General features: G+C 40.6%; 3 protein-coding genes across 3 annotated transcripts; all 3 read right to left on the bottom strand.

Moving 5' to 3' along the window:
• Nucleotides 1-4812: 4812 nt before the first annotated feature.
• Nucleotides 4813-15590, bottom strand: LOC307157277 (uncharacterized protein). Its single transcript, XM_079869154.1, has 3 exons — nt 15523-15590; nt 14908-15101; nt 4813-6081 (listed from the first exon to the last, which is right to left on the bottom strand). The coding sequence occupies exons 2-3, from the start codon at nt 15026-15028 to the stop codon at nt 4976-4978; spliced, it is 1227 nt and encodes a 408-aa protein (XP_079725280.1). The 5' UTR covers nt 15029-15101; nt 15523-15590; the 3' UTR covers nt 4813-4975.
• A 2184-nt stretch (nt 15591-17774) lies between these two features.
• On the bottom strand, nt 17775-29615 carry LOC307157201 (uncharacterized protein). Its single transcript, XM_079869049.1, has 3 exons — nt 29548-29615; nt 23663-24160; nt 17775-20316 (listed from the first exon to the last, which is right to left on the bottom strand). The coding sequence occupies exons 2-3, from the start codon at nt 24090-24092 to the stop codon at nt 19334-19336; spliced, it is 1413 nt and encodes a 470-aa protein (XP_079725175.1). The 5' UTR covers nt 24093-24160; nt 29548-29615; the 3' UTR covers nt 17775-19333.
• A 1001-nt stretch (nt 29616-30616) lies between these two features.
• Nucleotides 30617-34054, bottom strand: LOC307157262 (uncharacterized protein). Its single transcript, XM_079869132.1, has 3 exons — nt 33973-34054; nt 33359-33407; nt 30617-32683 (listed from the first exon to the last, which is right to left on the bottom strand). Exon 3 carries the CDS (start codon nt 32623-32625, stop codon nt 30784-30786), a length of 1842 nt encoding a protein of 613 aa, XP_079725258.1. The 5' UTR covers nt 32626-32683; nt 33359-33407; nt 33973-34054; the 3' UTR covers nt 30617-30783.
• Between the last annotated feature and the right edge of the window lie 27838 nt (nt 34055-61892).

Here is a 61892-nt window from a genome sequence, read left to right as displayed (position 1 = left end):
AGTGAAGAGCGTCATTGATATGTATTTACATCGTTTTTGAAGTGCTGATAATTGTAGCCAATTACAGACAAATCCAATGAGTGCGTGAGTACAATAGGCAATAGGCTTTGGTAACTGCATATGTGGAAATTGCCAACAATGTAACTTCACTTATAAAACTAAAACATTCAAACATCCGCACACTGCTAAAATGTTCAATATAAGAGGCACAATTTCATGCAAAACAGCTAATGTAATTTACATGTTGCGCTGCCCTTGTGGCCTGTGCTATGTGGGCAAAACGAGTAGATCTTCAAAAACCTGCATTACAGAACATCGTTGCGCTATCAGAAATCAAGATTTCAAAAGTCCGGTCGCTCAGCATTTTGCTACTTTTAAACAATCTGTTTCTACCTTACAATACCTAGGTGTAGAATTTGTGAAGTGCCCACGGCGCGGAGGGGACATCAATAATTTCCTTCTAAAACACGAAACCTTCTGTCTTCTCAGTCCGACCTCCTGGAGAACAGTTGCTTTTCGATTCCAAGCATCCTGGTCTTTAATACGCACTACATCATCTTTGGCAAGTGGTCTGAGTGTTTTGGTTGACTTGTCATAACGCTGTTTTTGTTTCCATTTTGTATTCTCCAGTTTTGTCTGTGTCTCAGCATTCTCCTTGATGTCTTTATAAGAAGGTAGGGTTGTGCGCAACCTGCGATTCATCAACAGTTCTGCTGGGGATAAACCAAATTCAAGCGGGGCCGTTCTGTAGCTTAGTAAAGCTAAATAAGGATCCGACTTGCTGTCTGTGGCTTTTTTGAAAAGCTGTTTGATGATATGCACGCCTTTTTCAGCTTTGCCATTTGCCTGTGCATGTTGTGGACTTGAAGTGACATGGCGAAATCCATAATGCCTTGCAAACTGTTGCCATTCCTTGCTATTATAACAAGGACCGTTGTCACTCACTACAGTCTCTGGTATCCCATGCCGGGCAAAAATGGACTTGACATGAGTAATGACACTGTTGGATGTTGCACTGGTGAGTAGAGCAATTTCAGGAAAGTTTGAATAGTAGTCTATCACTAGCAGATAGTCTTTACCATTACAGTGAAACAAATCTGTTCCAACTTTCTCCCAAGGAGAAATGGGAAGATCTTACACCAACATAGGCTCCCTTGCCTGTTTGCTCTGGTACTTGTTGCAGGTTTCACATTTTCCTATCATGTTTTCAATTTCTTTGTTGATTCCTGGCCAATACACGGCGTTCCTGGCTCTCCTTTTACATTTCTCAATGCCAAGATGCCCCTCGTGTATCCTACAAAGTATCTCTGGCCTCAGGCTGTGTGGAATGACAATTCTACTGTCTCTCAATAACAGTCCATTTGCGACACTTAGTTCTGATCTAATGTGATAATATTTCTGACAGGACCCCTTGGGCCAGCCACTGTGAATGTTTTCCATCATTGTTTGTAGCTCTTTGTCTTTGAATGTTTCGTCACTAATCTCTTTTGCTTTAACGTGAGATACAGGTAGAGACTCAACGATCATGTTGACATGATTTTCAATGTCATTTTCAGTGGAGCAAGCAGTACTCATCTCTGGTGCTCGTGATAGCGCATCTGCCAGCACTAAGTGCTTGCCTGGTGTGTATATAAGCTCGAAGTCATACCGTTGCAGTTTCATGATGAGCCGCTGTATCCTCGGTGACATCTCATTGAGACTTTTTTTTATGATTGCCACAAGGGGGCGATGATCTGTCTCAACTGTGAATGTTGGAAGCCCATAGACATAGCAATGAAAGATTTGTAATCCATAAGCTAGTCCAAGACATTCTTTCTCAATTTGAGCGTATCTTGTTTCAGTCTTAGTCATGGATCTAGAAGCGTAAGCAACTGGCTTCCAGCTATCTCCTTCTGCCTGCAACAAGACAGCTCCAAGTCCGTCCTTCGACGCATTTGTTGAAATCTTCTGCCTTTTGTTGGGATCGTAATATGCAAGCACGGGTGCATTTGTCAGTGTTATCTTTAGAGCATTCCATTCTCGCTCATTTCTCGATGTCCACTTGAACTCATTGGAGTCATGGAGAAGTTCTCTCAATGCTGATGTTTTCACTGATAGGTTGGGAATAAACTTTCCAATAAAATTGATCATCCCCATTATTCTGAGCACCCCTTTTTTGTCTGTGGGTCGCGGCATGCCCAAAATGGCTTTTATTTTATTTTCATCAGGCTCTATCCCTTGAGAAGAAAGTTTGTCTCCAAGAAATGTTATTTCTTGCACACCGAATTGGCATTTAGCACGGTTTAACTTTATTCCATTTTCACGCACCCTTTGGAACACTTTTGTCAGCCTTTCATTGTGCTCAAGTAGCGTGGATCCCCAGATCACCACATCATCTACATAGCAACGAACCCCTTCTAGGCCCTCTAGCATATTGTCCATTGCTCTATGATATATTTCAGATGCTGATATTATGCCAAACGGCATTCTCAGGAATCTATACCTCCCAAAAGGTGTATTGAATGTGCAGAATCTTGAGCTCTCGTCGTCCAGCTTGATTTGCCAGAAACCCTGTGCTGCATCTAGCTTGGAGAAATACTTCGCTCCTGCCATCTCACTTGCAATTTCCTCCCGTTTTGGTATCTGGTAGTGCTCACGTTTTATGTTTTGATTTAAATCTCCTGGATCCATGCATATTCTCAGTTCTTTTCTTGCATTCTTTTTGTCAACGCATACCATTGAGTTGACCCACTCTGTCGGTTCTTCTACTTTTGTGATGACTTTTAACTGACACATCCTTTCCAGTTCCTTTTTGAGGCGCTCTCGAAGTGGAGCTGGAACTCGCCTTGGAGCATGGATAACTGGAGTTGCATCCTCTTTGAGTTTGATTTTGTATGTGCACGGAAGGCATCCTAGTCCTTTAAAAACGTCAGAGTAACGATGCATAATGGCCTTAACTGTTCCTGTGTGAGCAGTTACTGCTTCTGAGCAGTTGATGTGGTAGACTCTTCTTACCAGGTTCAATTTCTTTGAAGATACACCACCGGATCAGTGACTCTCGGCCCTCAGGTACAACAAAGAACAGTACATTGTGGCTTTTGTCCTTTACCGTTACTCTCAGTCTGCACTGGCCTTTGCTTTCTATGTCTTTTCCATTGTAGTCTTTCAGTTGCACTGGTTTCTTGGTTATTTTAGGCTTTTCTTTCATGTCCTTTATCTCTGTCATGCTTATCAAGTTTGCTTGTGCGCCTGTGTCAATCCTTAGTGCCACTAAAGCGCCATTAATTGGCAATGACACAATCCATGTATCCTCATTTTCCAAGTGTTTAACATTTTCCTCTGTGGTATCATTTTTTACATCGTCAGATGACACCATGCCAACAAAGAAAGTCTCACTCAGGTCAGTATCTTCAACTAGCCTCACTGACTTGGGCTTGTCTTTTGATAAGCATTGTCTTGCAAAATGTTTTTTTCCATTGCATTTCGAACATCTTTTGCCATAGGCAGGGCACTGCCGGGGCTCATGTCTGCTACCACAACGTTTGCAGAAATATGCTGCTAAATCTTCTCTGTTCTTCTTTTGTGGAGTAAACTTTCTCGTCTTATTTTTTATGACAGCTACATTGGCACTGTCATGTACTGCCGTGGCATTCACTTCATTAAACGTCTTTGCATGCTGTTGGGCTAATTCACTTGCATGACACAGTCTCTCTGCTTCTTCCAGAGTCAGTTTAGCATCCCTTAAAAGCCTCTCCCTTATCCTTTTATCTTGGATTCCATAGACTATCTGATCGCGGATCATAGAATCTTTCAGGTCTCCAAAATCACATGACTGCGCTTTAAGCTTCAAATCAGTCACAAAGCAATCAAAAGTTTCGTCGTGCAGTTGCATCCGTGACCGGAACACATACCTTTCATACACGATGTTCTTTTGTGGAGAGCAGTATGCACTGAATTTTTCCAGTACGGTGTCGTACTTTTCTTTGTCTTCACCTTCGCCAAACTCGAATGTATTAAATACTTCAATGGCTTGGGGCCCGCTACTGTAAGTAGTAAAGCAATCTTCCTGGCGTCAGGTTTATTGTCCAGTCCTATGGAAGCCATATACAACTGAAATTGTTGCTTAAAAGACCGCCAATTACTGTCCACATTACCCACCAGTTTAAGTCCCTCCGGAGGCTTCAAAACATCCATTTTACGTGTTAAACTGAAGCTTGACAAATCGGTTTACTCCTGGTACCATGTGTTGTTTGTGTCAGAATAAATAAAACTTGATATTATTGCTCATTGAGCTTGTGCTCAAACTTTAATGTCCGAACCAATATCATCACAACAAGAACTGTCTTCTTCACATGCTCACCCCCTGCATCCTATCTCTTGCTAGTTCCCTCTGCTGGTCTCCTCAAGTATTACAGTTTATTCATTGCATATCAACACAACTCCCAAAAGCTGTCAACTCTGAATGTAAATTCCCATTGTAGCAGATGTTTCCATGTGAAAGAAGTTTCTGTCTATATAATGAAATGCAACAAGAGGATCAGGGCGATTCTGTAACCCAGATCAGCCCGTGATGCGAAGTGTAAGCAAAACACTTCGCATCATGTATTTAAAAATGTCAAGGTATTGAATCTTCTCATGAAATGAGAAGATTCTTTGAAATTCTATGAAATTGACCTGATACATTTACCTGACATAATAAATTGTAAACATTGATTTTATTCTAATGGACTCTAACAGACATTATTTTCAGTAAAGAGTTAAAAAGAATCGTCAAACATTCGCTCACATTTAATGATGCACAAATATCATTAAAACCTTTTCATTTATGGAGTCAGATGAAATAATGAGAGAATTCACATGAGAAAATGTATTTCATTTAATCAAATTACTTTGCCATGAGAAAAGACAGTAACATGCAGAGACCTTCCCCGCTGATTGGATGCCTCCATTGGGCCGATTGAGCGTGGGCTTACAGGCTTCTCTCCGTTGTGAATTCTCATGTGGACATTAAGGTTTCCTTTTGGAGTGAAACTTTTTCCACACTCTTGGCAGTAGAAAGTCTTACCCCTCCAGTGTGAATTCTCATGTGGCCTTTAAGATGTTCTTTTTGAGTGAAACTCTTTCCACACTGTTGGCAGGTGAACGCCTTCTCTCCATTGTGAATTCGTGTGTGTTTTTTAAGGTTTCCTTTATCAGTGAAGCTCTTTCCACACAATTTGCAGGTAAAAGGCTTCTCTCCAGAGTGAATTATCATGTGGCCTTTAAGATGTCCTTTTTGAGTGAAACTCTTTTCACACTGTTGGCAAGTGTAAGGCTTCTCTCCAGTGTGAATTCTCATGTGGACTTTAATGTTTCGTTTATCAGTGAAGCTCTTTCCACACAATTTGCAGGTAAAAGGCTTCCCTCCATTGTGAATTCTTGTGTGTTTTTTAAGGTTTCCTTTATTAGTGAAGCTCTTTCCACACAATTTGCAATTAAAAGGCTTCTCTCCAGTGTGAATTCTCATGTGGCCTTTAAGATGTTCTTTTTGAGTGAAACTCTTTCCACACTGTTGGCAGGTGTAAGCCTTCTCTCCAGTGTGAATTCTCATGTGGCCTTTAAGATGTCCTTTTTGAGTGAAGCTCTTTCCACACTGTTGGCAGGTGTAAGCCTTCTCTCCAGTGTGAATTCTCATGTGGACTTTAATGTTTCGTTTATCAGTGAAGCTCTTTCCACACAATTTGCAGGTAAAAGGCTTCTCTCCAGTGTGAATACTCATGTGGATTCTAAGATGTCCCTTTTCTGTAAAGCTCTTTCCACACAGTTGGCAGCTGTAAGGCTTCTCTCCAGTGTGAATTTTTACATGTCTGTTACGGCCGCTTTTTCTTGTGAAACTCTTTTCACACTGATTACATTTGAATGGCTTTGCTCCAGTATGAATTTTCATATGGACTTTGTTTCGTTTTTCAGTGAAACTCTTTCCAGTCTTTTGAGGGACTTTTTGTAAGGAAATCTTTTCAGTCTGTGAGCAACTAAAAGATTTTTCTCCATTTTTGCAATCATGATGTTTCCCATACTGATCCTTCTCTTCCATTTCACTTTCCAATTTAAATGCCGTCAGATCTAAAAGAGACAAATACAAGTTAACCAAAGTTTAATGCCACAAAACAACAGACATCAAGACATTAACACATTTAAGGCATCAAAACCAAAAACATGTATCCTAGATCCTTGTGGCAAGCAGGATGAGGCCGAAGGCCTTGAGAGAACGGTATCTCTCACGGAGGAGCGTAAGCATAAAGGAGGAGCGACGACAGTGAAGAGCGAGACAGGAACAGGCCTGAGTTTGAGTTGTGTTTTGTTTTATTGTGACAGCAGTCGTCCGTGAGGGGCTGCTGTCTTTTACTTTCATTTTGTATTTGTTTTATTTAATTATTTAATTAAATTATAAGACTCGAGTACGGTTCGCAGGTGCGCACCCGAGTTCGTAAGACAGCGTTCACATCATCCAAACGAACCGAAATCTGATGTCATTCAAACCCGGGTGCGCACCAAAAGTGCTAGTGTGAAAGCGTCCTTAGAGAATAGAGAATAGCCATAGTCTTGCTCAATTTGTGAAAATGCAGAAATATATCTCTGAGGTGGAGAATGTTAAGAGTCATAATGATTATGCACCATTTCTTACAGAAGGGACCTTCTGTCTTTGCCTAGCTCTGAGAAGACTGTTCCTGTTTGTGTCCATCGAGATACGGGAGCCTCGCAGTTTTTGTTTTTGGAAGGACTTCTGCCTTTGTCTGATAGTATTGCTACTGGAACTCATGTATTGGTTAGAGGGTTTGAGATGGGGTTTATGGAAGTTCCTCTACACTGCACCCTCCAAGATCTGTTTTCTTTGGTGAATGAAGAAGGAGGTGACCAGAACTGATTAAAAACAACCTATGCGTTCTGACATTTTACTAGATCCTAGGATCCAAATTGTGGTTCCTGTTTCTTTTCATCAAGCCATCCTGCAGCTGTCTCATGAGGGCGTCGCTGGTCATATGGGTGTACGAAACGCCTATGACAGGGTTTTGAGAGAATTCTATTGACCTAGGGTCAAATGTGATTTGATTAATTATATACGCTCCTGTCATACATGTCAAATGACCGGGAAGCCAAACCAGAAAATTCCGTTGGCTCCTTTATAGCCTATTACTGCGTGTCACAACTCCTTTTGAACATTTGATAATTGATTGCGTTGGTCTTTTACCACGATCTAAGGCTGGACATGCTTATTTACTTACTGTCCTGCAGCCTACCCCTTGAGATCCATTACTACTAAATCGATTTTAAAGGCATTCAGAAAATGTTTCAGTCTGATGGAGGGTCAAACTTCATGTCTCGACAACTTAAAGTCACACATAACATCAAGTGTTTATCATCCTCAGAGTCAGGGGGTGCTAGAAAGATTCCATCAGACTCTTAAGTCACTTTTGAGATCTTATTTTGTTGAACTTGACTGTGACTGGGAAGAGGGACTTCCTTGGATGTTATTAGCTATCCGTGAAGTCGTAGAAGAGAGCATAGGTTTCAGTCCTAATGAGTTAGTGTTTGGACACACTGTCATGGGCCCTATTGCTGTCTTGGCAGATGAATGGAAGACTTTTGTTTCGCCGGAAAATGTTTTAGATTATGCAAGTAGTTTTCGTTTCCGACTCTGGCATTGTTACCAGTTTTGACTAGTCCTTTCCAGGCTAGGTTTATTGGACCTTATACGAATGCAAAATGTTTTCCCAATAACAACTATCTATTAAACACGCCTGACCGCCGAAAGAAACTATAGGTTTGTCATATTAATTGATTAAAACCTTATATGACTCTTGTGACTTCTCTGTCTGTTGATATTGTGTCAACTACTGCAACTGTTGGTCAGAGCACTTCAGAGGTATCTGAGAAGATGGTGGAAAATTCGGGTCCAATAGCTACGGATGAAATTAACGTCCTTCTCGAGGAGTAGAGGAAGGGCGACTCCACAATTCTGAACTTCTTGCTAATTTGACTGCTTATTTGTCTCAATCAGAGAAGACGGATATTATTAAGTTGTTAAGTTCATTTTCCTCTCTCTTTTCTTATGTCCCTACCCGAACTCGTGACATTGAGCATGACATTGACGTTGGTATGGCTCAACCTGTAAAACAACATGCATATCGACCCTGTAAAAAGGGGGTTGCTTCAGAAAGAGGTAAGTTACTTGCTCATAATTTAGCAGAACCCAGTTTAAGATCTTGGCGCTCTCCTTGTATCCCGATAATTATTATCGTGACTACTGGAAGCTTAATACACTGACAAAACCTGATTGTTACGCCTTACCTAGAATTGATGATTGTGTGGATTGTGTTGGCTCTGCACAGTTTGTCAGCAAATTCAGCCTTTTGAAAGGCTATTGGCAAGTGCCTTTGACATCTCGTGGTAAGGAATTGTCTGCTTTTGTTACACCAGATAGGTTCCTGCAGTACACCGTTATGCCTTTTGGGGTCAGAAATGCTCCCGCTACGTTTCAGCGATTGGTAAATCAAGTACTGTCTGGGTTGTCAGGATGCAAGGCTTACTTAGACGATGTTGTATTGTTTAGTTCTTTCTGGTCCGAACATCTTGACCAAATGAAATAACTTCTTGTACGTCTGTCCAAAGCCAATCTAACAATTAACCTTGCCAAGTGCGAGTTTGGAAAAGCCACCTTGACATATTTGGGTAAGGTGGTTGGATGGGGTTGTGTAAAACCAATCAACGCTAAAGATGATGCTATTAGTAGTTTCCCTACACCTTGTACCCGTCTTGAACTCCGTAGATTCCTGGGAATGGTAGGGTACTATCGAGGGTTTTGTCAGAATTTTGCCAGTGTAGTTACTCCTTTGACTGATTTATTGAGTCCAAAGAAACCATTTCAGGTCAGAACAATGCCAGAGTGCTTTTGATAATGTGAAAGCCCTGTTAGCCAATGCTCCTGTACTCGTTGCACCTGATTTTAAGAAACTGTTTCTTCTTGCAGTTAATGCCAGTGCTTATGGTGCTATAGCGCAGCTCTTTTACAGGAAGATGCTGATGGAATTGAACATCCGGTTAGCTATTTTTCTAAAAAATGTAATCGCCATAAGCAGGCTTATTCGACTATTGAAAAAGAGGCTTTAGCCCCTGTGTTGGCTGTTCAACATTTTGAGGTCTACTTGAGCTCAATTTGTGGTCCCATCATAGTTTACACAGATCACAATCCTTTGACCTTTTTAGATCAAATGCGTGGTAAAAACCAAAGAATTATGAGATGGAGTCTTATCTTACAACCTTTTATATATCATATTTATATATGATAATAGAATATTGAACAGGTTGTGCGATTATTCTCTAAAATAAAATCTCCATGTTTTAAGGTGCTAATGTGGTGACGTGTTCATGTAACCGGAGGGTTACGCTACCAATAACGCACATAATAGCTGTCACAAAGAACCGGCAAAAGTAATGATTATGAATGTGTCAAATATATCAATGAGACATTTTAATTATTTATTAAAAAACTAGTGTTTTCTGTGTCAATGTCGGGCTGCAAAGATGAAGTTGACGATGCTGACTTGTTATCTTCGCAGTGAGAACTACACATTTCATACGGATTAGCCTACATAAGCAGAGAGTATAGTAGATTTCTTTTCCTTTTGAATTGTTTTGTTTAAAAGTAGATATTTCAAGCTTTCTATATAGAATAACTAATGGAATATTGTTAAATTCGCTAATAATTGGGTGACCAGATCACAAACCAGAATTCAACGCCGACAAAGATTAAATTTATGGGCTCACACACAACTCTCTCATTTGTCGTGACGTTATAACATTTCGTCTCATCTCGTTTTGGTCAATGAAAATGAAGAGACATTTTAGCATAGTTTTTATTTTGTAAACCACATTTAGACTCAGTTTTTATTCGTCAACAATATTGCATTATACATTTAATTATATTCATCGTCACATGACCAGCATTTACGTAGTGTCTCGTTTTTGTCAGGTGATAAAGGTTTGTTGACGACATTTAGTCATAATTTTCATTGACGAAAGCAACACTAGTTCTGAGCCACTCCCCCATGTTAATTGCTAATTAGTGCATTGCGTAAAACATTACCCAGACAGCAAGCCAACATTGAATAACCCCCTGAGGTCGGCTATCGCGCCGGCGCGATAGGCTCGTTTTTTTCCTTATCAGTTAAAACAAATAAATAAAATAAAATATTACTTTTTATCTTATATGCTTGTGTTATACATCAATTGATTCTGTTAAATGTGTATTATTTTTGTGTATACTCACAATAAAAACAAAGTGTTGTGCTTTTCGCCAAATAAAGAAAAATAAACATGATGCGAGTTCTGCTTTCTCTCTGTCAGTGTAGTTCATTCTGAAACGCGTCCGAAAATGGACCATAACTCAGCGAATACTCAGTCAAACAGACATACAGACACACAGGCATGAAGCTTGAATTCTCTTCTTTTAATTGAAGTAATTTATATAAAAAACAAATATTCTCATCTTGTGAAATCTGCATTAAAAGAGAGCGATTCCAGTCGAGCTAATTAGAGCTCATTCAGATGTAATGTGACCCCGCCCACGGAGAGCGCGTGCTATTCAAACGCAAATGTCTGAGGCAATCCAGACAAACTGTGAACGCCCCCATCAGCTCGAGAAAACACATCAGATCATTGTACTTGTTTACACAGTCTCGCAGCGCTGTGAGGAATAATACTATAATGGAAAATTTACCTCAGAAGTACGAGGAGCAACAGATCCGAGGCTATGGAATAATGTAGTAAGTTTTTTTTTCATTCTCAAGTGCGACGCGTTTCTGTGCATGAATGAATGAATGAACGGCAGAGATGCCGCTGTTTACCACAACTGGTAAAAGACGGTTTAAATTTGAATCGTTTCTGTCTGTGAATGTTTCGCTTTTAGCAAACTGTATTGCTATAGGCTACTGAGTAAAAATCGAGTGAAATATGTTGAAATAAAATGTATTTGTATAAGCAACGTATTAAACTGCAAATTAACATTTATATTTCTTATAATAAAAACGAAAGTTACTATGTTACAGACATATGAAAGACAACATTTCATTGATTAGTTTTGGATAGATTATACATTTTTACTGTAAAATATCTGCCACCTCAAATAAGTTTTTGTTTGCCAATTTTTGCTCATATGTTAAATATAGTATGGTTTGTCAAAAATAATCAAATAATATGTTATAGTGTTTATTCCAATGTAGCCTAGGCTATATTCAAGTAATGAATCCTTAACTTTGAAATATGTATGATAAAATGTATACTTTAGTTTTTACAAAGAAAGATTACACTTGAATTGTTGTTGTAATTGTAACCTTTGTAATAAAAAAAAAAAAATACAAGGTAGATGTAAACAAACTATTAAAAGGTAAATATAAGCCTTTTCTTTAAAATAATTTTTTATTGTGTTTTATTAGTGACAAATTTGGGGAGAGGATAAATATTCCAAAACTGAAAATACAGTATGAGAATTAACTGCACAATTACTAGACATGTTTTCCTTTTGATATTATAGGCCAATTTGCAAGCACAATTTGTGGAAAAATAAAAAAAACATGAGATGCTTCCAACTGTTGCTCTTGCATTCTTTCTTGTGACACACCTGAATGAATGGCTCATTAAGTATGCGGGCCCCATTGTCTCCAGGTGCGAACCAGGAGGCCCACTCCGCATATTGCCTTTCCAGACAGAAAGTGTTTTGCAAAATTTAAATCAATGTATCGTTTTATGTGAATGATTAGGCAGGATGATTTTCACATCATTTTGAAGAACTCTAGGCGATGACATCCATTAGTCAAAAGTCTTATTGACACATATTTAGAATGTGTTTTATGGCCTTATTTCAGAAACTTTAGTTTTTAGTTTTTTCAATAACCATGCATAAACATTATTCTCTTAAAAATACAAACATGTACATGCATGGTGCTCACATATGATGGTAGCCCTGTTTGTGCTATATAGAGTGAATTTACACCTTTTCCATTAATATGTTTATAAGCAACTGAAAAAAGCAAAAATGTCAGGGCATGTCAGAACATCTCAAGGACCCCAAAAACACCTTAGACCCCAGAGGGTTAAACATTGTTTTTCCATCTGAATCATCATTATGGTTGAAAGTCAATGATTTATAGTTGACCGGGAAACGACGCTGTTGTTGAAGAGTCATCGGCATATAGTTGACCGGGAAATATGATTGAAAATGCATCGATATATAGTTGACCGGGAAATATGATTGAAAATCCATCGATTTTTGGTTGACCGGGAGATCAACACCAACGTACTGCACCGGACACAGCTCATTTCTGGACCTTGGCACAAGCGTACAGGTAAGCTTGCTTAATGTTCGATATGAATGAATTGTACCAAATCAAATACTGTTAGGTTGATCGTTAACATGATGGTTAATGTAGTAACCGACGCAGTGCTGCAGTCACTGAAATAGATTTTTGTTTTACCAATGTGTCAAAATCTGCCAAAAGTACTATGTGGTTCTCTTCTAGGTTATAAAGTTAGCAAAACCTCATTGGTCCAGTCTATTTTTGTGACAGCTAGCTCAAAATACATGTCTGTACCCATTGCTAGTGTCGTGAAATCTATTAACACAGCACCGCTATTTCTCTGACCGCCGGAGAACACCGGCGGAACCAACGCTAGCATAGTGCTCTATCTAGCGCTATACCCACAGCAGTGACCGCGGCAGGCCAGAATTACACAAAAGACATGGTTTACCTTTACTTTATTCAATGCAGAACTGTCTCGAGTTGTAACGTTAACTGGAAATGCCGATTAGACCATCTCGTCGTAATAGCCTACAAATCCAAAATATGAATAATCCTCGAGCAGGCCTGCGATATGCGTGCGATACAGTTTTGTAACTCCATTGTGTTTGTTTTCAGAAATGATAACAGTCGTTTTATACTAGTGCTTATGCGATATCACGATTTTTGATGATCTTCTGCACCTTTTCTGTATAATAACAGTGCCACGCGCGCACTGTTATTATACAGCGCCTGACAACCAGGCCTGGCGTCAAGGGGGGCCCCACATACTTCATTTAGAAACAATTAAAATGCCTCGTTAATTTTAAAGACATAGCCTTATTATTAGCCTCTTTTTGCGGTGAGATTTATGCATATTCCTCCATGCACCCAGTATTTAAGCAGAAATGAATGTGCAATGTAGTCAACCAGAAAAATCTTTTGTCTATGGTAACTCTAATCAATACATTTACTATTTAATTAGTTATAAGTATCCAGTTATTTATATTTAATTTGTTGAGTCAACAATTAGTTCTGATTTAATAAAATAATAAACATGATTTTTTTTAGAGTCACTTGGCCTCATAAATTGTCCTTATGAAAGATGTCACTGCAAGCTAATCCTTTTTGCCTCCCTTTAATTCGAATACATCCATGAACATATTGGGCAGTTTTGAAAAGTTCTTTGAATGTAGTCCGTCTTATACAGCCTCAACAAAAATGCGTTTCTACCCAGAAATATAAAATGATTTACCTAACTATGAGATGGCAAGATGAGAGAGGGGGTAAAATCTTTGCGTGGCAGGTGGAGCTGCCACTCGACCAGTCACGGATATGCGCCTGCCACTGCGTTATATGCGTGTGTGTATTTGACTTTCCTATGTGTACTGTGTTCGTGCCATGTTCTGCTCCCAATCCTTGACGACAGCTTGATTGAACAAATCATTGACTAAATCACAGTAGCATACTTTTACTTGTATTCTAGATGCCTTGACTCAACGTCTTACAACGGCAAACACCTATGACTTCGCTCAAGCTGTACAGAAGTGGCTGCGCTACGCCCCAGACTGAGCGGGAGGAGCTGGAAGACAGACGCAGCAGGAGTTAGCACGTTAAAAGAAAAAAAAATGAAATAATACAATAAAAATGATTGTTTAATTTTTAAAGAATGCGTGGGGTGTCATTTGTGCTAGTCTAGGTTATAGCCTAAAGGTATAGTTTCTATTTTCTATATTTTGCTAGCCCATCCTGGCTGTCGATAAAGCAGGATTATAGCCTAATAATAATGTTTTTAATATTATATTAAAATTACAGACCTTCAGATTAAACCTGTGGTATACTAAAACACCATTGAAGTTTTGTTGATATGCTGGGATTTCAACATTGTTTCAATATCCATTGTAATCGAAATACCATTGAAATTCTGTTGATCTCTGATTCAATGACTCAATGACTTTATCGTTGACAGCAGGATGTTGATTTAACATAGTTTCAATTACTATTTGCTATCTGGGTAGTATTTGTAAAAAATATGGTGGATTTGCTTGAGCGCCATGACAGTCTGATACAAGCTGTGAAACGGTTCCAGTGCTGAGAGCCCTTTTCTTGATGCCTTACCCCTGTTAGACACTGATGACTGACTAATTTATGTATTATTATTATCTTTTTATTGTTTTACTTCTAGACTTTGTTATTTTTATTTACGACTTGTCTTTTATTATTGTATTTGTATGTTTAACCGTGCTCAATAATTGTCCATTTCATTTACTTAATATATTGTTTTTTTCTCTTTCATGTTCTTGTGAATTGTTACGATGAGAAAAGGGAATGTGCTAATACTCCAAGTGCATTTACATATATCAGACTTTTATATACATTCCCAATAAATATATCTTTACATAAAAAGAAGTAGATATTGATTTTAATGTTACTCAAAAAAATTCTTGAAATAAAGCATGTCCAAAATGGAAGTCGGATCTTCCGAGGCGACCCGCTCAATGTCAAATAAAACCACTTTAATTAGGACACTCTTCAAAATTATATCACTCATTTCTGTAGAGCTGGACTTTTTAATAAGGGTCAAATGACTGAGTTCAGCTTTGAGAATGAAACTGACCTGTTTGTTCCTCAGTTTCTTCTTGTTTCACACTGAATGTTTCTTCAATCTTCACGTCTTCATTCTCCTCTTTAATAAACTCCATCTTCATGTCTTCAATCTCCTCTTTTATAAAAGCCATCTTAATAATAGTGTGTCACGTGGATCTCAGTTGCTACACCATGAGTTTTTCTTCTGTTTATGAACACTTTGTCCTATTTAAGATGAGAATAATTACCAGAAAGAAAAATAAATGCAAACTAATTCTCTGAGTGTGTCTCAATCAGATCTAGTTCAGTTCACTGGTAAGAGAGTCAGTCAGAGAGAGAGTTAATGGACTTAAATGATCTGATTAGACTAAAAACTCATAAAATACTCAGAATAGTATTACAAATTATTACATGATCACACATTAGGTTCATATGAATTAGAAATTCTATGCAACATTTATTGATTTGTAGATTACATAGATATACACTTAGTAAAATTTGTCATCACACGTTTGTGTTGTTTGACCAACAGAAGACCGGCAAGAGACAAAAAAATAATTTATTTGGCATAGCTTGTAAAAACGATTTTGAAATTGCCTAACCACTTTGCATTGATTTAAACACTTTAAAAGCTTAAAACACAAACCTTTCTTCAGCAGAATCACAACAGATGCAGGAGATCGGCGCTGCCTTGTGACGTCATACCTCCACTCCAAAATAAAAGTCCTGTTCACACACTAAAATCAGAAATGTGCAATTCTCACACAAATAATAAAACATGTATCAGCGGCGTTCAGAGTTGAATTCTTGGTGAAATACATATTTAAATGAATGTTGATCAGTGATATCTGAACTACATCTAATATGCGAGATTCTGTAAATGGCTAAACTAATGTTTCTGTGCAGAAACAATTTAAGGGGTTCGAGAAGAACTTTTTTCAATAACAAACCAAATTTAGTTTGATGTTTTGTTTTTTTAAGAGTTTATCAAAAACAATAAAGGTATGACACTCTAATTAAAAAATTTGTAGGGCCACCAACTCGAAAAAAACAATGTTATTAAAAAGTGCATAAAAATGGAGTTATGCAATAAAACAATTATAATGTGTTCATTACTCCCACCCACACACTAACCTTGGGTTTAATCGCTGTTATAGGCTAATTATGAGGGGTCCTTGAAAAATGTTCTACCTTATAAGTGGTCCATGGCCCCAAAAAAGTTTGAGAAAGTTTGGTTTAGATGAAGTAGGAGAAATAACAGGAGTACACTTGGCTGATTCTGGGATGACAGAGATTAACTCGGCAGACTCAAGACGCTGGAATTGACTGAAAGATGACAGTGGTTGACTTGACTGGCTCTGGGGTGGCAGGATCCTGATATCTATTCTGCTGAGTTCAGTTTTGGCCTGATCATGATGAAATATTAATAATAAAAATTTTAGTTTTAAATTTTTAAAATTAGTTACCAGTGAACCTTAATGTAAAGTGGACACCTGTGAATTTTTCATTTATGACTAACAAACATTAATAACCTGTGAAAGTGAACCTTAATGTAAAGTGGACACCTGTGAACCATTTTTTCATTAGATACAATCATTAATCATAATACAATCAATAACCTGTAAAAGTTAACTTTAATATCCACATGGTAAATCCACACATAGAACAGCAAGCAAACACAACCATTCGTAAACTAGACTGGACAATGTGCTGAACATGTCAGAGTGCAGTGTTGTGTTCAGACAATTATCTGATAAAGACATGACATGGCTAAATAAATAACAAGGGCTTCTCTCCAGTGTGACACCTCATGGGGACTTTTAAGTGTCCATTTTGACTGAAGCTTTTCCCACATTTCTTGAGTCAATTCTCAAGTGGCAATTAAGGGTACCTTTATGTTTGAAACTCTTTCTACACTGATCACATGTAAACGGCTTCTCTTCAGTGTGAATGTTCCCCCTTAGCTGTTCTAAATCCACTGTAAAACATGGCTTTTCAGGGCTTATTGCTTAAATAAACCTTGGTTATTCATAAAATAAACACCAGCAACAAAAAATATAACATTATAACACATTTATTCCTCCGCCAAGCAATGTAGTTCCAAAGAGGTTGCTAAGCAACACATGCAGCAACAAAGACAGTGAAAAACATGTTTAAAGATTGGGTTGGGTTGATTGGGTTGAGAAAGATTGGGTTGGGTTGGGTTGGGTTGGGTTGGGTTGGGTTAGGTTGATTGGGTTGAGAAAGATTAGGTTGGGTTGATTAACATTTATAATGGAAAACACCATTAATTGTGCAATTGCTGAAGCATCGATCAAATAAGTTAGCACTCTTTGCTGGATGAGGAGTTTTTAACGCTGTACAGGTGCGCTTTAATTGTGGATATTGCTCCAGCATCATCTCTCCTTGTAGTTTGGGCGCCAGTAAGATTGCAGTGACAGCTTCGCAAGCAGTGATTGGTGTAGATTGTCTCAGTGCCAGCTGCTTTACAAATCCCTGGCATCATAGAACCAAGGAAGTTTACCCCCATAGGCTCTCTAGTGTACCTAATTAGGAGAAAGAAAAAATGTTGCCTTGTAACCTGTTGCATTGTAGCTGTTGTTACTAGCAAATGTCTTTTTCTTGTTACAGTGTAGAGTAATCAAGCAAAAAATATATTGCTGGCAAATGACAGTATGACTACAGAAAGGTGTGCACAATATGCTACAAATAATGAAGTAAACTAAAGTTTAACTTACCATACATCTTTGGTGTAGTCTGTCAGCTTCGGATGGAAAAGAAAGGCTTGTGGATTGGCTGGCAGCAACAAGAGGTATTTCTCCAATGAGGCGACAAGACACAGATGATTCCCTGACTGTTCAAACAAATCCACATAGGCTTTCTTTGTTTCTTTCGCCAGCATCTTTGTGTTTTTTTTGTGCATTGGTTGAATGACAGTGTTGCATACTTCTGACCGTTCTCGTCCTGGCCGATGATAAATGACTCGGGCTTCAGTTGCCGGTTGCCCTCTTTAGCTCTGCGTCCCATATGCAGCAACTTTGTTGACAAGACCCTCAGGTGAATTTGAATTCAGTGCTGCAGACTGCTTGATTTTCTGAAAGTCTGCCTCCGTTAACGCAGGATGGTGGGATGTTTCGCACGTCCTTCTCGGCGAAGATTTTTCACCAAGTTTTTATTTTAGTGATAAACTCGGGATCTTTCAACAGACACCAAATCGGGTGATCGGTGGTCCATGGGGGTGAAGTAAACATCACAACATTGCCACAAACTGTAGGAACTATACTAACTATGATGCATATCTTCGTCCGAGATGGTACTCCTTGGAGCATCCACGTTGTTGGAACCCTTCCGCATCGTCAGCTGGATCTTGAGCTGGACTCGGCTGCTGTAGCTATGTTCCTGGTGGCTTTCTTCAGCTGTTTAGACTCCAGACCCACCCTCTGGAGGAAGTAGCGCACCGATTTTGCTAGGAACCCGTGGCAGCCGACTTCAATGCAGTGGCTGGTTGCATGCCACCCCTTTAAAACGGCTTCGTAGACCAGGTCTTGGCTTTTTTCAGGAAGTGGGACATGGCTAGTCTCTCTTCCTAGGGCACCGTGAGCTCAACAACTATGATGGTTTTCTTCTCCTGGATAGCAGGACCATATCTGGCCGAAGGGAGGTCACTGCCACGTCCTGTGGGAAGATAAGCTTCCTCTTCAGGTCCACTCTCAGCTCTCAGTCAGAGGCTCGTTGCAAGATAGAGAACGTTGCTGCTAGAGATAAATGGGATCTTTCAACAGGCACCAGGATCGGGTGATCGGTGGATCATTTATGTAATGGTTGAGCCCCACACGTAGGCCGGCATAACAGCTGAAACCGAAGGGTTCACCATTCCCGTTTTTCACGGTGGCATAAAACTGACGCAGAGCCTGGTTTAGGTCAATTTTGGTTATTGTTTTGAAATCAATAGCCAGATCTTTCTCGGCACACCAATTCTGAAAACAGCGAACAGACCACATAGTCTGTTTAACGGTCCCAGTTTCATTTCTTGACTTTTCCAACTCTTCAATTTCTGCTTTGTTTTTTATCTTCTTTCTCTGTCCTGTCCATCTGTTTCCACCACTCATCAATGCTTAGACCACCCATTAAGTCAAAATTGACAACAAAATCTGTCATTTTGAATCAATTTGGCACAGTAATACTGAATTGTTTTACAGAATCACAAACGGCAGTTGCGCAGTAATACAAATGTAATAACGTTAAAACACATTCCTTCGCCAAGCAAGGTAGTTCCAAAGAGGTTGCCAAGTAACACATGCAGCAACAAAGAATCACAAACGGCAGTTGCGCAGCGCGCAGTAATACTATAAAATACAGTCACATTTGTATGTTTGTTGAGCAATTAACAATGGCTTCGAACACAGCTCAACCAATCAGAATCAAGGACCAGAACTATCCGTTTTATAATTCTGTGTTTATGTCACACTTTTGGCAGGTGTAAGCTTTTCTCCATTGTGAATTGACATGTGCCTTTTAAGGTTTCCTTTTTGAGCAAAACTCTTTCCACACTTTTGGCAAGTAAATGCCTTCTCTCCAGTGTGAATTCTCATGTGTTTTTTAAGGTTTCCTTTATCAGTGTGGCTCTTTCCACACAATGTGCATGTGAAAGGCTTCTCTCCAGTGTGAATTCTCATGTGGCCTTTAAGATGTCCTTTTTGAATGAAACTCTTTCCACACTGTTGGCAAGTGAAGGCCTTCTCTCCAGTGTGAATTCTCATGTGATTCTCAAGTCTTCCTTTTTGAGTGAAACTCTTTCCACACTGTTGGCAGGTGAAAGTCTTCTCTTCAGAATGAATTCTCATGTGGCCTGTAAGATGTCCTTTTTGAATGAAACTCTTTCCACACAATTTGCAGGTTAAAGGCGTCTCTCCATTGTGCATTCTCCTCATGTGATCCTCAAGGTTTGCTTTTTTGATAAAACTCTTTTCACACTGTTGGCAGGTGAAAGGTTTCTCTCCAGTGTGAACTCTTATGTGGACTTTAAGGTGTCCTTTTTCAGTAAAGCTCTTTCCACACAATTTGCAGGTGAAAGGTTTCTCTCCAGTGTGAATTCTAACATGCCTGTTAAGGACTACTTCTTGAGTGAAACTCTTTCCACACTGTTGGCAGGTGTAAGGCTTCTCTCCCGTGTGAATTCTCATGTGTATTTTAAGGATTCCTTTATCAGTGAAACTTTTTCCACACTGTTGGCAGGTGAAAGGCTTTTCTCCAGAGTGAATTCTCATGTGCTTGTTAAGGTTTCCTTTTTGAGTGAAACTCTTTCCACACTGATTACATTTAAATGGCTTTGCTCCAGTGCTCAATTTTTCTCCAATTATGAAATCATGATGTTCCCCATACTGATCTTTCTCTTCCATTTCATTTAGTTCTTGACTCTTCACTTTCAGTGCCATCAGATCTAAAAAAAGACAAATACTATTAAACCTATGTGCAATATTAAATGATAATGCAACTAAGAATGCGCTCAGGGTTTCTAGGTCAATCGTTCCTGGGCCAAAAATGGCCTTTGGTGGTGGCTATATATATTAGGGCTGGGGGAATTAACGTGTTAATCTTTGCGATTAATTTGATACGTTTAACGCATTTAAAAAACAATAACGCAATTTGCGCAGCACCTTTTTTGGCCTCGTTTTGATGAATTCCTGTTGCGGCTGCTATTGAAAAGGCCGAAAATATAAGCCGAAAATATGCCGCCCCACTCCTCCGTGTTCGGCAATCAGGTTTCATTCTCTCGCAGCTTATTTAAACGTACAAACACCTAATTAAATATTAAATATTATAAGGAAAAATGTCCTCACAAATTGGACAGAAAATAGCCCTATATTAAAATAATGTTAAACATCAATATATCAATATATTCTTCTTCATTCAGTTCTATGCAACATACTCAAATTTAACAGATTTATTTTTTGACTAATTATCAAAATAAAGTATAGTCCTACAAAGCTATTATTACCAGAGCATGTGATCAGAGCAGGTCATTTTACCATTGTTGCCTAGCATGGCTATACCAGCTCAGCAAACAGAAGTCTACTACTGAGAAATTTCACGTTATTTGAGCGGACTTTGCTTTTCCAGTGCGTGATCGGTACATGATTGGAGCGTTTGGGCCGTGAACGACAGAGCAGAACACGCAGCACAAACACGGAGTGGAACATTGAGCAGAGAGCGCCGACACACACACACACGGAACAGAGAGCGCAGCGCAAACACGGAGCAGAACATTGAGCAGAGAGCGCCGACACACACACACACGGAACGGAGAGCGCAGCGCAAACACGGAGCGGAAAAAACCCGCTCGTGAAGTTTGGGGGAAATGCGATTAATTACGATTAATCACAGCAAATTGTGCAATTAATTAGTTCATTTTTTAATCGATTCCCAGCCCTAATATATATATACACTGAACAAAATTATAAATGCAACACTTTTGTTTTTGCCCCCATTTTTCATGAGCTGAACTCAAAGATCTAAGACTTTTTCTATGTACACAAAAGGCCTATTTCTCTCAAATATTGTTCACAAATCTGTGTAAATCTGTGTTAGTGAGCACTTCTCCTTTGCCGAGATAATCCAACCACCTCACAGGTGTGGCATATCAAGATGCTGATTAGACAGCATGATTTTTGAACAGGTGTGCCTTAGGCTGGCCACAATAAAAGGCCACTCTAAAATGTGCAGTTTTACTGTATTGGGGGGTCCAAGGTTTTTTTTTCACTAAATTTTCACTCAGGGCCACTAAATAATGTCTATCATAAACCATTGGCTAATAAACTCCTAGAGTTTACTCACCAGTGTGTGTGTTAGAGGCTAAGTATAAGTTTAACATAGATATATTTTCACTCGCTCAATACTCTGACTGAGCGCTTAAGAATTTCGCTCTCCGTCATGCAATCTGTACTATTTCAATTCACCTCAATAGTAGGAATGGGCAAGAGTGATTGAGTACTCATTAGTGACAGCGATGATCGATCATGAAAACGATGATCGCCCTGACTTTAAAAAAAAAAATCTCTTTTTCTGATTGGATATTGTGGCAATTTGGGGCAGTTCCTGCGATCTGATTTGTCAGTTAGACAGCACGCCTTCCAGACCAGGCAGCGAAATAAAGTTAAACTGGATTGGAAAGCACGCACTGCAGTAATGCCTGGAATCACTTTGATCATTAAATGCAGTTAAGTGCAAGATGTGCAGTGCCAATCTATGATATGCATAACATTTTAATGAGAACACGATTTTAATAGAATGTTGTAATTTCTCTGTGCTTTAGTTATTCAGCGTGCTTTTAAAGGAAGAGTGCTTTCATGTGTTATACATCAGACTAGCGTGGTCAAGTTCATGTGCACATTCGCGTCCTTTTGTGCAGATGTAAATTGCAAGATTACTTTTATATTGTCTATATTTGATTAATCTCAAATAAGACATGTTTGGTTGAGTTTAATAACCAGTTAGCAAAATGCTACATTTTACCGACCGTACATTCACTCTTCAGTTTCAGCTCATATGCAATGTCTGACATTACTGACTGGGTTATTTGAGATGTTCATATTCCTTTTAGATAGCCTATTTCTTTTTCAAAATCATTGATGATATGAATAATGCAGCAGTGTTATTTTGAATAGATTTTTTAACAATAAACCTGTTTTATTTAAGGTTGTTTCTAGTTACCTCAGTGATGACTGTCACTTACTATCATGGAAAATAAAATTAAGAGCAAGATGTGCAGCTTCAATATATATACGTCATATTCAGCATTTTAATGAGAACAGGATTGTGATAGAATGTTGTAAATTATCTGTGCTTTAGTTGCCCGTGTATTAGTGCACTGTTAAGAGAAGAGAGCATCAAGAATTTACCTTTCTACATGTAAATATATTGCACGCTCAAGTTCACATGCGCATTCGTGTCCTTTTTTGCAGATGAGAGTTGTAATGTTACATTTACTTTATGCATCTAGGATTTCTGATTATTAATCTCATAGGATGTGTCATAGAATGGGCTTCAGTTTACTGGGATCATTTACTCTTCAGCTTTACCTCAAGCCGCTATTCCTTTAAGATGTTTCTTTTTTGATAACATTGCTGCATCATAATCTAGCTCTTTTCTAGTCATACGTTCATGTCTTCATAGACATGTCTTGATGTCATATTTTTATTTGTCAACATAAATTTTCGTAACAGTCTTTCATGTAACATTTCATAACATTTTCATGACGGACAAGCCATGCCCACCGAGTACTCGTTTTTTGAGACCTGTCAATTATCGAAATGAGAAATTTACAAAAATGGCCATCCCTACACAAAAGATGCGCAGCATACCTGTATTTGACGTACCGTGAACTCGAAAAACGCGCCGTCGCTTTTCTGAGGGCACTGTTTCTCACAAACGCAAAGAGTGAGAGAAAACCAGTCAATATCTGGTGTGACCAGCATTTGCCTCACACAGTGCAACACATCTCCTTTGCATAGATTAATAGATAGTTTTAGATAATTTTGTTAAGTGTATTTCATACTTGTATGTAGTATATTCCCAATAAACAAATCTTTACATAAAAAAAGTAGATATTGGGTTTAGCCTAATGTTACTCAAAATAATAGACTACTTCTCTATTATTTTACCTAATTTAACTGTCAAATAAAACCACTTTAATTCGGACACTCTTCAAAAATATAATTCATTTCTGTAGAGCTGGACATTTTAATAAGGATCAAATGACTGAGTTCAGCTTTGAGAATGAAACTGACCTGTTTGTTCCTCAGTTTCTTCTTGTTTCACACTGAATGTTTCTTCAATCTTCACGTCTTCACTCTCCTCTTTAATAAACACCATCTTTGTTTGTGTCTCAGTATCTTCACATTTCATTTGGATTGTTTCTTCAATCTTTATGTCTTCGCTCTCCTCTTTAATAAACACCATCTTTGTTTGTGTCTCAGTATCTTCACATTTCATTTGGATTGTTTCTTCAATCTTTATGTCTTCGCTCTCCTCTTTAATAAACACCATCTTTGTTTGTGTCTCAGTATCTTCATGTTTCACTCTGAACGTTTCTCCAATCTTCATGTCTTTACTCTCCTCTTTAATAAACACCATCTCGGTTTGTGTCTCAGTATCTTCGTGTTTCACTCTGAATGTTTCTTCAATCTTCTTGTCTTCACTCTTTTCTTTAAATTCCATCTTTATAATAGTGTCACATGGACCTCAGTTCCTTCACCAGGAGTTTTTCTGTGTGTTTGGACACAGTCCTGTTTAAAATGAGAATAAGTAACAGAAAGAAAAACACATCAAAACTGATTCTCTCCTAAATCAGCAGTTCCCTTTCGAGGGAACTTGTGTTGCGTTGAAGACGACACTTTGGGGAACACCTCCAGCGTAATAGCGTCTGAAGCACGTGTGGAACTAGTCCAACATTTATTAGTAACTGAGTAACTGAAATTATTACAATATAAAAATATTTTTTAAAATCTGGTGTTTTTAATCACGATTAATCATTATTAATACAGGACAAATTTGTGATTAATTAGTTGATATTTTAAATCGATTCAGAGCACTAATATTATATATTAGAGATGCGCATATCGATATCTGCCAATAATGGTAATTTTTAATGTTTTTGTTATCGATCTAAGGGTGTACTCACACTAGGTACGGTTGCCATGAACCGGGCCCGAGTACGATTGTCCCCCCTCCCCACTCCCCCACTGGCCTGCACTCACATAGGGTTTCAGCATTCGTGCCGGAGCACGCTTACGTCATTATGGTGTGACGATTTCGGGATAAACAGGAAGAGCGGCGCATCGCTCTGAGTCCATCGCTCTGTTTACTTTGTGGATAATTTTGAGTCGTTTGGTCCACAGCCCTCTCACAGCCTGTTGTTAAACAGATCTATCGCCTTTGTGGCACGAAAATTTTCACGTAATCGTGCTGCTCGTATGAGGAGGTTTGCGTCACGCGTCCTGTTCCGTGCTCCAGCACGGTTAGCGCTCACACTGCATGCGAACCGCGCCCGAGTCCAACTGAACCGTGCTCTGGCCCACCTCTTCCAACCGGGCCAGGGCCGGCTAATCGAGCCGCGCCCGGGCACGGTTCGGAGCACTCACACTAGTCAAACGAACCGCGCTTTGGTGGTCAAACGCACTCGGGCACGGTTCAAACTGGCTAGTGTGAGTACACCCTAATAAGAAAATTAGGCCAATATATTAAATTTGATAGATAATGTATTTATCCTTTAGCTGAGACACTGTTCGCCATGATGGTTTTGAATAGCTTGATATGAAAGGAAATGGATATGGCTGATATGGCTGAAAGGAAGAAACCGTTCAGTGCAACATGTGCAGCACAAATCTGTCGTATTGGTTCCCGACTGTAAACATTGTAATATTATGCTTATTTTGTGTGCAGTGTTTCCCCTACAATGTATTAAGCGGCGGCGATTTTCAGCGCCGCTGCAAAATCTTCATATGATCAGTAATATCACGACATTCACTTACACACCTAAAAACACTGAAACATGGCAACCGGCGGCGCTGCTAATGTGATGGCTCTGAATCCACTTGTTGACAAAGGAGGAAAGAGCAAATGGAAATATTTTTGATTAGGCTAATGTCACGTTGCCATAAGGGGCCGTTCACTTCACATTCACGTGTGAAACAAATGATATACAGTCCCGGAGTCATGCTGCAACCAGGAGATGAAGGAGAGCTGAGATCCACATCAAAGGCAAAGCCACCCCAGAATGCTAGCACGGCTAGCGCCGTTGCTTGGAGGGCGCCTCCAGCGCACAAAGTTCACAAAGCGAAGAAATGTTGAGCGCACAAATCCTAGTGTATATCTGTCTAACAGTGTATACATTGATGTGGATCTCAGCTCTCCTTCATCTCCTGATTGCAGCATGACTCCGAGACTGTATATTATTTGTTTCACAGTCTTAAATTCCAGTTATTGTGCGTTTGATGCCGATTCATAGTCCGTGTGATGTGTGATCTAACAAGCACACGGTAGTGAGTCTTTTCAAAACAGCAACAAACTCCAACAAAATAAAGTAATTTTATGCAAATCCACAGCCTTTTATCTACAGATCAAGCATTATAATGTGAATATATCATATTGGAGAGAGTTTTACCGTGCATCCAGCCGGAAGAGGCGCGCGCACTTTTTGAATACTGCTGGAGAATGATTGACAGCCGCAAAGGAGGGAAAACGAGTTTCCGTATACTTTAATGATGTAAACAGACTTCTGTCCCTCACATTAAGCTATGGAATGACTTCAGATGACTTTGTCACCCGAACTGACATGAAAAAGCGGGAGGCGCCGAAAAGCGCGCTGTTTGCATCCCTGCTTGTCAAAACGTGTCAAAGACACATCAAAAAGCTGCTGTAACAGTATACTGTAACCATATGGCACTTAAAAAGCACATGCCAAGACACATAATTCCCCGTCTTCTTTTACTAAAGAATATTTTTGACTTATTTACTTACCGGTAGTCTTCTTTCTTAACTTCTTTTGAAATGCTACTAAAATTTATACTGGCCAGTGGGGTGAAAGCCCAATGGCGCCACCGCCACCCCTGGCCACCCCCTGGTGGCGCCATTGAGTGGATGATAGCCCTGAAGACGCCTAGCAATGATATACCTTTAGTGGTAGTATACCTTTAATTAAGTTATAACTTAAGAGTCTTCGTAGCGCGCTAAGAGACAATGCTATCGGGAAACACAGCCCAGGTATGATGCATAATGGAGATTCCAAAGCGCTCTTCTTTGGTCAGAACCATGGAGAGCGATCGCGGAGAGGTCCGTCCTATGCACCGAACATTTTTACAATGCAACAAAATATTTAAAGAGCATCAAGCTATTAAAACCTATATTATGTATACGCACAGACTCACCCACATTGGTCTGGCCCATCCCAAACTGGAATCCTGGCGCCATGCCTGCTGTAGCTTACTTAAATTAAGATACAATTAATACAAATCGAAATTCACTTTAAAGAAAGGCAGCTGTTCTGTTTGAGGTCTCTGTGGAAGTTTTAAAGCAGTCTTTTAGTGGCGCTTTCAGAGCGCTCACATCCGTAACCAAGAACGTTGGTTACCGGACGCTAACACGTTGTTTTTTCCCTCATAAATGCGAACACGAAAAATAAAATAAAATTAATATTATAATGGATTTTTGTTAGGTCAGACAATGATTACCAAATTTCTTTAAAAAATCGAACCAAAAGTCAAATTATTATGGACGGAAGTTAAAAGTGATGGGTACAAAATGACTCATGACGAAATGTGGTACCACACCGTCACCGAAATCGACACCTGTGAAAACATCCCCCCCCCCCTCTGTTTTTTTTACAAATCGCACCCTGTATATATATATCAGGGTTACCAACTCTCACGCATCTGGCGTGACAGTCACGCATTCAGCCTCAATCTCACGCTAAATTCTCATTTAGCAATTCTCACGCTAAATTAGACATTCTTCTGTGCCGTATTTTTTTTTTTCACTCATGTGCACTAAATTTCAGAATTACTACAATTCAGGCTCTTAACTACTGGATGGACCACTATTTATGGCGCAAATTAGTTAAAATCTCCCGGAATCTAGAGCGAGCAGGCATGCGAGACAGAGACTAAACCGTAGCGCACGCACGGCGTACGGCAGCGTTGAGCATTGTAGCCAATCACTGACATGTCTGTTGAACGCATCGGCCAATCAGAGGCGTTTAAATGAGTCGCTGTGCTGAAGATGTGTTTTGCGCGAGCTCACCGAGTTCTACACTTTCGCAAACCTGTCATTATTATTGCCTATAAACTTAAAGGGGGGGTGAAATGCTCATTTTCACTCAATCTCCTGTTAATCTTGAGTACCTATAGAGTAATATTGCATCCTTCATATCTCCAAAAAGTCTTTTGTTTTATTATATTAATCAAAGAAAGATAGGGTGTACCGAGTCTTTCCGGAAAAAAACGAGCGGCTGGGGGCGGGCCGTGTGGGCGAAGCTTAGCTGTGCTAACGCGCCGAGCTAGTGACAACACACAGAGACATTATTTGTTCAACAGTTACTCACCGTCCGGTTCCAACGCACGACCGTGAACCTTTATTGCGACTGCTCGATCCTTAAGCATTAGACGATCTGGGCTTTGTTTATAAAACAATCATCGTCGAAATGCAGGGAACAAACAGTCTACACCTCCGTTTATGCTCAGGAAAAACAAACTCCATCCACTGGTGCCTTAACGCTGGGTTCTTTGGGAATCTGTGCAGGGTTGTCTTGCCCTGGCAACCAAAAACACACTTCTTTGGTGACACTGGCTTCCCAAAAGCCGAGCAGGGCGCTTTGATGGCGAACTGCTTTCACTCTCTTGCTCTGAGTGCGTGCGAGCGTGCGTCTTTCCGAGGGAAGTGCCCTTTGGACCCATATAAGGAAATTCCGCCCTCTCTTACGTGAGAGAGAGCCATACTCGAAAAAAACTTCCCGAAACTTGTGACAAACCGGAAGGACAATTTTTGGAACAAAAATACTCCTTCAAACGTACAACTTAACTTTTGAAACTTTGTCCATGTTTAGCATGGGAATCCAACTCTTTAACAGTGTAAAAAACTCAGTATGCATGAGACAGCAATTCACCCCCCCTTTAAGATGCAAATAAAAGATTCACAGCAATGTATTTGATATTCTTGATGCTGTTCTGATGCGCTCCATTACGCACCGCTCTCTGTTTGGTGTTAGGATGACTAAGAGTTCAGCTGTTTAGCTCTTCAATGTCAGAATGATTAAAGAAGTGAACGAATGCCTGGCAAAATTTAAGTGGAAAACATTTAATATTTGACTGTTTTACAATAGAAATGTTCAACTACCGACAGTATCCGGTGACGCGAATTACTCAACTTTTTTTATTTATTTACTAAATTTAGCCTTTTTGAATTGAAAATATGCTATAATTTCTTTGATTCATTTAGAGAGAAGCATGCATAATTAAAAATAAAATATTATTTGCAAATAGTTACAATTATTTCACTAATACAATAAGCTTTTTTTTCTTTATTCCCTTAAATCGCTTTCATAATTAATTCCTTTAAATAAAAATACCCCAAAAAAATTGGGGTTGGAATAACCCCCCCCCCCCCCCCCCCCCCCCCATCATCTCATATATATATATATATATATATATATATATATATATATATATATATATATATATATATATATATGATTAATCTCATATAGGATGCGTTTGGTTGAGTTAATGAGCGATGCAGTAAAGCGATTCACATTGAACGGTGATCATGTTTATCTTTAGTGCACACAGCTCAAACAGCACTGCACATTAATAACTATGATTGGGACTGTCATAGCCTATACACGGCATTATAATGAGGATACTACTGTAATAAATCGTTGTGAATTATCTGGGCTTAGTTGCCGTTTCTTTCAGCGAGTTGTCCAGAACAGGGGTTTTACTCATTCTGAGCAACACAGTCAAATAGCAGTCATTAATGTTAGATAACCTATTATAATGTTACAGTATTGTATAGTATACAGTAATGGTAAAGTATTTTATTTTACATAGCTTGTAAAAACGATTAAATCGATTTAACAGTATATTTTAATTTAAACACTTTTAATGCTTAAAACACAAACCTTTCTTTAGCAGTATCACAACAGATGCAGGAGAGCGGCGCAGCCTTATGACGTCATCTTTCCACTCCAAAATAAAAGTCTTACATACACTAAAATCTGAAATGTGCGAAGAAATTCACATACAAATAATACACCAAATATCAACTGCGTTCGAAGTTAAATTCTTGGTGAAATACATATTTAAATGAATGTTGATCATTGATAGTTACCCATTAAAGAGTCTGAACAACATCTAAAATGTGAGATTTTGTTAATGGCTAAATACTCATATTGGTGTGCAAAAACCAGTATACACTTAATACAAGTGGTCGGGAACTTTTTTCAATAACTAACCAAATTTAGTTTGATGCAGTTATAAAAAAATAATAATAATAATAATAAAAAAATTAAAACTCATTTAGAGCCACAGACTCAAAAAAACTGTTTTTTTTTTTTTTTTTTTTTACAATGAATACGTAACATTATTCAATATGTTATGAATTGTGCAAAATATACTAAGTGTGTGTGTGTATGTGTGTATCTGATTTTTTTTCTCCTTATAGTGGATGAGTGTGGTGGAAAACTCTCACTGTTAAACACACATAAACAACTTTTTTTTTTTTTTTTCACGTTTTATGGTATACTGGAAAACAATTAGGATTTCCTAAGTTGTAAAAGCTTTTGTTGGAAAGATATAGTCAAATATTCTGAGTGAGTGGATTCTATCTTAAATGCTTCTGATTGGCCATTGCTGTTCAAGAAATCAACACATATGTCTGTGATTGGCTACAAAATATGTTAGAAATAGAAATTCTGCTTGTTAATCGTTTTTATTTTGTTTTAGCTGTTCTTGTTGCTTTTGTGCAACAGATGAATAACAATTTATTTGTTTTTAGATCATTGTTTTCGTATCATTTCAGAACTAAGTTAAAGTATAAGAAATGTCCTGACGGATTAACAAAAAAGGAACATTAAAAGTAATATGTGTATAGAGTATATAATATATATATATATATATATATATATATATATATATGTGTGTGTGTGTATATATGTGAGTGTGTGTGTGTGTGTGTGTGTGTTTTAAATGTATTTAATGGCAATACACAATCCTTAGACTGTCAACTTTACTTGCCTGTTTTTTTATTCATGCAAAATGAATAACTAGCATCCGTGAAAGTAAAATTACATCATTCCAAAAGAGCATCTAGATTACAATCTGCTAATTTTTCTACATAGCATTCATGTAACAAGCTGTTAGGCAAAATTATACAGGTGTGTGTCGTACATCATATGAAGAAAGAAGATGAAGAACACTTTTAAGCTAAAGTCTAGTCGTAGTAATTGTAGATGAAGGGTTAAAGATTCATTTGACAGATAATTCTTTACATTACTGAACAGGATTTCTTTTTTTGCTGTTGCGAGTTTGTATGCTTCCCAATCTTCTGGAAGCACTCCTCCCGTGGAAACCTTATTGATGATCTCTGCCTTCTTCCTGACGCCCATTAAAGACTGAATGCGATCTTGAAACCCAGGCTTGGCTTCTTGTTTCTCAGACTCGATCATCAGATCAATGTAGTCCGGGGTGGACAGAGGATTGGGCTTCAGGGCGATTTCCTGCAGACGCTCCAAGGACATTTGAGATTTTCCAATTAGTCTGGTCACAATATCCTGGACAACCTGAAACTCCTTTTCAAGCTCTTCAAAGATCTTTTCTTTTGACATGACCTGTCCATGTGCAGCCTCAAATCGCTTTTTTAAATCCTGATAGGTTCCCTTTTTCTTTTCTGGGACATATTCCCATTTGTATTTCTGATTAAAGTGCACATTCCAAGCACACTTTCCTGGACAGACCTGACACACTCCAGCTTTCATAGCACAGCAGTAATATTTATCACTGTCGCTTGCAAAAGCACATGTGTCATGACATGTACGGTTACAAGTTTGGCAGTTGGTTAAAAAGAAGCCTGATGTGTTTTCGGTCTGTTTTGGGGTAGTTACTTTGAATTCATATTCAAAATCCTTGTTTGCATCCATTTCAGCCTTGTGCTGCTCCAGTGCAGCTCTTGTCTTCTTGATTTCATCCAGTTTCATCAGACCAGCATTGATTTGGGGCTGAAGGCCTTCCACAAGCACTTCTAGCTGCTGGCGCTCTTTCAGGACTTCCCGTGTCAGAGACAAGCTCTTGGTTTTCATCTTGTTGAGGGATGTGAAGAACTTTCTCATGCTAGAAAATCCCAGCTTCCAGAACATCTGGTCAAAGTTTTCACAGTCAGAGTCCTCATCCTCTGCAGATTTCATATTGGTAGCAAACAGAGCAGAGTTGTTGAACTTGAAGTGAAGTGGCTCTCCAGAATCATTGGTTGAATAGGGAACCTCAGCCACTTTGATGGCCTCGAGAACAGGAGGTGTTTTCCCATCTGCAAAGGTGACCAGCACAAGGATGTTTTCAGCAATATCCTTCCCAAATATGGAAAGAATGGAGTCAAAGACGTATTTCTGTGTGGGAGTCAGGCGAGCAAGTGAAGCCTGTACTACAAAACACACGGCATCAATGCAGTCGATCCCTCCGCGGGCAGAAAAGAACTCCTGAATCTGCGTTGTGATCTTCTGGTCATGTGAAATTCCTCTGGTATCACCGAAGCCTGGCGTGTCCACAATGGTCAGAGAATACGGGACCCGGGAACCATCCATGTGATTGATTTGATATGCCGTGATCTCTGAAGTTTGACTTTCAGCCTGGGACTTCTGCTTCCCTTCATCTATCAGCACAAACCGGAAGTCATCTTCCCATTGCACTCCCAGGATGTAGTTGATCATGCTGTTAATCAGAGTGGTTTTTCCTGCACCTGTGGCTCCGATCATCATGATGGTCTTGTTCTCTTTTGTGATGTTATTTCCAAAAGTGCTTCTTCTGCAGAATCCATCTCTATTCTGCCATGTTTCATTCAGGTGGAGTTTAAACATGGGTAGGTTTTCATTGCTTCTATCTTGTATTTTTATGCTCCAGCTGTCCTTTATAACATGTGCAACTCTAAATCCCTTTCCATTGCTTAGGTCTTTTGTCATGTTTCTGCTGCTTGTGTTTCCTCTTGACATTTTTTGGTTGTTTTTATCAGCAAACTGGCAAAAAAATATGTTTCTGACTTTCCCACCTCTGTTGGATAAAGGAAAAGGAAATAATTGTTTGTACAATAATTTATAAAAACAGCATTCAAAAGAAGTATAACTCTGTGCAATATCACTAAAATGATCATATTTCAGTAATTAAATAATTTTCAAGTTGACAGGTAGAGTATTTCCTATTATAAAGAATCAAAACATACTAAAATAAATAAAATAAAATAAACAAGAAAGATTATATTGAAAATATAAGCACCAAAGTAGTGGAACAAAAGTAAATACACCTTTGATCACTGAGAGAGAGAGAGAGAGAGAGAGAGAGAGAGAGAGAGAGAGTGAGCGAGCAAGAGGGACATATGTATCACTAAAAATATAACGGTTATGATCAGGCAAAAGCTTTAGGTCCTGTGTTAATATTAGAAAATCTTTCCAAGATTGGTTCATTGCTCTGCAACGCCCCTCTTTTGTAATGTCTCCAAGCCATCTCTCTTTATATATATAATATAATATAATATTATTATTATTATATCTCTCTTTCTATAATATAAGTTTTTTTGTGTTTAAATTTATTCATCTGGCTTTAATGACATTCATCACACTTACTGAAAATTCTAAATAAACTATTGTAAAAATAAAATAAAAAAATAAATTCAAATAAATTTGCTATTTGAATATATTCTAGTAGTCTATATTCTGATAATGTACTCACCTGGACGATGCCCTGTTTCTTTCTGTAATAGCAGCCGGTGACTGTTTGTCTTGAAAAATGATTGAAAAAGAAAGGTTTGATTATTATTGAATATTAGTCAAATTATTAAAAACACAATAAAAGTGCACATTGTTTTTTGTGCTTTCTATATTATACTTTACAATTTGGCCTTTGAATCTACCATCTGCAACTACCGCTATGCTGAAAAATAATTACATTTACTTTTTTTTTAATGAACAATGTGTTAGGAAAAACTATCAGATTTTTTCAACTTTTTTAATTTATTTATATAAAGTTTAAAGTTACAGGGACAGTGCACATTAGTTAACATTTATGTAAATGTTGCAGTTTAGCCAATTTGGATAATTTTCAGCTGTAGTCCCTGGGCAGGTTTGATGTCAGATGAAATACATTAAAACAATCAACAATACTTAGACATACATTAAATCACATTTCATAAAAATACATAAAGTACATTAAAACAAGGACAACAAAACATCAAACAAGGACTTTTTAGATTTAAATATCTGTGCAGAATCAGCAAGATCTATTTTTCAATCTTTTTTTTTCAGTCAAATATTACAAGTCTTTGTAAATCTATTTGTATAACTTACTGTTATTTGGGTTTCCTCTTGAATCTGCTTCTCATCTGCAGCTGCAGAAAGCCTCTGCATGGGTTTTTATAGTGTCCCAGTGCTGCTCCTCCCCATAAAGTAAAAAAAATAAAATAAATAGGCTTTGAATGTTTTACTTTCATTTGTTTATTCCAGTAAATGTTAGGCTTTATAAGAAGTGGCCAGGCATCAGCTGACCACTGAAGTGCAACAATGTCACATCTATAAGAAAATTCTAAACGGACGAGATTATTAAATGGCATCACTATTCAAATGATGAATTAATTGAATATATTACTGTAAGAATTGAGAAATTAGGAGATGCCGGACAGTCTGGTTGAGCAACCAGACCCTGAGAGGACAAAGGACCTCTCTGGAAATTAACATTTGAGACGAAAGTCTCACCTCCGAGTCATCCTAATCTACATCTCTCCCCCTCATCCCTCCTCTCCTTCTCCCCAATGCGAAGATCACCAAAAACTCACCCAAGAATATATGGTTTAATGTGAATGATTAACATCGAGTATTATACATGTTTAGTATAATTTAAAATGTCTCATTGTGACTGGTACAAATGTCTCATTCCCAAATAGTAAAACAAAAGGTAATAAGGTTTTTAAGAGTTTAGGGATAACTGGCACACAAAGGAAGGTGGTCTCTAGACAAATGGTCTCCTATGATCTCTTCTCTTTATTCCAGAGCATTTGATGTTTTGTATCGATTATCTTTGAATTGATTATGAAATTGGCATGATACATTTACCTGACATAATAAATTGTTACATTTGATTATTCAAACTGACTTTGGCATTATTTTCATTAAAGAGTTAAAAGGAATAGTCAAACATTCACTAACATTTAATGATGCACAGATATCATTAACCCTCTGGAGTCTGAGCGGTTTTCTGTGCCCTGGAGGTGTTCTGACATGCTCTGACATTTGTGCTTTTTTCAGTTATTTATAAACATGTTAATGGCAAAGGTGTAAATTCACTCTATATAGCACAAACAGGGCTACCAAAATATGTGATCACCATGCATGTATATTTTTTAATTTTTAAGAGACTAATGTTTATGCGTGGTTATTGAAAAAAATAAAAATGAAAGTTGCTGAAATAAGACCACAAAACTCATAATAAATATGTGTCAATAAGACCACAAAACTCATAATAAATATGTGTCAATAAGACTTTTGACTAATGGATGTTGTTCCTTCGAGTTCTGGCTTCAAAATTATGTGAAAATAGTCTTGCTTTATCGTTCACATAAAACAATACATTGATTTAAATTGATGTAAAACAGGTTTTGCTTGGAAAGCCAATATGCGAGGGGGGCGTGAACGAGGAGTGGTTTACACCTGAGAATACAATGTCCCACCCACTCTGCATAATGATGAGCCATTCACTCAGGTGTGAAACTGACTGAGCCACAATGCAAGGACAAAAGATATATTTAGAAGAAGACTTATATTGACCATTTAAGATTTTGCTTACATCTATCTTGTAAATATGTTTTGCTATTTTATTAAAAAGGTTACAATTACAACAATAATTACAATTTCAACAATATTTCAAGTGTACTCTTTCTAAAAAAATTATTATAGGCCTACATTTTATCTATGTATTCATTAGTTTGAATATAGCCAACATTGGAACAGCTAACATCTTAGTTGATGACTTTATTTTTGACAAAAATAGTATTTTATATATATAGAAATTGCTAAACAAAAGCTTATTTGATGTGGCAGTATATTCTACAGTAAAAACTGTACCCAAATCTAGTCAACAAAATGTTGTCTTTCATATTTCGCCTGACTGTAACATTGTTTTTATGAAATATTAGGGCATATAAATGTTAATTTGCAGTTTAATACGTTGCTTATACAAATAGCCTACATTTTATTTCAACATATTTCAGTCGATTTTTACTCATCTCAGTATAGCAATACAGTTTGCTAAAACATCATCATTCATTCACACACGCGATTTAAATTTAAACTGTCTTTTTGCGAGCTGTGGTAAACAGCGCGCATCTCTGCCGTTCATTCATTCATAAACAGAAACCCGATTCACGTGAGAAGGGAAAAAACTTACAGTATTCCTCAGCTCGCTCCTCGATATACCCGCACTTCTGAGGTACATTTTCCATTATTATTATTCCTCACAGCGCTGCGAGACGGTAAACAAGTAATGATCTGAATAAACTTGTGTTTTCTCGAGCTGATATGGGGGCGTTCACAGGTTTGCCTCAATCATTTGCGTTTGAATAGCGCGCGCTCTCTGTGGGCGTGTCACATTATTTTTGAATGAGCTGTAATGAGCTCGACTGGAATCGTTCTCTTTTAATACAGATTTCACAAGATGAGAATATTTGTTTTTTATATAAATTACTTCATTTAAAAGAAGAGAATTCAAGCTTCATGCCTGTGTGCCTGTATGCCTGTTTGACTGAGTATTCGCTGAGTTATTGTTCATTTTCGGACGCGTTTCAGAATGGACTTCACTGGCAGAGAGAAGGCAGAACTCGCTTCGTGTTTATTTTTCTTTATTTGGCAAAAAGCACAACACTTTGTTTTTATTGTGAGTATACACAAAAATAATACACATTTAACATAATCGATTGATGTATGAAACTCCTATGGAAAATCAAAGTCAACAGAGTATTTATTAGTTTATTTTACACTGATAAAAAAAAAGCAAGCTGGTATAGCCGGCGATACCGCCGACCTCAGGGGATTAAAACCTTTTCATTTATGGAGTCAGATGAAATAACGAGAGAATACATATTCAAATGTATTGCATTTAATCAAAAAATACTCTGCCTCAAGAAAAGACAGTAACACGTAAAGACCTTCCGCGCTGGTTGGATGCCGGCTTTGGGCCTTACCGAGCGCAAGCCTTACATTACTGAGCAAAATATGATGATTAATTTAAGAAATCTAGAGAAAATCTACAAAAACTGCAACTAGGTGCAATTTCAAGTTTATTGTAGAAGAAACAATCTGCTTGTGTGATTGCATTCATTAACAGAAGTGTATTCATGATTGCACGCTTTTTTGTTTTTGTTTTAAATAATGGAACCAGTTCTGAATAGGTTCCCAGATCTTGGTCACCAAATCTTCTTTTGGACCGTTTTCATAGTTCTTATAACTATTGGCGGAAGTACCCAGATTTTGGCGTGTTCGCATCGCAGGAACTAGGAACGACTTAGTCTAGCGAATAAAGCTAGCCATCAACCACATGGCAAACACTAATACTTTTTCATATACTGTCTACTTTATTTATTTAACAGTTCTATCTATTAATGTCATCAGTCGCTGCACAAGTACTGTTCCAATTCAAAGTTCACATCTAGCCAAGTACAGGTCCAATCCCCGGATGTGTTCTTGATCCGTCTCTTTTATGGAGGATGCATCTAGAGGTGACTTGTGCGGACTTGAGACAGCCAGGTATCCCAGAATGCATCTTGCACCAACCAGCAATAGTCAATAGCAGAGGAGATAACCCACGTAATTTAAAAATGTAGTTTTACGATTTTTTCAGACGAGAATGTGGTTGTTTAAAGCTCAGATCTGTGAATTATTTATAAAGATAGCACCTATGTAAAAAAAAATTCTAAAAAGATTTTGAAGTTGTGAGATCCAGGCGTTCAGCGCTCATGTATCCCAACTAGAACAACCTTTTCTTCTGACTTTTGCCGCTGGCTCTGATGTCTCGGAATTCGTCTTGTATTTATCTAACAGATGATCTTTGATCTCATGAATCCATAATTTGCTCCTGGGCATAATGAGGGCACAGACGTGGAAAGTCTAGGTTCAGAAAGTAAATGTCCTCCACAGTATTTTGTTCTAAATACCTGGATTTGCTAATTAGCACAGTTTTTCAGCGAGGGGATACTAGCTAATTAGAACTAACTAGTGAAATCAGCTGGCTAAGTTCATGGGTGAAATAAACATATGGCAGGACTTTTACTTTCTGACCCCTGGGGCCCGTTCTTCGTACGTTGCTTATTACATCCGAGATCAAATGACACATCCAAGATGATATCATCGTGCTAATCATGATCTGGCTAATTAGGTTCTTCGAACACACTTGCCGGATATGATTAGTATCGCTGGATTGAGTTATCTGAGATAATTGCGCGTTCATGCGCTGGTTTAAAAGGGGATATGTATCGATAGTAGAAACATTGATCAGCAACGCTGCTATTGGCTGCTCAGCGTGGCCAAAGAGCGCGCTCAGTTTTTCGCCTCAGCAGAGCAAGAACTAATAGTCGAAGTTTATTCGGAATTTTAATGTTTAATCAAAACGCCAGGGAACACCTCAAAGTCTGCAAAAGCCAGGAGAGAGGGCTGGCAAAAAGTAGCAGACAATTTAAATCCGTTAGAAGTGGCCATGTTAGATGTTTTTATCACTTAATAGCCTATATTTTTGTATTTTAATAATTGCATAATTACTTTGTTCATTGTAATGTCAGTCACCACACTAGAACATGGGAACAAATAAAAGTGAAGTACAAAAATATTCTACATAATGGTAATTTTAGTTATATTATAGTCTCTTTTATAAAAGGCACTGTTAAATAATTTGTTGTCTGATTATAAAAGCAACCAAGAAAAAGGCTGAGAAAAAAATAGAAAAGATCTTAGTAGCCTACACTGTAAAATAATTTTTGCTGCATTAAATTAAGGCCGTATAGTCATTTCAACTGTTATATCTTGAGTAATGATGAATTGCCTTGACTTGTGAAAGTGAAAACTGATAAACTTATGTTAATGTAATAATATTTTGAGTTATTGATCTCATTTTTCCCCAAGTGTAGTTCATTGTAATGACATTGTGTTTTCCTCTTTTGTGCACTTTTACATAATACACCAACACTTGTATCTGTTCCCAAGAAAGTGGTGGCTGAAATATGTGCAGTAAGTGGACATTTTCTAACTTTCCAAAGGAAAGAAAGTATAAGACTTTGTAATGTCCATTTGTTTCCATTGCACTGGACAGTGAATAAACCCTCTCAGATAACTGTCATATGGAGGAACTAGCCTACATGCAAGTCCATAAATAACTTTACTTAATTTATACTTGTATGCTTTATGGCTGCACTATAAGTTGCAGGATTCCACATCTACAGAAAGGCCTACAGAAGAGTCTGCACAGACAGAGGAGACATAGGCCTACAGGTGGGCAGTGTATAGCCAACTTTTCCTTTTTATTTGTTGCATGAGGCATGTGTCTAATATCTCTTGTTGCAGGCACTTGACCACTGGCTTTTCTTTACAAAGAACAATTGAAATAAAACTCAAGGAACTAAGCATATTTGTATTTTATTAAACATTTAATGAAAAGTTGTTGTTTTTTTGGGCAATGTTGTGTAATATGACACATGCAACAATGTCACAGGCCCTGTCAGGTGTGCAACCCTCAAACTTTTCAGACACTGAAGTCTTCCCTTTAGTTAGCCAAAGTTCATTTCATTGTGTGCCCTTGTCCTGGCTAGAGCTGCATTGTAACTGGTGTAAAAACAATGGGTTTTACTAAATTTTAATATTAGCTCAAATGATCTATAGGGAATTTTAATAATTAATCATGAATATGATTAATATTTTGTATGTTACAGTTACATTAATTTATCGCAGCTGAACTAGATTGATATATGAACGATTACCATAACGGGTTATGGTTCGTCATTAATACATCAATTGTTCTTATTTCAGCTCGAAGTTATGGGATAACTTTAATGGAATTAATTTAGTTATCAAACAATCTGTTTGTCCAGCGAACAGATTGTACGTAAGATTAAATTAACTCTCAAGGAAAATTATCCTTCTTACAAACACGAGAAAGAGTATCTTTTCCAGGCCTTGAAAAGACACTCTCGGTGTTTGTAGACTAAAATTAGGTTACTTAAATCGTAGCCTACCAAGATAAAGCATATAGCTAAGATCGAACATTTCAGGGACTAAGTAACATGGGCAATTAAATCAGAGTCAGTCAAGGGCATATGGAATTTAATAATTGGACTAATACTACATCGAACTAAGGAATACAAGTTCTACAATTTACACGAGTAAATATGTATGTACAGGACACGTAAACAAAATACAAGACTAAACGGATAACAGATGAGAGAGGGAGAGGAAGGGAGAAAGTGAAACTAAAGTTTCAGGACGAGAGAGATCACCGAGATGATCTCAGCATGGCAAAAATCACAGACAGTAACCCGTAAGAGACAACAAAGAAATCACATTGTAAGTTCAATTCAATAATCGATACTTGCATGGCACATGGTTCTCTTTGTATTTGCTGAAGAAGAGCTCCTTTAAGAGCGGGGCGTGTTTCCTCGTGTCTTCGGGGCGCGCAGTTTAAAGGTTCACTTTGAGTTGAAGTTGTCAGAAACATGATTCAGAGTTCGGTTCCCTTTGTGGAGGGAGTAACGAATATGAAAATAAAACTTAGTAAAGAAAATAAAACGGAGATGAGGACTTCCTAGGTCCCATGGAGCCAGGAATTTCCTCAGACGCAGTGCTCGTGCACGTCCTCAATGAAGAGGAGCGCGCGCCGCGGGATTTTCAACAGAGTCTTTTCCTTTGAGTTGAAGTTGTCGGCTGAAGTTCGAAGACGAAACAAAACTAAAAGACTTAAAGAAAATAAAATATAAAGCCCCCTAAACGGGAGCCATTGATGGTCTCCCTGATGAGGAGGGTTCGAACAAGCAGGAACAAACAAGACGAAAGAAAATACCGAACTCAACTGAACGGAACGCGGAGTGTAACCGCTTTTCTAGGGCACAGGAATTTCACTCCTCCCTGGGGCTTGAGCCAATTGGAATGCGAAATTCCAGGCGGGAGAAAAGTTCTTTGTCTCTGGGGCCACGCCCACTCGGATGAGTCATGAGGAGATGAGCTTTGAGCTGTTCGGCTCCCGAAATATGAAAAAGTGTAAAATAATGCACATTACTTCATTCTGCTATCGAAATTCGACTCTGTTAGATTGAGAGAATTTCAACGATATCACACACGTCATATGAAGATTAAGAAAATCAAGTTACATAAGATATGCATATTTACAAGCATTTTAAAGTTCGTTACATGTCTAGAAATAAGATTTACCCAAAATGTGTTGTACCCTATAGGGTACAAATGGATATGAAGCTTGAGGAACTAAACACGGTACACACCTGATTTGTCTAACCTTATTACCAAAGTTTACCAGAATACACAAACTACACCACGTAAAAGAAAAATTATGAGATGGGAAATTACATCCATGTTTACATTTCTTCGGTGGTTATGCATATAGAAAATTTAGGATTTAAGTAGAAAATGTAGGATTTAAGTAGGAGTAAAGATTACCACGTTAATTCTGCTCCACTCCTAAAAACCCAGTTGACATTCCATTAGGCAATAAAACAGCAAAGTGGGGGGGAAGGCAATTGCCAGAGAATATTGTTGAACATTCTCTAACTAAAACACTATTGATTAAAGAATACATTTCAAAACCACACCTCTATTATAAAGCCAAACTAAATCACACATGCCTAATGCAATTGTACATAAATTAAAGTATATTCTATCCTAATTTAAACACAAAGGGATGTTTGTGTGTGTGTGTGTGTGTGTGTGTGTGTGTGTGTGTGTGTGTGTGTGTAGAAAGTTTCAAGTTTCGTTATCTCTCTGTGGTCCAGAGAGGGAAAGGGGGGGGGTTTGGAATCCAGAACTTATCCTCCAAGGTGCAATTTAGGTCGTAAAAGTCAATTTGTTCCAGTCTTTATGGAGCCTGGCGTATGATTTGTAATTTCGAAGTCAGGAGGTTACAAGCTCTGATAAGCTTAGCAAAGAACGTTTTGGGCAGGAATGTGCTTAGAAAACACAGAGTCCGAATTTGTTAATTCAGAATCAAACGAGCGAATGATTCAAATAGCCAATGTTGTTACATATTCCCCCTTTTCGTCTGATGAAGTCCCTGCATGGACATCATCGGACGACAATCATCACAATGGTCACATGGTAGGTGAATCATGACAGTCGTGTAGCAGGTGGATCATGACGGTAGGAAGGCAGGTGGTTCTTGGAGCTGAGGATTCAACTCGATGAGGTTCGGCGTGGTCTCTGACTTGACACCCCCTTTTCCGGGGATTCCGTCTGAAACCTTTGGACACAGCTTTCGTGAGCTTGGCTGTATCGCATCTCGTTGAGTCTTCTGTACAGGATGGAGGCCAACCTAGTGTTAGGGTGTGGCTGATTACCTGCAGAGGTGCACAGCCCAATGTCGGCGGCGGTCCCGGCTTGGACCGCAGATGAAGTGTTCAGAACAGGTCGTCGAGACAGTGCTCGGAGGGCTGTATTGACAGGAGCAGGGTCGGTGAGTTGGGACCCCCTTTTCTCAATCCAGAGTTCCAGTCCTGGATTCAAGGTGAAGTTGAAGTTCTTGGAGGATGGGAGTTTCAGTGCTGTCTGGTACTCTTTGCTGGGAAGCTGGTACCATGTTAGGCCATCAAGGTGTAGGATGACACCTTTCAGTACTTGAAGTCCCATTTTCTGGTTGAGCATGTTGACACGGCTGGTTGTGTCATGCTGGTCGTGAGTGACAGTGGCGGTGTGCACAGGTGCGTTAGCACGCCACCTTTCACCTGCTATCTCTGCTTGTGTGTGGGTGACTTTGCTGACCAGGGGGTGCAACCCGCAGATTTCTTCAGCGTTGTCTCTGAGTAAGGGTTTGCTAAGGCAGAGATAACAAATGTCTTTGGTCATAGTACACAGGTGTAGGTTTGGAGCTGAGTACCGTTGTGTGTCGCCATCGTGGTAGGCCACCACGTCTGGAGGGCTTATCTTGAGGTGGGTGTTGTTTTCCCAAAACCTGACCTTGCAAATGTCTGTAAGTCTGTAGACTTGGCTTGACTCGATGATAGGCGGATTTAGGAGAAGGCCCACTTCTCTCTGCTCAGGATCGACGCAGAGTGAGATGGTGCTACCCAGAGAGTAGGCCAGGTGTTTTTGTAGAAAGTCAGCTGGCGTGTTGATGGCGGAAACCAGCACAGTTAGCATCAGGCTTAGTATCAGGTATGGTGGGATTACACCTGTGGCTATGCTGTCATTGGAGGAGCTAACCTCCCACAGCATGTCTGTCGTTGGCACTGTAACCAGCTGAGTCTGGACAAAGTCACTCTGTAAGACAGTAAACTGCGGCTTCATGGAGTTTGCGGTCTGGTTCGCTGCATTTACACTGGACACACCAATGTTAAACAGAGTTCTGGCAGCAGCTCCGGTTCTGAGCAATGCTCCCAGGAACTGGCTGGAGTGGTGGTTGGTGCTTAGGAGTCCCGATTGTGCAACAGTCACTTTCTCAAGTTGGTTGAACATGTGTTCGACCTTGGGCTCGGCGTGAGAGAGGGAGTCCTCTGTCCGTCGGACACTTGTCCAGATGTATTGGGCTACGGAGCTGGGGTGGTGTGCTCTGTAGACCGGGCGGGGCTGGATGAGTCGAACATGCACTTGCTGGGGGTAGGTCCTGCCGTCAGTGATCTGGGGTCTCGGTCGTTCTCTCGGTGGCAGCTGTCCTCTGGTTGGCAAACAGTACAGCATGGCGAACCACAGCAGCAACCTGGCACAGACAACAGGGAGAGAGAGAGAGAAAGGGGAGGAAGAAGCCAGCAAGGGTTGTCTTTGATTGGACAGGGCAGTCTTTTTACTTTGTGGGCGGCGACTGGGTTTAGTTCGCCTTGGCCCATGTTTTGCCACATCTTGCTGTCGGCTTGTCGCTTGCTTCAGTGTCTCGTCAGTGTCCCTGGTGTTGCGTTGTGCAGCACATGATGCGTTATAGATGAACATTAGCAGTTTATCCCCCTTTGTGCGCCGTGGCAGTACAAGCCTTGGCATTGTGATGTCAATCGGTGCACAACTCATAATGTTGTTCTGTACGCGCAGCATGTGCGTTGTGTTATGCAGTGGTCTGAGGCACTGGTTGTCAGTGAGGTCAGACGGCATGCGAGGGTGGTTGGAGGGTTTTGAGAGGTGGGCATTTAAAGTCTTGATGTGGATGTCAGAAGCCCGCATGTCAGTTATGGTTGTCTTTGCAAACAGCGGAGCCAGCGTAAGCGGCTCTGAGGTAGGCAGTTGAGCTTGTAAAGTTCTTATGCTGTGTTTAATCTTCAATTTCTTTAGGGTGGGTGGGTGGGTTGAAAGTGGCCACAGCTTGTTGTTTAGTGCGCCAGGCTTGGCAATGGCTTGAATGAGGTCATGTCGCTGAAGGTCAGTCATGACATTGAGGCAGCAAGTGTCAAAGTCTTTGGTGGGCTGTAAGGTGCAGGGTAGCGGATTCGAACCTTCAGTTGGTGCTGAGTCTGTGTCTTTTTGGCTGGCTGTGGGAGTTCCCATGAACTCTGTGACCGTTGTGACCTGACCGTCTGGCTGTGACTGGAGGGGGCAAAGTTCTCGTACTTGAGCCCAGATCTTGAGCTGTTTCAAGTCCAGTAATGGTTCAAAACGATCTAGAAGGTCTCTGCCGATGAGGAACGGAAAAGTGTCCATTTTTGAGATGAACACGGGATGGACTAGACTCAAAGGACCAATCGTCAGGTGAATGTGGGCTACCTGTTCGAGCCGGATGTCATGTTGACTGTATGACTGTACGTTCAGTTCACAAGTTTGAGGTGTAAGAGTTTGATCTCGTCTCTTAGCTTCAAATTGGAGTCTCTTGAAAAGTTGATTTGAGATCACCGTAATGTCTGATCCTGTGTCGATCAGGGCTTCCATGCTCACTTCCTCTTCCAACGTGATGTTCAGGTAGAGTTTTTGGGCCACCCCCTTTTTGATTAGGTTGCCCAGGAATGTTGGCATGGCAGGTGTGACGGTCGTTGGGTGGTTAGGACCGGTCTCGTGTAGCTTGCTGTGGAGGCAGTTAGACAGAACAGCGTTTTCTGGTACCTTGGTATTTTGGTACCTGGTGTGAGGAGGTGTGCTGTTTCGTTCATGGTGTGCAGCTGTCAGCTGTGAAGCTTGTGTGATGCTGTCACGTTGTGATGTGACAGTTAGCTCTGTGGTCTGTGGATGATGAGCAGTGTTCGAGGTGCTTGGCTCAGTCAGATGGCGGACAGACGGTTTGGTTTCAGTTCTTATGCTTAGGCATAAGATGTCTGGCTCGTCCTTCTTGTCTTTCTTGCAACGTTTCTGGTGAAGAAGCTCTTTCAGCACCTTTAGGATCTCTGCTGTCTCAGACGTGGATGCACTGTGGTTATCTGATGTGAGCTCAGGCTTGAGCTTACCAGTGTCGTGTCGAGAGTGGTTCCACTCTCTGTCGGGGCTTGTTGTCCTGGGCGGTGGAGATCGGCTCTTCTTGGGTCGCCGGCCGGTTTCCCGGAATCTTTTAGAGCGCTCGCTCTGGTGCTTTGGACGAGCACCACCGCGATTGTGTTGCCCTCTGCTGGTTTGGAACGGTCGTGACTCTCTGTAAAAATGTCTGTGACTGTGGTGTTGTGGGACACCCTCTAAAGTCAGTTTTGAACAGTGTTCAGAGACAGAATAGATTGTGGGGTTTTTCACAGTCTTTTCAGAAATAGTCTTTTGCTTGGTGTAAGCTTTATGGGCTAAGTCACGCAGCTGTTGGGTAGACATGGCCCGTGCATCGGCCAAAACCCCAATATGATGGGATAAGGTTGGATGGAGATTCCGCAGGAAAAGAGTTCTAAATGTAACATCCTGTTCCATCCCTGGCTCATTCTGTGCTCCAAAGAAGGCTTGTCGGAGTCGGTTGTAGTAGATCTGGGGGTGTTCACGCCGACCTTGTTTGAGGTCTACAGCAGCGATGAAACCTTGATCGGAGTCTGGATCAGAGAATTCACTGATCAAAGCTTGCCGTAATTGTTGGAAGTCCGTTTTGACAGCCTGTGGTTGACGGTCTAGAAAACTACGAACATCACTACTAGCCGTTATTCTTAACAAATACAATTTGTCCCAAGCCGTCATGTTGGTGACAGTTTGCACGTGAAAGTCAATGTCTCTTAAATAAGCATGAATGTCATAATGTCCTGCAGAATCTGGATCAAACATAGGAATGTTTCGAGCTAGCTTGTCAAGTTCTCGGGGGGTCGTGCCGTGGTTAGTGGCATGGGTTTTCTGAAAGGGTCCTCCCCCTTTCGCTGTTGACAGATGGTCTTGGAAGCTGGCTGGTGATGTCTTGAGCGGTGGGCTTACATCTCCCTTTTCAGCTCTGGGTTCTTGGCTGAAAGGTGCGGACCAGCTGGTCAGGGGAAACTCTGTGATGTGCGTTTCTCCGTTCCGGCCACTCTGCAGTCTGTAAGAAGGTTTCAGTTCTGCATGAACAGTGTCAAGTTCATCTTGGAGCTTGTCTCTCTGCAGAGTAAGCTCGCTGATTTTAGCTCGGGCCGTTTGCAAATGTTTTTCGCAGGCCCTGGCTTTTGCTTCTGCTTCTTTTAGTTCAGTCTCGGCTCTCTCTAGGAGAGCGTCACTTTGTTGGAGTTTTTCGTCGAGTTCTTTTCTGGTTTCTCTCTCCAACTGTTCTCTTTGGTCTGTGTCGAGGCGCAGATCTTGCAGGGCATTTCGAAGTCTTTCTACTTCTTTCTGTAGTTCTGGATCTGTGGCGTCCTCTTTCTCGTGCTGGTTCTGGGTCTCGAGGAGGAGCTGATCTAGACGACTCTGGGTCCGGGCCTGGTCCTTCCAGGCCTCATCCGCTTGAAGCTTTAGTGTTGCGGCTTGCTGCTCCAGGTCGATGTTGCTCCGTTCGCTGAGCTGTGCCTGGGCGACGAGGAGGTGAGCTAGGGTCCCGGTGATCCTGGCGAGTTCTTTGTGGGTGTAACTCTGGCTAGGATCCTGTGCCATCAGCTGGTCCAGCTCAGTGTCCAGCTGCGTTTGGTTCAGATGCTGCAGGTCACTGGCTTCCTTGGGCAGGAAGGTGCTCGTTGTCGCTTCCAGCCATGTCGCTAAGTGCTCCCGACGGACCGCGGGACTGGATGCACGGGACATATTGGCTTCACTGTAGGCGAGAGAAGCACAGCACACACACAAAGAGACCAATGCAAGTTTGTTCTAAGGTTAAAGAGCTATACTCATACGGGCTATGCCGTTTATGAGAATTTTGGGCTAACTGATGCACAGTTAGACAGTTAGCGGAGCCAATTGACTTGGGTCGAAGGACCCGAACTAGAGATTTTGGCAGGCAGTAGCCTGGCGGGTCACGTGTTGTGACGCCGGCTCTGGTTGTCGCTCTACTTATTCAGTTTTCTTTGGTGGCTCTCACAGGTTACTGTCTTTAGGTGAACTGAAAGAAACAAATCACAACAAAACAAAGGATAGAAAAGATCAAAGTGAAACAAAACACTAGTGATGACTAGGTCTGGAATTAAATGAAACAGAACAGTAACACGGTACGTGTTAGAGAGGGTAACGAGACCTAAGCTATTACCACTGCTAGGGTTTAGGATAGGGCCAACAGGTGAGTGGGGCTATCGGGGCAGGAAGCCTAGGAAGAGGGTGTGGCTTGGAGAGGAAAGGTGGGTCAAAACACTTAAAATATATCCGGGGGAATATCTAATATTCTGGGGCTTATACTAAGAGAATGGGTTTTATCACATTTAGTTTACCTGATGTGAATTGAGGCCACTCAGGTGGAAACCAGTGGCTCGGTCAACCTCTCCGACAGTTCTCCAACACTTGACCGCAGTGCTCCCGGGCAACCTCGTCTCTCGGTACCACGGTGTGCCCCCTCAAACCACTTGCGACTTTAAACACAAAGTGGCAACGCCAAGGTGTCAATCATCAGACGGCACGGAAAGATTGAGTTTTCCTCGGAACTCTCCTTTCGGAGTGGTCCTTTCAGCAGACCCCAGTTCGAGTGATTGTCTCAAAATTGCCTTGTGTGTCGCTGACGTTGACTTAACCTTTTGGCGGGCCAAATTGCTGATGTCGGGGTGGCGTGCCACAACCGGAGGTACGAGATTCGGAAGAGTCCGAGACACACGGCCAGTGTCAGGTAGCGTCGGACAGGTGAGCTCGCTTGCCGGAGACCAAGCAGAGATGGCTGTCAGATCACAAAGGGAGTACTACAATAAATACACAGAAGGATGAACAAGGGAAACTTAAAGTGAATTAAGGCTTGCTTGTTTAAAACCAATTGAGTAGTTATGTATGTAGAAAGGAGAGTCAAAGGTTTTACTAAATAATGATAAAACAATAGGAAGTTATGATAATGTTAATTATCAAAATGACCTAACCCGAAAGAGAGAAGGAAAAGAATAACAGTAGAAATAAAATGATAGAATTTTTTTTTTTTTTTTTTAAATAAAATCAAATGAAATGACAGGATGAACCCAGGAGAAGAGGCAGGCCGCAGTAGTGGGTTTTCACCACAAGGGGGCGTGCTCCCTCTCTGTGCTCAACCTGGCAAACAGAAAACTTAATTCAAATCAAAAATTCAAAACTTGTTTAAATTAAAATTTAAAATAAGCATGTAAGGAAATGTAAAAATCAGAATATCTTATAATAATCCAGATACACTAAAGTATCAGTCCTATTTATAAAAATAATCAGGAGAGAAAGCCGATATAAAAGAGTGAAAGGAGGGAAATAGTAATGCCGACTTAGTATCCACAAGGCCACACGATGGTGCTGTTTCCTCCAAGTGAATATCAGTGGCTGAAATAGAAACTCAATTTAAATTTGAAATTCAAAACTAGTTTAAATAAAATTTAAATGAGCATGTAAAGAAAGTCTAAAAAGGGAGCTCATAATCATATCCTATAATAAATTAACGATAACAGTGAAGTATCATTAATAACTATAAAAATAATCAAAAGAGAAAAGTAGAAATAAAACAATTCATGACAGGATTTGAAAAGAGAGAAACGCGAGCTGAGTGAACCGACCTCGCGGGTGGCGGCCACTAGGTGCCGTTGTTTCCTCTAAGGGAATGGCTGAGATTTAATCTGAGTTTTAATCCAAATCTTGTTTGAACCAAACTCAGAGTAAATGTATCAGTCCAAAAGCAGGAAAATTGTCTAACACAAAATAATAAACGCACGAGCAAAGCTATAAATGCGAATAGTTATTTAGAGTTTAAACATTAATTCACAGGGAAATGAATTCAGCCGTGAAGAGAGCGTTATCTGATAACTGGCCACGAGATGGCGTTGTTGCGCTCATGCAGGCGGAAATCAGGGGGCAAAGGGGTAATTTGAGGCTGCTAACCACTTACGCCCTCTGGCGTTTAGTAAATGGAATTACACAACTTCAATGTGATTCAAACGCTAAGAGCTTTTCAGCTCGCGTCACGCGCTGATTTCTGCAACACTCACAAATAGGACAGAGGTCTCGGCGGACCTTTTGGTGCTATTAATACTGCACAGGAGAGTATGGCGGGGTTTCTTTGCCGCAAATACTCAAATGTGGGCAACAGGAATTTTCCGTCTGTTGCTAGACTCCCATATTACACATTTATCAAAATAGCACTTTATGATTTGTGTATTTAGGTTTTCGATTGATTAGCTAGGTCAATGTTAACCAGGAGTTTACCGTTTTGTTGAATATCACTGGACTAACCACGAATTCAATAACGATATAGCATGCATGCAAGGCCTATGTTTAATAAGGAATCTCGCTTAGAAAACATATTTATTAATACCGGTAGTACGCACGTGAGAATTCTTCGTTCACAGCGATTTAAAACAAATATTAGAAATGTATCAACTGCAGAGATATTTCTTCATCTCTTAACAGGACATTTGTAATATTAAATACTGCAGTGTACGTAGCATTTAACAGTGCTAAAATCGTCTAGGCATATTTTAGCAATTTGTTAAAATGTAACGTTAGGTCTACTGACTTCGGCTTTTTGCCTTGGACAGTTAGGAGTGAGTTCGCGTTAGCGACTTAACTCACAAATTCATAATTTCATAATGCGCAAAAATTATTAATAACCATATAAACAGACTGAAACTGACTATTGCTCATAAACAAAGTTTGAAATGCATCGCGTTCTCCACCACAACTGTGAAAACAATGGGTCGTACATTAATATTAATATTAGCTCAAATGATCTATAGGGAATTTTAATAATTAATCATGAATATGATTAATATTTTGTATGTTACAGTTACATTAATTTATCGCAGCTGAACTAGATTGATATATGAACGATTACCATAACGGGTTATGGTTCGTCATTAATACATCAATTGTTCTTATTTCAGCTCGAAGTTATGGGATAACTTTAATGGAATTAATTTAGTTATCAAACAATCTGTTTGTCCAGCGAACAGATTGTACGTAAGATTAAATTAACTCTCAAGGAAAATTATCCTTCTTACAAACACGAGAAAGAGTATCTTTTCCAGGCCTTGAAAAGACACTCTCGGTGTTTGTAGACTAAAATTAGGTTACTTAAATCGTAGCCTACCAAGATAAAGCATATAGCTAAGATCGAACATTTCAGGGACTAAGTAACATGGGCAATTAAATCAGAGTCAGTCAAGGGCATATGGAATTTAATAATTGGACTAATACTACATCGAACTAAGGAATACAAGTTCTACAATTTACACGAGTAAATATGTATGTACAGGACACGTAAACAAAATACAAGACTAAACGGATAACAGATGAGAGAGGGAGAGGAAGGGAGAAAGTGAAACTAAAGTTTCAGGACGAGAGAGATCACCGAGATGATCTCAGCATGGCAAAAATCACAGACAGTAACCCGTAAGAGACAACAAAGAAATCACATTGTAAGTTCAATTCAATAATCGATACTTGCATGGCACATGGTTCTCTTTGTATTTGCTGAAGAAGAGCTCCTTTAAGAGCGGGGCGTGTTTCCTCGTGTCTTCGGGGCGCGCAGTTTAAAGGTTCACTTTGAGTTGAAGTTGTCAGAAACATGATTCAGAGTTCGGTTCCCTTTGTGGAGGGAGTAACGAATATGAAAATAAAACTTAGTAAAGAAAATAAAACGGAGATGAGGACTTCCTAGGTCCCATGGAGCCAGGAATTTCCTCAGACGCAGTGCTCGTGCACGTCCTCAATGAAGAGGAGCGCGCGCCGCGGGATTTTCAACAGAGTCTTTTCCTTTGAGTTGAAGTTGTCGGCTGAAGTTCGAAGACGAAACAAAACTAAAAGACTTAAAGAAAATAAAATATAAAGCCCCCTAAACGGGAGCCATTGATGGTCTCCCTGATGAGGAGGGTTCGAACAAGCAGGAACAAACAAGACGAAAGAAAATACCGAACTCAACTGAACGGAACGCGGAGTGTAACCGCTTTTCTAGGGCACAGGAATTTCACTCCTCCCTGGGGCTTGAGCCAATTGGAATGCGAAATTCCAGGCGGGAGAAAAGTTCTTTGTCTCTGGGGCCACGCCCACTCGGATGAGTCATGAGGAGATGAGCTTTGAGCTGTTCGGCTCCCGAAATATGAAAAAGTGTAAAATAATGCACATTACTTCATTCTGCTATCGAAATTCGACTCTGTTAGATTGAGAGAATTTCAACGATATCACACACGTCATATGAAGATTAAGAAAATCAAGTTACATAAGATATGCATATTTACAAGCATTTTAAAGTTCGTTACATGTCTAGAAATAAGATTTACCCAAAATGTGTTGTACCCTATAGGGTACAAATGGATATGAAGCTTGAGGAACTAAACACGGTACACACCTGATTTGTCTAACCTTATTACCAAAGTTTACCAGAATACACAAACTACACCACGTAAAAGAAAAATTATGAGATGGGAAATTACATCCATGTTTACATTTCTTCGGTGGTTATGCATATAGAAAATTTAGGATTTAAGTAGAAAATGTAGGATTTAAGTAGGAGTAAAGATTACCACGTTAATTCTGCTCCACTCCTAAAAACCCAGTTGACATTCCATTAGGCAATAAAACAGCAAAGTGGGGGGGAAGGCAATTGCCAGAGAATATTGTTGAACATTCTCTAACTAAAACACTATTGATTAAAGAATACATTTCAAAACCACACCTCTATTATAAAGCCAAACTAAATCACACATGCCTAATGCAATTGTACATAAATTAAAGTATATTCTATCCTAATTTAAACACAAAGGGATGTTTGTGTGTGTGTGTGTGTGTGTGTGTGTGTGTGTGTGTGTGTGTGTGTGTAGAAAGTTTCAAGTTTCGTTATCTCTCTGTGGTCCAGAGAGGGAAAGGGGGGGGGTTTGGAATCCAGAACTTATCCTCCAAGGTGCAATTTAGGTCGTAAAAGTCAATTTGTTCCAGTCTTTATGGAGCCTGGCGTATGATTTGTAATTTCGAAGTCAGGAGGTTACAAGCTCTGATAAGCTTAGCAAAGAACGTTTTGGGCAGGAATGTGCTTAGAAAACACAGAGTCCGAATTTGTTAATTCAGAATCAAACGAGCGAATGATTCAAATAGCCAATGTTGTTACATATTCCCCCTTTTCGTCTGATGAAGTCCCTGCATGGACATCATCGGACGACAATCATCACAATGGTCACATGGTAGGTGAATCATGACAGTCGTGTAGCAGGTGGATCATGACGGTAGGAAGGCAGGTGGTTCTTGGAGCTGAGGATTCAACTCGATGAGGTTCGGCGTGGTCTCTGACTTGACACCCCCTTTTCCGGGGATTCCGTCTGAAACCTTTGGACACAGCTTTCGTGAGCTTGGCTGTATCGCATCTCGTTGAGTCTTCTGTACAGGATGGAGGCCAACCTAGTGTTAGGGTGTGGCTGATTACCTGCAGAGGTGCACAGCCCAATGTCGGCGGCGGTCCCGGCTTGGACCGCAGATGAAGTGTTCAGAACAGGTCGTCGAGACAGTGCTCGGAGGGCTGTATTGACAGGAGCAGGGTCGGTGAGTTGGGACCCCCTTTTCTCAATCCAGAGTTCCAGTCCTGGATTCAAGGTGAAGTTGAAGTTCTTGGAGGATGGGAGTTTCAGTGCTGTCTGGTACTCTTTGCTGGGAAGCTGGTACCATGTTAGGCCATCAAGGTGTAGGATGACACCTTTCAGTACTTGAAGTCCCATTTTCTGGTTGAGCATGTTGACACGGCTGGTTGTGTCATGCTGGTCGTGAGTGACAGTGGCGGTGTGCACAGGTGCGTTAGCACGCCACCTTTCACCTGCTATCTCTGCTTGTGTGTGGGTGACTTTGCTGACCAGGGGGTGCAACCCGCAGATTTCTTCAGCGTTGTCTCTGAGTAAGGGTTTGCTAAGGCAGAGATAACAAATGTCTTTGGTCATAGTACACAGGTGTAGGTTTGGAGCTGAGTACCGTTGTGTGTCGCCATCGTGGTAGGCCACCACGTCTGGAGGGCTTATCTTGAGGTGGGTGTTGTTTTCCCAAAACCTGACCTTGCAAATGTCTGTAAGTCTGTAGACTTGGCTTGACTCGATGATAGGCGGATTTAGGAGAAGGCCCACTTCTCTCTGCTCAGGATCGACGCAGAGTGAGATGGTGCTACCCAGAGAGTAGGCCAGGTGTTTTTGTAGAAAGTCAGCTGGCGTGTTGATGGCGGAAACCAGCACAGTTAGCATCAGGCTTAGTATCAGGTATGGTGGGATTACACCTGTGGCTATGCTGTCATTGGAGGAGCTAACCTCCCACAGCATGTCTGTCGTTGGCACTGTAACCAGCTGAGTCTGGACAAAGTCACTCTGTAAGACAGTAAACTGCGGCTTCATGGAGTTTGCGGTCTGGTTCGCTGCATTTACACTGGACACACCAATGTTAAACAGAGTTCTGGCAGCAGCTCCGGTTCTGAGCAATGCTCCCAGGAACTGGCTGGAGTGGTGGTTGGTGCTTAGGAGTCCCGATTGTGCAACAGTCACTTTCTCAAGTTGGTTGAACATGTGTTCGACCTTGGGCTCGGCGTGAGAGAGGGAGTCCTCTGTCCGTCGGACACTTGTCCAGATGTATTGGGCTACGGAGCTGGGGTGGTGTGCTCTGTAGACCGGGCGGGGCTGGATGAGTCGAACATGCACTTGCTGGGGGTAGGTCCTGCCGTCAGTGATCTGGGGTCTCGGTCGTTCTCTCGGTGGCAGCTGTCCTCTGGTTGGCAAACAGTACAGCATGGCGAACCACAGCAGCAACCTGGCACAGACAACAGGGAGAGAGAGAGAGAAAGGGGAGGAAGAAGCCAGCAAGGGTTGTCTTTGATTGGACAGGGCAGTCTTTTTACTTTGTGGGCGGCGACTGGGTTTAGTTCGCCTTGGCCCATGTTTTGCCACATCTTGCTGTCGGCTTGTCGCTTGCTTCAGTGTCTCGTCAGTGTCCCTGGTGTTGCGTTGTGCAGCACATGATGCGTTATAGATGAACATTAGCAGTTTATCCCCCTTTGTGCGCCGTGGCAGTACAAGCCTTGGCATTGTGATGTCAATCGGTGCACAACTCATAATGTTGTTCTGTACGCGCAGCATGTGCGTTGTGTTATGCAGTGGTCTGAGGCACTGGTTGTCAGTGAGGTCAGACGGCATGCGAGGGTGGTTGGAGGGTTTTGAGAGGTGGGCATTTAAAGTCTTGATGTGGATGTCAGAAGCCCGCATGTCAGTTATGGTTGTCTTTGCAAACAGCGGAGCCAGCGTAAGCGGCTCTGAGGTAGGCAGTTGAGCTTGTAAAGTTCTTATGCTGTGTTTAATCTTCAATTTCTTTAGGGTGGGTGGGTGGGTTGAAAGTGGCCACAGCTTGTTGTTTAGTGCGCCAGGCTTGGCAATGGCTTGAATGAGGTCATGTCGCTGAAGGTCAGTCATGACATTGAGGCAGCAAGTGTCAAAGTCTTTGGTGGGCTGTAAGGTGCAGGGTAGCGGATTCGAACCTTCAGTTGGTGCTGAGTCTGTGTCTTTTTGGCTGGCTGTGGGAGTTCCCATGAACTCTGTGACCGTTGTGACCTGACCGTCTGGCTGTGACTGGAGGGGGCAAAGTTCTCGTACTTGAGCCCAGATCTTGAGCTGTTTCAAGTCCAGTAATGGTTCAAAACGATCTAGAAGGTCTCTGCCGATGAGGAACGGAAAAGTGTCCATTTTTGAGATGAACACGGGATGGACTAGACTCAAAGGACCAATCGTCAGGTGAATGTGGGCTACCTGTTCGAGCCGGATGTCATGTTGACTGTATGACTGTACGTTCAGTTCACAAGTTTGAGGTGTAAGAGTTTGATCTCGTCTCTTAGCTTCAAATTGGAGTCTCTTGAAAAGTTGATTTGAGATCACCGTAATGTCTGATCCTGTGTCGATCAGGGCTTCCATGCTCACTTCCTCTTCCAACGTGATGTTCAGGTAGAGTTTTTGGGCCACCCCCTTTTTGATTAGGTTGCCCAGGAATGTTGGCATGGCAGGTGTGACGGTCGTTGGGTGGTTAGGACCGGTCTCGTGTAGCTTGCTGTGGAGGCAGTTAGACAGAACAGCGTTTTCTGGTACCTTGGTATTTTGGTACCTGGTGTGAGGAGGTGTGCTGTTTCGTTCATGGTGTGCAGCTGTCAGCTGTGAAGCTTGTGTGATGCTGTCACGTTGTGATGTGACAGTTAGCTCTGTGGTCTGTGGATGATGAGCAGTGTTCGAGGTGCTTGGCTCAGTCAGATGGCGGACAGACGGTTTGGTTTCAGTTCTTATGCTTAGGCATAAGATGTCTGGCTCGTCCTTCTTGTCTTTCTTGCAACGTTTCTGGTGAAGAAGCTCTTTCAGCACCTTTAGGATCTCTGCTGTCTCAGACGTGGATGCACTGTGGTTATCTGATGTGAGCTCAGGCTTGAGCTTACCAGTGTCGTGTCGAGAGTGGTTCCACTCTCTGTCGGGGCTTGTTGTCCTGGGCGGTGGAGATCGGCTCTTCTTGGGTCGCCGGCCGGTTTCCCGGAATCTTTTAGAGCGCTCGCTCTGGTGCTTTGGACGAGCACCACCGCGATTGTGTTGCCCTCTGCTGGTTTGGAACGGTCGTGACTCTCTGTAAAAATGTCTGTGACTGTGGTGTTGTGGGACACCCTCTAAAGTCAGTTTTGAACAGTGTTCAGAGACAGAATAGATTGTGGGGTTTTTCACAGTCTTTTCAGAAATAGTCTTTTGCTTGGTGTAAGCTTTATGGGCTAAGTCACGCAGCTGTTGGGTAGACATGGCCCGTGCATCGGCCAAAACCCCAATATGATGGGATAAGGTTGGATGGAGATTCCGCAGGAAAAGAGTTCTAAATGTAACATCCTGTTCCATCCCTGGCTCATTCTGTGCTCCAAAGAAGGCTTGTCGGAGTCGGTTGTAGTAGATCTGGGGGTGTTCACGCCGACCTTGTTTGAGGTCTACAGCAGCGATGAAACCTTGATCGGAGTCTGGATCAGAGAATTCACTGATCAAAGCTTGCCGTAATTGTTGGAAGTCCGTTTTGACAGCCTGTGGTTGACGGTCTAGAAAACTACGAACATCACTACTAGCCGTTATTCTTAACAAATACAATTTGTCCCAAGCCGTCATGTTGGTGACAGTTTGCACGTGAAAGTCAATGTCTCTTAAATAAGCATGAATGTCATAATGTCCTGCAGAATCTGGATCAAACATAGGAATGTTTCGAGCTAGCTTGTCAAGTTCTCGGGGGGTCGTGCCGTGGTTAGTGGCATGGGTTTTCTGAAAGGGTCCTCCCCCTTTCGCTGTTGACAGATGGTCTTGGAAGCTGGCTGGTGATGTCTTGAGCGGTGGGCTTACATCTCCCTTTTCAGCTCTGGGTTCTTGGCTGAAAGGTGCGGACCAGCTGGTCAGGGGAAACTCTGTGATGTGCGTTTCTCCGTTCCGGCCACTCTGCAGTCTGTAAGAAGGTTTCAGTTCTGCATGAACAGTGTCAAGTTCATCTTGGAGCTTGTCTCTCTGCAGAGTAAGCTCGCTGATTTTAGCTCGGGCCGTTTGCAAATGTTTTTCGCAGGCCCTGGCTTTTGCTTCTGCTTCTTTTAGTTCAGTCTCGGCTCTCTCTAGGAGAGCGTCACTTTGTTGGAGTTTTTCGTCGAGTTCTTTTCTGGTTTCTCTCTCCAACTGTTCTCTTTGGTCTGTGTCGAGGCGCAGATCTTGCAGGGCATTTCGAAGTCTTTCTACTTCTTTCTGTAGTTCTGGATCTGTGGCGTCCTCTTTCTCGTGCTGGTTCTGGGTCTCGAGGAGGAGCTGATCTAGACGACTCTGGGTCCGGGCCTGGTCCTTCCAGGCCTCATCCGCTTGAAGCTTTAGTGTTGCGGCTTGCTGCTCCAGGTCGATGTTGCTCCGTTCGCTGAGCTGTGCCTGGGCGACGAGGAGGTGAGCTAGGGTCCCGGTGATCCTGGCGAGTTCTTTGTGGGTGTAACTCTGGCTAGGATCCTGTGCCATCAGCTGGTCCAGCTCAGTGTCCAGCTGCGTTTGGTTCAGATGCTGCAGGTCACTGGCTTCCTTGGGCAGGAAGGTGCTCGTTGTCGCTTCCAGCCATGTCGCTAAGTGCTCCCGACGGACCGCGGGACTGGATGCACGGGACATATTGGCTTCACTGTAGGCGAGAGAAGCACAGCACACACACAAAGAGACCAATGCAAGTTTGTTCTAAGGTTAAAGAGCTATACTCATACGGGCTATGCCGTTTATGAGAATTTTGGGCTAACTGATGCACAGTTAGACAGTTAGCGGAGCCAATTGACTTGGGTCGAAGGACCCGAACTAGAGATTTTGGCAGGCAGTAGCCTGGCGGGTCACGTGTTGTGACGCCGGCTCTGGTTGTCGCTCTACTTATTCAGTTTTCTTTGGTGGCTCTCACAGGTTACTGTCTTTAGGTGAACTGAAAGAAACAAATCACAACAAAACAAAGGATAGAAAAGATCAAAGTGAAACAAAACACTAGTGATGACTAGGTCTGGAATTAAATGAAACAGAACAGTAACACGGTACGTGTTAGAGAGGGTAACGAGACCTAAGCTATTACCACTGCTAGGGTTTAGGATAGGGCCAACAGGTGAGTGGGGCTATCGGGGCAGGAAGCCTAGGAAGAGGGTGTGGCTTGGAGAGGAAAGGTGGGTCAAAACACTTAAAATATATCCGGGGGAATATCTAATATTCTGGGGCTTATACTAAGAGAATGGGTTTTATCACATTTAGTTTACCTGATGTGAATTGAGGCCACTCAGGTGGAAACCAGTGGCTCGGTCAACCTCTCCGACAGTTCTCCAACACTTGACCGCAGTGCTCCCGGGCAACCTCGTCTCTCGGTACCACGGTGTGCCCCCTCAAACCACTTGCGACTTTAAACACAAAGTGGCAACGCCAAGGTGTCAATCATCAGACGGCACGGAAAGATTGAGTTTTCCTCGGAACTCTCCTTTCGGAGTGGTCCTTTCAGCAGACCCCAGTTCGAGTGATTGTCTCAAAATTGCCTTGTGTGTCGCTGACGTTGACTTAACCTTTTGGCGGGCCAAATTGCTGATGTCGGGGTGGCGTGCCACAACCGGAGGTACGAGATTCGGAAGAGTCCGAGACACACGGCCAGTGTCAGGTAGCGTCGGACAGGTGAGCTCGCTTGCCGGAGACCAAGCAGAGATGGCTGTCAGATCACAAAGGGAGTACTACAATAAATACACAGAAGGATGAACAAGGGAAACTTAAAGTGAATTAAGGCTTGCTTGTTTAAAACCAATTGAGTAGTTATGTATGTAGAAAGGAGAGTCAAAGGTTTTACTAAATAATGATAAAACAATAGGAAGTTATGATAATGTTAATTATCAAAATGACCTAACCCGAAAGAGAGAAGGAAAAGAATAACAGTAGAAATAAAATGATAGAATTTTTTTTTTTTTTTTTTAAATAAAATCAAATGAAATGACAGGATGAACCCAGGAGAAGAGGCAGGCCGCAGTAGTGGGTTTTCACCACAAGGGGGCGTGCTCCCTCTCTGTGCTCAACCTGGCAAACAGAAAACTTAATTCAAATCAAAAATTCAAAACTTGTTTAAATTAAAATTTAAAATAAGCATGTAAGGAAATGTAAAAATCAGAATATCTTATAATAATCCAGATACACTAAAGTATCAGTCCTATTTATAAAAATAATCAGGAGAGAAAGCCGATATAAAAGAGTGAAAGGAGGGAAATAGTAATGCCGACTTAGTATCCACAAGGCCACACGATGGTGCTGTTTCCTCCAAGTGAATATCAGTGGCTGAAATAGAAACTCAATTTAAATTTGAAATTCAAAACTAGTTTAAATAAAATTTAAATGAGCATGTAAAGAAAGTCTAAAAAGGGAGCTCATAATCATATCCTATAATAAATTAACGATAACAGTGAAGTATCATTAATAACTATAAAAATAATCAAAAGAGAAAAGTAGAAATAAAACAATTCATGACAGGATTTGAAAAGAGAGAAACGCGAGCTGAGTGAACCGACCTCGCGGGTGGCGGCCACTAGGTGCCGTTGTTTCCTCTAAGGGAATGGCTGAGATTTAATCTGAGTTTTAATCCAAATCTTGTTTGAACCAAACTCAGAGTAAATGTATCAGTCCAAAAGCAGGAAAATTGTCTAACACAAAATAATAAACGCACGAGCAAAGCTATAAATGCGAATAGTTATTTAGAGTTTAAACATTAATTCACAGGGAAATGAATTCAGCCGTGAAGAGAGCGTTATCTGATAACTGGCCACGAGATGGCGTTGTTGCGCTCATGCAGGCGGAAATCAGGGGGCAAAGGGGTAATTTGAGGCTGCTAACCACTTACGCCCTCTGGCGTTTAGTAAATGGAATTACACAACTTCAATGTGATTCAAACGCTAAGAGCTTTTCAGCTCGCGTCACGCGCTGATTTCTGCAACACTCACAAATAGGACAGAGGTCTCGGCGGACCTTTTGGTGCTATTAATACTGCACAGGAGAGTATGGCGGGGTTTCTTTGCCGCAAATACTCAAATGTGGGCAACAGGAATTTTCCGTCTGTTGCTAGACTCCCATATTACACATTTATCAAAATAGCACTTTATGATTTGTGTATTTAGGTTTTCGATTGATTAGCTAGGTCAATGTTAACCAGGAGTTTACCGTTTTGTTGAATATCACTGGACTAACCACGAATTCAATAACGATATAGCATGCATGCAAGGCCTATGTTTAATAAGGAATCTCGCTTAGAAAACATATTTATTAATACCGGTAGTACGCACGTGAGAATTCTTCGTTCACAGCGATTTAAAACAAATATTAGAAATGTATCAACTGCAGAGATATTTCTTCATCTCTTAACAGGACATTTGTAATATTAAATACTGCAGTGTACGTAGCATTTAACAGTGCTAAAATCGTCTAGGCATATTTTAGCAATTTGTTAAAATGTAACGTTAGGTCTACTGACTTCGGCTTTTTGCCTTGGACAGTTAGGAGTGAGTTCGCGTTAGCGACTTAACTCACAAATTCATAATTTCATAATGCGCAAAAATTATTAATAACCATATAAACAGACTGAAACTGACTATTGCTCATAAACAAAGTTTGAAATGCATCGCGTTCTCCACCACAACTGTGAAAACAATGGGTCGTACATTAATATTAATATTAGCTCAAATGATCTATAGGGAATTTTAATAATTAATCATGAATATGATTAATATTTTGTATGTTACAGTTACATTAATTTATCGCAGCTGAACTAGATTGATATATGAACGATTACCATAACGGGTTATGGTTCGTCATTAATACATCAATTGTTCTTATTTCAGCTCGAAGTTATGGGATAACTTTAATGGAATTAATTTAGTTATCAAACAATCTGTTTGTCCAGCGAACAGATTGTACGTAAGATTAAATTAACTCTCAAGGAAAATTATCCTTCTTACAAACACGAGAAAGAGTATCTTTTCCAGGCCTTGAAAAGACACTCTCGGTGTTTGTAGACTAAAATTAGGTTACTTAAATCGTAGCCTACCAAGATAAAGCATATAGCTAAGATCGAACATTTCAGGGACTAAGTAACATGGGCAATTAAATCAGAGTCAGTCAAGGGCATATGGAATTTAATAATTGGACTAATACTACATCGAACTAAGGAATACAAGTTCTACAATTTACACGAGTAAATATGTATGTACAGGACACGTAAACAAAATACAAGACTAAACGGATAACAGATGAGAGAGGGAGAGGAAGGGAGAAAGTGAAACTAAAGTTTCAGGACGAGAGAGATCACCGAGATGATCTCAGCATGGCAAAAATCACAGACAGTAACCCGTAAGAGACAACAAAGAAATCACATTGTAAGTTCAATTCAATAATCGATACTTGCATGGCACATGGTTCTCTTTGTATTTGCTGAAGAAGAGCTCCTTTAAGAGCGGGGCGTGTTTCCTCGTGTCTTCGGGGCGCGCAGTTTAAAGGTTCACTTTGAGTTGAAGTTGTCAGAAACATGATTCAGAGTTCGGTTCCCTTTGTGGAGGGAGTAACGAATATGAAAATAAAACTTAGTAAAGAAAATAAAACGGAGATGAGGACTTCCTAGGTCCCATGGAGCCAGGAATTTCCTCAGACGCAGTGCTCGTGCACGTCCTCAATGAAGAGGAGCGCGCGCCGCGGGATTTTCAACAGAGTCTTTTCCTTTGAGTTGAAGTTGTCGGCTGAAGTTCGAAGACGAAACAAAACTAAAAGACTTAAAGAAAATAAAATATAAAGCCCCCTAAACGGGAGCCATTGATGGTCTCCCTGATGAGGAGGGTTCGAACAAGCAGGAACAAACAAGACGAAAGAAAATACCGAACTCAACTGAACGGAACGCGGAGTGTAACCGCTTTTCTAGGGCACAGGAATTTCACTCCTCCCTGGGGCTTGAGCCAATTGGAATGCGAAATTCCAGGCGGGAGAAAAGTTCTTTGTCTCTGGGGCCACGCCCACTCGGATGAGTCATGAGGAGATGAGCTTTGAGCTGTTCGGCTCCCGAAATATGAAAAAGTGTAAAATAATGCA

The sequence above is a fragment of the Squalius cephalus genome, assembly GCF_949319135.1.
Source record: "Squalius cephalus genome assembly, chromosome: 4".
In the NCBI taxonomy this organism is placed as follows: domain Eukaryota; kingdom Metazoa; phylum Chordata; class Actinopteri; order Cypriniformes; family Leuciscidae; genus Squalius; species Squalius cephalus.
The sequence above is the reverse complement of the archived record's forward strand: the minus strand, read 5'-3'. Positions and strand labels throughout refer to the sequence as shown.

Bases quoted from the DNA above. Each gene is read 5' to 3' on its own strand.
- LOC307157277 (XM_079869154.1), bottom strand. From the start codon at position 15,028: ATGGCTTTTATAAAAGAGGAGATTGAAGACATGAAGATGGAGTTTATT. The intron at 6,082-14,907 runs GTCAGTTTCATT...TGTCTCTTTTAG, and splicing joins AGAAACTGAGGAACAAACAG to ATCTGACGGCATTTAAATTG.
- LOC307157201 (XM_079869049.1), bottom strand. From the start codon at position 24,092: ATGGAATTTAAAGAAAAGAGTGAAGACAAGAAGATTGAAGAAACATTC. The intron at 20,317-23,662 runs GTCAGTTTCATT...GTCTTTTTTTAG, and splicing joins AGAAACTGAGGAACAAACAG to ATCTGATGGCACTGAAAGTG.
- LOC307157262 (XM_079869132.1), bottom strand. From the start codon at position 32,625: ATGTCAAGAGGAAACACAAGCAGCAGAAACATGACAAAAGACCTAAGC.